Raw genomic sequence first — 72,089 nt, 5'->3', positions numbered from 1 at the left:
CGGCTAGAGAGGGCGGAGGAAGAGCGATCGGGGAGGGTCGCAAAGGTTGAGGGGCGGGGGCCTATATAACCCAAGGCAGGGCGTGTCCAAAAAAGGAGATGCGTTTTTACAGAGGAGAGCACTGAGCAGAAGACAGAAAGGCCTGGAGTTGGACTTTGAGTTGGTCTGAGTTGGTTGGGAGTCGGTCGTCAAGTGCAGAGTGGTGAAGAGTCAGTCAGTAGAGGTGGTGGTCAAGTGGTTGCGTTGGTTGCGGTGAGGAGTCGGTGGTAAAGAGTGAGGGACCAAGAAAGAGAGAGAAAGAGTCCTGAAGCAAGAGAGGAAGTTGTTGGACTGGGTGGGACTAAGGAAGGAGAGAGAACCCGTCACACCAATCCCCCAAGCTCCGCGTTGGCTCCACCAAGCGTTCAGCTCCACCAAGCTCCGCGTTGGCTCCACCAAGCTCCGCGTTGGCTCCACCAAGCGTTCACCTCCAGCCATCCACCTCCTGCAATTCCCCGTGTGAGTCGTCTTTTGTTTGTTCTGTCCTGGGTTAATTAAGTCTGTATAAGCTAGTATTTTCCCTGTGTCACCTGCGTCTTATGTGCTTGTAAATAAACGTGACTGCTTTCTTTTTGCTTGTGTGTAAATAGTCAATAAATTCAGTCGTATTTCCAAACCTTTCTTTGCCTTCGTTTTCCTCTTTGCATTGCGTCGTTTTCGTCTTTTCCCTCATTGAGCAGCTGGGGTGCGATACGGCCAAAGTCTGGGTGAATCGGGTGAGTTTTGTTAGGTCGCGGTTTTAAACCACCGCTCGGTCTATAACATCCTAACCGCGATCTATAACAATTGGTGTCGGGGAGTGAGATCGACCCGGAGCGCGCTTCACGCGCTCAAAATTATAAAATACCGAAATTTGTTTTGTTTTAAAGGAAAAGCCCGAATTTTGAAATCGTGCCATGGCTGTCCAAGGCGACGGGATGCCGGTGGGAGAGATAGAGGGGTTAGAATCGACCCAGGACTTAGGAAAAAAAATGGTGGAGGAGAGTAAAGAAGGTGTGGTTGAGGGTGTATCAGGTGCACAAAATGGCAGCCTCGCGCACGTGGTTGAGGGGGCAGCTGCGGCCGCACCCTTTGTACTACCAACGGTGGTCCAAATGCAAGCCTTCATGGCGCAATTCGCCGAGATGCTGAGAATAGACGGGGAGAAATTGGGAAACCAAATGGAAGCAATAACGAACAAATTGGGAAACCAAATTGAAGCAACAACGAACGGAATGAGGGCCGATAGAGAGGCACGGGAGCAGAGGGACAGAGACCGCAAGTTGGGCGAAAGGGTCCCAGGGGTGCACGAGGAGGTAACGCGAGTCGAAAAGCGCTGGTTGAGCGAAGCGGAGGAAAGCACGGGTACAATGACGGGGGTAGAAATCGCGACCCGGGGCTTGGAAAAGCCGGCGACCGATGAGGTAGAGGGAATTTTATTAAAGCCAACGGTCGTCGAGGTGAGTACAGAAAAAGCGGAAGTGGGCATTGAAATTGAAGAGATGACGGAGGTAGCCCGGGAATTGCAGGGAGAAATGGATAATGTACAAAGTCTTTGTTCAAATCATGATGAGGTGCTCACTAACCAAATAAAAAGTTTGCAGGTGGCAGAGGAGGTGCGACGAGGTACGGAGGTGAGTGGCAATGTACATGATGTGAGGGGAGATTCAGTCGGCTTGGGGATTGGTTTGGATCCGGGTGTTCGTGAAAGGCCGTTGGTGAAGTGTGTGACAGGTCAGGTGTGCGAAAAAAGAGGTGTGCGAGAATGTCCGACCATGGGGTGTGTGAGGAAAAAGTGCACGCCGAGGGGTGAGTGTGCCGTCAGGAGTGAGCCGGTCGGAGCGCGTGTGCGAGGGGGTACATGGAAGCGCGGTGTGGTGAGTGTTACGGAGGAAGTAACGAGAGAGTGTACACCTGTGGTGAGTGTTACAGAGGATGTAACGAGAAAGTGTACGTCTGTGGTGAGTGTTACGGAGGAAGTAACGAGAGAGTGTACACCTGTGGTGAGTGTTACGGAGGAAGTAACGAGAGAGTGTACACCTGTGGTGAGTGTTACGGAGGAAGTAACGAGAGAGTGTACACCTGTGGTGAGTGTTACAGAGGATGTAACGAGAAAGTGTACACCTGTGGTGAGTGTTACAGAGGGTGTAACGGGAGAGTGTGCGCGAGAGGTATGGTGTGTAACGGGGAGAGCGTTGGTGGAATGTACGGACGGCGTTGGAACGACAGGTTTTGTGAGGGTGAAAGGGGTAGCGTATGCTTGTAAGCATGCAAGTGAAGCATCGATGGTAACCGGTTTAGTGGTTAGAGCGACGGATAGCCGATGCGAGCACTCGGTGCGAGGGGTGCTTGGTTGGGTGCGAGGCCCGGCGTCGATCGAAGCTGCGTCGTTTCTCTTCGAAGCGTCGTTGCCGATTCGGGCTTGGCCCCGCCCCGCACGGTCGAGTCCGGGCTTTGTCGGGCGAGGCGACCGGTCCGGTTCGAGGGCGAGTGGGAGGAAGCGGAACGGTGCCCCCTCGTGGGGACGGGGTTCCGACCGGGGGAGATGGAGCCATCGGGCCCGGGACCGCAAGGTGCCGCGCCGAGATGGTGCGTGGAATCTCGGTCCAACCAAACCACCTCCCTTGAACCGAAAGCCGGACGGATTCAACCTGCAGGCAACCAAACCACCCGAATTCATTGCTCGGCTTTACGAAGCCGAGTTTAATGATGTCATGACGCACCGAGGCTAGGATATAGCGGACTGTGATGATGGTGATCGTGATAGTGATAGTGTTTTGGACCCAAAATTAGAGAAAAACAAAATTTGATGATTGGCAAAGGATTGGCAGTAGTGATTGGCAGATGATGGGTAGTGATTGGCAAATTTTTAATTTGCTGAAATTTGATGTGCAAAATTGGTAGTGAGAGACCCCCGGTGGGTAAGGGTGGCATCCCTGCCACCCTTCCCATATGTGGGGCAAATGCGCACTAGATTATGGGGTGTATGGCAGTGAAAACTAGCCCGGGTGGGTTAGGTTATATGGATAGGGCCCTAGAAGATGACATTAGGTAACGTTAAGTTTAGTTAGTGACTGATACCTGTAGTGGGGACGCAGGTAGATTAGTGTGGATGATAATGACGTGGGAGCGCAATAGTTTAAAGGGACGACTGGGAAGCGCAAGTTTTAGAAGGGAGTAGTTAGCTGAGATGATGCCGTGTGTGTGAGAATTGAACAGGTGTGATTGCACAGGTGTGCAACTGGACAGGTGTGTGGAGCAGTGTATGAGGGAGTAGTGGTGATTGTGTGTTGTGTTGACCAACTGGTCCAGGAAGAGGAGGAGGGTGCAGGTGGCACCAGGTAGGATTGCACAGGTGTGCAACGACAGGTGAATGAAAGACAGGTGTATGGAATAAATGGTATGGAGTATTGGAATGGATGGTCGTGGAGTGAGTATGGTGGAAAGTGTGGAGTGGAGTGGATGGTGCGAAGGTGTGAATGGGGGAAGAGTGGACCCCCATCACGGATACCCGGGGCGGGTAGTGCAAGTGTTAGGTAGAGGGTACAGGTAAATTGTGGTTGGATATTGGCATCTGTGGTGCGGGTGACAGAATGGTATTGTGGATGGGTGCATTAGTGTTGTGGAAATGGCTGGGCGTGTAGCCTGTTAGTGTGTGTAGTTGGTTGGGCACTCCACCACTGTGAGGATGTCGGCCAGGTGAGGCCGCAGGTGGGCTCTGGGAGCCGGTAGAGTTGTGGATGGGGCCCGAGGATCCGGAGGACGGACCCGGGTAGCCCAGTGCCAGAGAGGGCACCGAGTGGGGAGAGCGCCAGAGGGCCTTCCCCAGGTAGTTAGGTTAGGGTAAGGAGCAGGTAAGCTCGGAGGCAACTGCAGTGGTGGAGGTGTGCAGGTGGGTAGACCCGCTGGGAGAGGTACACGCCACAGCCCAGAAATTGTGCGAGGGCACCGGGAGATGAATCGGGGGAGTGAGACCCCAAATTGAAAAGCACCACAGTTTGGCCAATGGGAATTGGTTTTTAGAACCCATAGTGTAAGAGGGCCAATGGTTTGGCCAGAGAAAGACCCCGGGTAGTGTAAAGTGTGTTAAAATCATTTAGAGGATAGTTAGGATGAAGGATCTCCTCGCACCATCTGCATCCACTCACCTGAGGTGACAGGTACTCCACACCATGCCATGTTTAATTATTTTTACTGTGCAGATGTTTGGAATGTGAGACGCATCATGACGTGGGTGTGACATTGTGCGTAATTCCATCTCTTCCTCCTTATGAGGATTGATGATGAATTGATGATGGCAAATTTTTGAAGTAGAGGGATTGTGGTGACGAATTTGGTATAGGGGAAATATGGGGAAGACGTGACAGTAGTGACGAATTGGTAATGTGTAGGTTTTGTACATATGGGGTAAGGGCAGGGGTGGGCTAGGTAACAGGGGGGTGACGTACGGTAGGGACGAGCTTTCTCACTTCGCCCTCCGTACGCATTTCGCCTTGCATTGCCTTATTGATGTGTACCCTTGTGACCTTACCCCTCGCTCAATTGTCTTTCCCCTTTTGTCTCCCACATGACCTGTGCGCCGTTGGGCGCCGAGGGGAGCGTGCGTGGGTCGGCCATTGTGCGCCCGAAATTCCCAGAACCAGCTGTCTGCATCGATGCACCACATTATGGACCACATGCCTGTGGCCGAGCACCACTTATGGACCCCATGGGTTGGGGCATGGCCCCTCTGCTGGAACCGGCCATGAGGGCCCGAAATCTTGCTGGCGGACCTTGGCCACAGGGCACCGATGCCCCACAGGTGAACCACACTAGTCGGCCCTGTGGGCCATAAATAAAATCAAATAAAAAAGGGACACATTGGGCACACTTTATTGAAAATAGGCCGCCAGTAAGCAAAGCAAAATGGAAATGACAACAACTGGAAGAAATAATAATAACCAGCAGAGGGAGCCGAAGAGCAAGAGACCACCTGCAGGGTTAGGGGTTGTTGATTTTATTTTTATTGAACATTCATTGAACAATGGTGACTGCACCGATTGGTGCTTGGGTGTGTATTGGTGCGTTTTTGGGTGCGTTCATGGTGCGTCGATGCAGAGCAGACTGTCTCCCCCCCCAGAAAGAACAATTACAGGTCCTGGGTTAGTTTTGTAAATAAAATTAGCGTCAGTGTAAATAATGCTTCCCACCGTCAGTGTATAGTTTGAAGACCATTCCGCAATTCGGTTAACTGTGGGCGTAAGTCTGTTAGGCAGGGTGCAATGGAGCAGCGGGACACATTTATTTATGTTTTAAAACTGTCGCACTCAGGGTCAGGTTAAAAGTAGAGGGAACTACACCTACGTGCCACACTAAGGTAAAAGTAATAGGCCCGGGACGTGCCTAAGGGGAGGAGGGTGCAGTGTTGTGGATATGAGAATGTTTTTTTATTGTGTTGTTGTGGTAAAATGTTGTTGTAAAAGGTTGTAAAATATCACCCCTCCTCCCTCCGTTTGTGGTTGTATAAAGGTCAAAGGGCGTTTCCGTAGTTAGTCCATAAAACATACATGCAGGACACGATATATCCTTTCTTTTGACAGTTATATCCTTATTATGTGTATTAGCGTAAGGCTGTGTCTTCCATTAATTGAAATACTCCATTGCACCAGTGAAAGAGATAGATTCCCTTCCATTCCCCCCTTTCCGTCAATTGCAATTCGAAGTGCCTTCCGCATTTTGGTCGGTTTTTCCCTCCAATAACCGCCATTGACCACGAGGCTCGAGTCGGGGAAGGAAGGCGTCTCCACCTCGTCATAGAGGGGAGGAGTGAGCCCGCCCCACTCGACCAACCATGAGCCAGGGGTTCGGCTAGAGAGGGCGGAGGAAGAGCGATCGGGGAGGGTCGCAAAGGTTGAGGGGCGGGGGCCTATATAACCCAAGGCAGGGCGTGTCCAAAAAAGGAGATGCGTTTTTACAGAGGAGAGCACTGAGCAGAAGACAGAAAGGCCTGGAGTTGGACTTTGAGTTGGTCTGAGTTGGTTGGGAGTCGGTCGTCAAGTGCAGAGTGGTGAAGAGTCAGTCAGTAGAGGTGGTGGTCAAGTGGTTGCGTTGGTTGCGGTGAGGAGTCGGTGGTAAAGAGTGAGGGACCAAGAAAGAGAGAGAAAGAGTCCTGAAGCAAGAGAGGAAGTTGTTGGACTGGGTGGGACTAAGGAAGGAGAGAGAACCCGTCACACCAATCCCCCAAGCTCCGCGTTGGCTCCACCAAGCTCCGCGTTGGCTCCACCAAGCGTTCAGCTCCACCAAGCTCCGCGTTGGCTCCACCAAGCTCCGCGTTGGCTCCACCAAGCGTTCACCTCCAGCCATCCACCTCCTGCAATTCCCCGTGTGAGTCGTCTTTTGTTTGTTCTGTCCTGGGTTAATTAAGTCTGTATAAGCTAGTATTTTCCCTGTGTCACCTGCGTCTTATGTGCTTGTAAATAAACGTGACTGCTTTCTTTTTGCTTGTGTGTAAATAGTCAATAAATTCAGTCGTATTTCCAAACCTTTCTTTGCCTTCGTTTTCCTCTTTGCATTGCGTCGTTTTCGTCTTTTCCCTCATTGAGCAGCTGGGGTGCGATACGGCCAAAGTCTGGGTGAATCGGGTGAGTTTTGTTAGGTCGCGGTTTTAAACCACCGCTCGGTCTATAACATCCTAACCGCGATCTGTAACAATATTATAACAATACAGGTGATGGACATGACACAAAGTCCCGTGTGGAATGCCGAATACAACAAGGTCCAGGTGATGGACATGACACAAAGTCCCGTGTGGAATGCCGAATACAACAAGGTCCAGATGCGAGACGGACTTTGAACCGTTTAATATCCAGATTTAGTGAATTATCTTATGTTTACAAAAAGTATTCACACACTGGAAGACGTGAAGGTTTGAAAAATTCTGGATGCTTCCAACCAGGTGAAGTCCGATTGGGTGGATCAGTGACGTGGCTGATGTTGCTCTGAACAATCTAAATGGCGATCATCACGTGGTACGAGCAAAGGTAGCTCTATAATACATTAATGACACGTGCTCATGTTAGCAGCACAGACAGGCATGACGTCATTATATATGTTAACATAATGGTTACCTGCCCTGCCATCTCCTTCAACACTCCCGGATGTTTATCCGGCCCCAAAGCTTTATCTTCTTTCGTCAACTCCAGGAAACACACCAGGTAATGTGAAAAAACAACGGAATAACTCGTACGGGTCGACAGGATGTCCAGTTTAACGTCCATCCGAGGGGCGGTGCACACACTGATGCATCTCCCTACCTGGGAAATACCTTGATTACAGTCTATAGCTCTGTCGGGATTCTAACCCAGGATTGACAGGTTCGAGGCGCGTGTGCACATCTCCAGGTCATCCTATCAGCCCTTACCTGAGGTACTAAATAAAAAAACTTCTTTATTTAAATATACTAGGGGGCCCGTTGGTCCGTTGTACCAAATTTTCATTGGTCTTTACGGCCTTGTAGCATACCTGCCTTGTAGCATACCTGCGTTCCGAACTCATGAAGCTCTTTTGGGTTTACACCTGTAAGTTTGAATTCGCTTTAATGCCCTTCTGTTTAGTCCCCTTGACCCACTCCTCCCTCTCACAGATGGATGAAAGGACCGATAACATATACTCCTCGTGGCGGTTTTAAACATCCACGTGGTTTTAAACAACATCCATGCGAACATCCACGTGGTTTAATCACCGACCTGTATGCAAATCACAGATGACCGTGGCGACCTATCACTTGACATGCGAACATACAATATGCACCTGACAAGTTAATGCATGTGATGAGGCCTATGTTGACCTTTTGGCCTATGTTGACCTCAAATATACTTGGTGGTTGAATCAGTCACCAGATATGCAAGTCCTCTTCAAATTTCAAGTCAATTGGATGAAAAATGAGGATTTTAGAAATTTGGCCTATGTTGACCTTTTGGCCTATGTTGAGCTTTTGGCCTATGTTAACCAAAAATATAATTTGTGGTTGAATTCAGTGACCAGATATGTAAGTCCTCTTCAAATTTCAAGTCAATTGGATGAAAATTGAGGATTTTAGAAATTTGGCCTATGTTGATCTTTTGGCCAATGTTGACCTCAAAAATACTTGGTGGGTGAATTCAGTGAGCAGATATGCAAATGCTGTTCAATTTTCAAGTCAATCGATGAAAATTGAGGATTTTAGAAATTTGGCCTATGTTGACCTTTTGGCCTATGTGGACCTCAAGAATACTTGGTGGTTGAATTCAGTGACCAGATGTGCAAGTCCTCTCCAAATTTCAAGTCAATTGGATGAAAATTGAGGATTTTAGAAATTTGGCCTATGTTGACCATTTGGCCTATGTTGACTTCAAAAATTCTTGGTGGTTGAATTCAATGACCAGATATGCAAGTGGTCTTCAAATTTCAAGTCAATCGGATGAAAATTGGGGATTTTAGAAATTTAGCAAATTTGGTGACCTTTGGCCTATGTTGACCTTTTGACCTATTGACCCCAAAAACAATAGGCTTCTGGCTTTTGACCAACTCTACCATTTGGGGAAGTTTGGTGAAGATCGGTTGAAAATTGTGACCTGTAGGCCGGTGACAAACAAACAAACAAGCAAACAAACAAGCAAACAAACAAACAGAGTCACAAACACAACCGACTAATATACTTGAAAAATCTTCGATTTTGCAAGTAACAACCAAACAAGAAGACGTCATGCGTAGCACGATACTTGCAAAATCCCCCCCCTCCCCCCCCAAAAAAGTTTTCCATCGATACAGCGAATTTATCTTTGCAATCTTGATCAAAGCTTGGGTCAACAGAATGAAAAGTGACGATTTTTCAGCTGAAAAATGAGGATTTTAGAAATTTGGCCTCTGTTGACCTTTTGGCCTATGTTCACCAAAAATATAATTTGTGGTTGAATTCAGTGACCAGATATGCAAGTCCTCTTCAAATTTCAAGTCAATTGGATAAAAATTGAAGATTTTAGAAATTTGGCCTATGTTGACCTTTTGGCCTATGTTGACCTTTTGGCATATGTTGACCTCAATAATACTTGGTGGTTGAATTCAGTGACCAGATATACAAGTCCTCTTCAAATTTCAAGTCAATTGGCTGAAAATTGAGGATTTTAGAAATTTGGCCTATGTTGACCATTTGGCCGATGTTGACCTCAAGAATACTTGGTGGTTGAATTCAGTGACCAGATATGCAAGTCCTCTTCAAATTTTAAGTCAATTGGATGAAAATTGAGGATTTTAGAAATTTGGCCTATGTTGACCATTTGGCCTATGCTGACCTCAAAAATACTTGGTGGTTGAATTCAATGACCAGATATGCAAGAGGTCTTCAAATTTCAAGTCAATCGGATGAAAATTGAGGATTTTAGAAATTTAGCAAAGTTGGTGACCTTTGGCCTATGTTGACCTTTTGACCTCTTGACCCCCAAAACAATAGGCTTCTGGCTTTTGACCAACTCTACCATTTGGTGAAGTTTCGTGAAGATCGGTTGAAAATTGTGACCTGTAGGCCGGTGACAAACTAACAGAGTCACAAACACAACCGACCAATATACTTGAAAAATCTTCGATTTTGCAAGTAATAAATAAAAGATATCCCTGAACTTTCTGTGTCCCTCCCTGCATATTGTACGTATTTTACATTTAAACAGCGAAGACCTCCATCGCAGTGGTGACGTTGTTGTTGTTAATATCAAAAGCTCCACCCCCCCCCCCCCCCCCCATTGCAAATGTTCTGTGCTGACCCCATCCGAACACCCAGGAATAACTCTGGTTACACTGTCCTCTCAACAACAATGTCATGTTTATCTGCCTGATGTACTATCCAACTAACGATGACTCCATGTGCACTTCTTATTCTGCAACATGGAGCAATAGCCACCCATCCCAACTTTCAATTCCTCAACTGTGCCCATTTCAACCAACACCAGATAACGTCTTCTTTCAATCCAGACAAATCTCACACTCGCACTCTTTCAAACTCTCTCTCTCAAACTCTCACAATCTCTCTCAAACTTTCACATTCTCTCTCAAACTCTCACATTCTCTCTCAAACTCTCACATTCTCTCTCAAACTCTCACATTCTCTCTCAAACTCTCACATTCTCTCTCAAACTTTCACATTCTCTCAAACTCTCACAAACTCTCACATTCTCTCTCAAACTCTCACATTCTCTCTCAAACTCTCACATTCTCTCTCAAACTCTCACATTCTCTCTCAAACTCGCACATTCTCTCTCAAACTCGCACATTCTCTCTCAAACTCTCACATTCTCTCTCAAACTCGCACATTCTCTCTCAAACTCTCACATTCTCTCTCAAACTCTCACATTCTCTCTCAAACTCTCACATTCTCTCAAACTCTCACATTCTCTCAAACTCTCACTCATTCTCTCTCAAACTCTCACATTCTCTCTCAAACTCTCACATTCTCTCTCAAACTCTCACATTCTCTCTCAAACTCTCACTCATTCTCTCTCAAACTCTCATACACTCTCACATTCTCTCTCAAACTCTCACAAACTCTCAAATTCTCTCTCAAACTCTCTCACATTCTCTCTCAAACTCTCACATTCTCTCTCAAACTCTCACATTCTCTCTCAAACTCTCACATTCTCTCTCAAACCCTCACATTCTCTCTCAAACTCTCACATTCTCTCTCAAACTCACATTCTCTCTCAAACTCACATTCTCTCTCAAACTCTCACATTCTCTATCAAACTCTCAAATTCTCTCTCAAACTCTCACATTCTCTCTCAAACTCTCACATTATCTCTCAAACTCTCACATTATCTCTCAAACTCTCACATTCTCTCAAACTCTCACAAACTCTCTCACATTCTCTCTCAAACTCTCACATTCTCTCTCTCACACTCTCTCTCAAACTCTCACATTCTCTCTCAAACTCACTCTCTCTCTCTCAAACTCTCTCACATTCTCAATGAAACTCTCTCTCAAACTCTCACATTCTCTCTCTCTCAAACTCTCACATTGTCTCTCTCACTCTCTCTCTCTCAAACTCTCACATTCTCTCTCTCACACACTCTCTCTCTCAAACTCTCTCTCACACTCTCTCTCTCAAACTCTCACAAACTCTCTCACATTCTCTATCAAACTCACTCTCTCTCTCTCAAACTCTCTCACATTCTCTCTCAAACTCACTCTCTCTCTCTCAAACTCTCTCACATTCTCTCTCAAACTCACTCTCCCTCTCTCAAACTCTCTCACATTCTCTCTCAAACTCACTCTCTCTCTCTCAAACTCTCTCACATTCTCAATGAAACTCTCTCTCAAACTCTCACATTCTCTCTCTCTCAAACTCTCACATTGTCTCTCTCACTCTCTCTCTCTCAAACTCTCACATTCTCTCTCTCACACACTCTCTCTCTCACACTCTCTCTCTCAAACTCTCACAAACTCTCTCACATTCTCTATCAAACTCTCTCTCAAACTCACATTTTCTCTCTCAAACTCTCATATTTTATTCCCCATGGAGAGTTCTTTACAATGATGCGTCTCAATTTATTTTATTCAGAGATTTCGGAGATAGAGGTGCAAAGTGTTTCGGTTTTTCCAAGATGGCGGCCGAAGCATGTGACCTATGACGTCATAATTTTCATTACGAAATTCTACAGGTTGAGTTCCACCAACGGTGAAAGTTTCCTGTCAATCGGAACAACGGTTGCAGAGAAAATCATATTTATTCTGTGTGGACAAACAGACAAACAGACAGACAGCCAGCCAGACAAACGGACTCAAATGCAATAACCTCTCCTCAGGCGAGGGTATTAATGGTGTTCAAATGACTTTGGCGCAGAGTGGTGTCATGAAACATTTAAAAACAACATGGAAAGGAGATGAACTTGCAAGAACATAGTGCTTTCCTTGCTCATGAGCAGCCAGGTTCATGCAAGTGTTCCAACATTAGAGTGTCATTACATGTCTGGCATTAGTATGAGACAACACGTGTGAATGCTCCAGGAGAAACCAGTTAATAGACAGGTCCAGATTTCAATATTTGTGCTTCAAAAAAAGTGTTGTAGGTATTTCGTGTTAAAAGTCGGTAAACAAGTTTTTTAGGGTAACTTGAGGGTGCTGAATTCAAAAAAAGTGTTTGCCAGGCTGAATTTTTGGGTTTTGACCCTCAAATTCCAAAAAAAACAAGCGTTACGCCTAGGTCCCCCGTCGGCGAAGTGATGCGAGTTGACAAAGTGGAAGACGCAAGGCGGCCATCTTGGATTTTGACGTGGCGACCCAATTTTCAATAGATACACCCACACACCAAATTAGAAGTTAGTAGTTCGTTTATTTTTCAAGATATTCCCGCTCACAAGGTTCAGACATACATGGCGGTGGCCATCTTGGATTTTGACGTGGCGACCCAATTTTCAATAGCGTTCTTCCTTATGCCTGGATACACCCACACACCACATTAGAAGTTGGTACTTCGCTTATTTTTCAAGATATTCCGCTCACAAGGTTCAGACATACATGGCGGCGGCCATCTTCGATTTTGACGTGGCGACCCAATTTTCAATAGCGTTCTTCCTTATGCGTAGATACACCCACACACCAGATTAGAAGTTGGTACTTCGCTTATTTTTCAAGATATTCCGCTCACAATGTTCAGACATACATGGTGTCAGACATACATGGTGGTGGCCATCTTGGATTTTGACGTAGGTTGCACCCACACACCAAATTAGAATTCGGTCCTTCGCTTACGCACGCACGCACATATGCACGCACACCCGGACGCACACACGGACGGAGGGGAAAACCATAGTCCCCCTTTTGCTCCGCGCGCGGTGTGACGGGGGACAACAAAATGGCCGCCATTTTTACCATATTTTGCACAATAGCTCAGCTTATATGTATCACAGGAGGTTAAAAATTGTGACAATACCCATGTTTGTGATACTGAGGATTCCAGATATACTGTTACCTAAGTTACGACTAGTTTGGTTTGCGCGCCATCTTGAATTCCAAGATGGCCGCCATAATTTAGCCCAATACAGTAATAAATGAGCCAGACTGGAGGATGAAGCAATAGAGGAAGTTGAAAAGTGCATGGTAATACACGGGTTTGTGATACCAAGGATTCCAATATGTTGCTATCCGAATGCACAGTTCTGGTGGCAATATATGGATATGGTGAGCATCCTCTTGATGTTTATCAGAGCACAGCGTGATGGTATATGGGACCTGCACATGTATGCCTTCCGAAAGATGCTCCCTTTCTTCTTCAGGTATGATCACACTCATTATGCTAGATGGGGAACCGTTTACCTGACAGAAATGAACCGCCTTCCACCAGAAGTCCTTCAGGAATTCCAGAATGGAAACTTTGTAGTGAAGGAATCAGACCGAAAGTTCAACCAGGTGGATCCCGATCACAGTCAAGAATGGCTGTATGGCACCAGGAAGAAGAGTGGAGGCATTGTGAGGATAACCAGAACAATCACAGCATTAAGCAGATGGGCTCTGTCATTTAACTTGAGAAGTTGCATATCAAGTCTAACTCACCGAATGCTGATGATTGAATTGGACAATGACGATGTACACAATGAGCTCACACCATCCAGGAAACACCGTGACAATCTTGATGAAGACAAAGTAGTCTCAGCTCTCTGGCGATTCAATGTATTCAGCAAGGACGTGGCTTGTCCTGAACTGCAGAATATCGCCACCAAGGATCTGGGATCTGAGAGCATCAAGCATTCTTTGCTTAATGCAGAGAAACTTGGACAAAAGCAGCTGGATGAGTTTGTTGAGCAATGTCTCATTGAACCTCCTGATCATGCACAGCACACTGATTTCAATGCTCCATTGCATAGGAACAAGGCAGAGACCTTCTCGTCGCTATATGCTGTCGACTCCAGACAAACCACAGCAAAGCAGACAACCATCAAAGCTGATAGAAACATTCTACAGCGACTTGTGACAGCTTATAAGGCAGGACGCCCCATACACCTAGACCGGATACTACAGCATGAACTAATGCCTGTGCCAATTTCATTTGTTGCAATGAATGGAAGTCTTCACACAGGCAAGGAATCTCTTCTAGCAGATGTGTTGACACAAGATGTCTCAACCCCTGCAAAGGTAACGCTTAGTGGAACTACTTGCTTCGTGATCGATGGCCAAGCACTAGTGATGGCCCTTGGAAAGCCCCGTGGAGTAACTACTTTTGGTGAATATGAGGATGTGTTCGTGAAGTCAGTTTTTGACATGGGTGCAGCGTTTGACAGGATTGATGTAACTTTTGACAGATACCAGCAGGATTCTATCAAGACCGGCACCAGAATGAAACGAACACATGACATTCGGCCTATACGCAGGGTAATAGAAAATGAATCTGTTCCTCTCCTGGACAAATGGTCCAACTTTCTGTCACTTGGAGACAATAAAGCAAATTTGGCAGAGTTTCTTTCTGAGCAGCTCATGGCACATGCTTCTTCTCTTGTATCCAAAACACTTGTAGTGGCTGGAGGATTCAAGGAGATAACAGATTTGAAATCTTCAGATCCAGGGATGGTCATATCGCTCCTACAGGTGACACATGAGGAGGCGGATACACGCCTTATTCTGCACTGCATTCACACCAATGCCGAAACAGTTGTGGTTTCAGCATGTGACACTGATGTGCCTGTCTTGCTAATTGCACATTTTGATAAGATGTAATGCACTCAGCTGTGGATGAAGGCAGGGACTTCTAGGAAGCCTAAATACATTCCCATCCACAATATCCACCAGGGACTACCCTCTCGTCAGGTGGAAATCTTGCTCTCATTTCACGCCATTGCGGGCTGTCACAGCTTGCGGGCCATAGTAAGAAGGCAGCCTGTAAAGTATTCCAGAAAGACAGTCAACTTTTGACAGACCTAGGTACAGGAGATGCCACGGAGGATGTAATCAAAGCTGCGGAGAAGTTTGTATGCCGCTTGTACAAGCTGCCTGATAATGTTGACACCTGTGACAAGGCACGTGTCATGCTTTTCTGCAAGGGTCGTTCGCAGGAAGCACTTCCACCAACATCTGATGCAGTGAAACTACACATTAGACGTGCACATCATCAGGCCTTAATATGGAAGCAAGCAAACATCTCCACACCAGCACTCCCCCAAGTAACTGACACAGGTTGGACACATGCCGATGGACACTTGGTGTCAAAGTTAATGACACTTCCTCCTATTCCTAAGATGTGCCGTGAAATTGTCACATGCAGCTGCACCATAGCCTGTCAAAGCAACAACTACGGCTGTAGGAAAGAGAAGCTACCTTGCACTGGAGGATGCGTATGTGCATATGGACAAGAAGAATGCAGAAACAGAAGAGACTGGGACTTACTCAGAGTAAGAATGAATACCAAAGCAATGAGTGGATGGACAGAAAGGAGGAACAATTAATAATGATTTTGTGTGTTTATTTCAAGAAATAGTAATACAAATCACCCCACCTGTACTACAGAACAAAGAAAGGTGTTGGTTTTCTGGAACAACTGTTTCCAATATTGATCTTTTGTACCTAAAACTTCATGTCGGTAAATGAGGGGTATTGCACAGGTAAAGCACTGCAAAAGTAAATTTCAGCTACTTTGCAGCTCGATCCCGGGTACCGGGTGCAAGATATCATTCTGGTGTAGGTTAAGTATTGATTTGATGGACAATGGGTAGATTTTAATTATCATTGACACATAGCAATCAACCGATGATCTCTCTGAAACATTGCTAAAGTTCAAACCAAATCATACCGCGGTACCCCAAATTTCACCAAATGGACACGTCCAAATTCACCTTCATCTGCCAGGATCGCTGGAATCTACTTCAACAGGCAGCAAGTGCTTCATTAATGTATGTACTTTGAAGAATGATTTCACGTCATACTAATTTATCATAAAACTTTGAATTCAAGATGGCAGGCAAACCAAACTGGTTACAACTTATGTGGAAGCTTTTTTTGGGGGGGGAAACTTTGGTATTACAGACATAGGTATTGTCATCATTTTAAACATATGTTATTTTTGCCTATGGGTTGATTAATGCATTCGGTGAATAATGGCGGCCATCTTGGAATTCAAGATGGCAGATAAGCCAAACTAGATACATCTTTGGTGACAACATATTTGGAATCCTTGGTATCACAAACATCGGTATTGCCACCATTTTAAAACTTCAATAATGCTTAGAAGCCGAGTTATAAGGCAAAAAGACGAAAAATGGCGGCCATTTTTTTTTCAAATTTGAGGGTCAAAATCTCAAAATTCAGCCTGGCGAACAATTTCTTTGAATTCAGCACCCTCAAATTATCCTTAAAAACATGTTTGCCCACTTTTAACATGAAATGCCTACAACATTCAATTTTTCTCAAATCTGGACCTGTCTATAAATGGAAACACAAATAACAAAAGTCCCTTTGTTAGCAAGGAAACCCAGGTCCAACCTCAAGAGCACACAATTAGGCAATCAACCAAAGCATTCCAAAAAAAAACAACAGTCATTGATAGAACTAAGTATCTTTCAAAACTGTGCACAATCGTCCAAAATTTAAAACAAGCAAGGTTTGCCAGGAAACGAGAATTTGACAGCGTCCATAATCGATCTAGAAGCAATATTGATATTACTGGACCAATGAACTGCAAACGTACAACCGTAAACACGCACGGCCGCACAAAAAAAATAAACAAAACAATTTTCGATCCACTCGGTTATCTGTGATGAAGCTTGCAACAAAAATGTGCACAATTGGGACACAAATAGGGAATTATAACCAACGAGCAATGTGACTGTCGCCAATATGCCTCCGCACAGTCCTACAAATAAACAAGTTTGATTTAAATCCTTTCAGCTGTTTTCAAGTATCACATTTTCACCAGCCATGACAGGTTTCACATCGATCGGTGAGGCGGTTTCAGAGAAGGGATTTTTAAAAGTATTGGCTTTCAAGCTAATATGGCTGCCATACCACATGACATATGACCTTAAAAAATGTACACTCTGCATATGTATGGGTAAGGGATCACGTTTGTTTATCGGATACGGAAGTTTTGTGTTGATCGGATAAGGTTTGTTTTTCTATCCAAGATGGCTGCCAAATCACGTGACATACAACATCATAATCTTCAAACTATAAGCAACAGTGGTGTTAGATGATATTTGTAAAATTTCGCATCGATAGGGTAAGCAGTTTCAGATATATAATTACTTAATATTTTCCTCCAATCCATATGGCTGCCACACCATGTGACCAATGATGTTTTCATGATCATCTTTTAATCGCCACGCCTTGCCTAGTCAATGACACACATGAAGTTTTGAGTCAATTGATTTGGTGGTTTGGGAGAAGATGATTTTTTAAGGTTTTAGGTTAAATCCAATATGGTTGCCAAAACATGTGACCTATGATGTCATAAATTTAATATTTAAACACAAATGGGTCATAGATCATGTGCATGCAATTTCAGATTTTTAGGATAAGGAATTCGACAAAAACATTTTTGGCTGGTATACCACTTCACCTATTATGTCATCATTATCATGCTTTTGTTCCCTGTTGGTAGTACTTGACAATGTGCCAAGTTTCAAATTTTTCCATTCAGAGGTTTCCAAGAATTTTTTTTAATTATTTGCGTTTAAAGCAAGATGGCTGCCATACCACGTGACCTATGGCAACACAATGATAAAAACATTCTGCATGGGTGTCACTCCTACCCTGAAAGTTTCATCTCAATCGAACATGCGGTTGCTGAGAAAAACGAGGTTTAGCCCATTCGGATGGATGGACGGACGGACGGACAACGCGAAAACATAATGCCTCCGGCCACCTTCGGGGGCGGAGGCATAACAAAACAGACTTCCACTTTTCATAAAGAAAGCTCAAATGGTCACCCGCGAGTGTGCCGCCCTCCCTCCCGAGTGCTCTCTTCACCATGCACAGTCACAGCCGATCAAGCTACGTCCAAACATGAGGAATACAAAGATTGTTTTCCTTTCTTTCAAGGTTTTGTGATGCGGATGACAATTTCACAGAGAGTTACGTTTTAATGCAAGTTATTAAGACTTGCAATTTAACGACTCACATCCCATCTATATATATATAAAACACAGTTTGTGTGTGTGTGTGTGTGTAATGTTACCGATAGACTCCTAAACAGAGAGGCTCACGTGCTTGATATTTGGCATAAACATGGCCATTGAGCCTGGGAAGAACATGGCCTACCTAAAAAAAAATATTTCATAATATTTTTTTACCATATTTTTACCTCAGCGCAATTCAGCGAGGAATATTATACACGGAATCTGAGCCGGTGGCAGAGCAGCGCGCTGATTCGCTCAGAGCGATGACGTGATGTTCCATCCCCGCCGCCAGACCATCTATCTATATATATAAAACACAGTTTGTGTGTGTGTGTGTGTGTGTGTGTGTGTAATGTTACCGATAGACTCCTAAACGGAGAGGCTCATGTGCTTGATATTTGGCATAGACATGGCCATTGAGCCTGGGAAGAACATGGCCTACCTAAAAAAAATTATTTCATAATATTTTTTTACCATATTTTTACCTCAGCACATTTCAGCGAGGAATATTATACACGGAATCTGAGCCGGTGGCAGAGCAGTGCGCTGATTCGCTCAGAGCGATCACGTGATGTTCCATCCCCGCCGCCAGAGCATTGAACATAAAACACAGTTTGTGTGTGTGTAATGTTACCGATAGACACCTAAACGGAGAGGCTCACGTACTTGATATTTGGCACAGACGTGGCCATTGAGCCTGGGAAGGACATGGCCTACCTAAAAATATTTGACGAGATCCATATTTTTTATTCATATTTACCTCAGCGCATTTCAGCGAGGAACATTACACACGGCATCTCAGCATGTGCCAGAGCAGCTCGCTGATTCGCTCAGAGCGATCACGTGATGTTCCATCCCCGCCGCCAGACCATTGAACGGCAAATATATCGAATCAATGACCATTGCCATTCACACCACATGGGTGGAGATGCAGCTACCGGGCGCCATCTTGGTTGGCACTCGATGCTGGGCGATGGTGATTTCCGTCACACGTTTGCACGTAATTCAGAGCGAAAAGCGATTGCGTTTTTTCACCTTTTGTGTGATCGTGTTTTGTGTCGATTTTGTGCGATATGAATTAACCGTCTTTGAAACAGCTGTGAAACGTCTTTCCACAACCCTTCCGTAACCGATTGGAGCAGTTTATTGCCGCTCAAAATGGCATTTTAACAGTTGTCTGGCTTTTAAAATCTGGGAGACGTTCAAAACAAACGAGATCCGCGAAGCGAGTTGGTCGAGTCGTGCTAACCAAGATGGCGACACGGCGGCTACACTTTTCACGGAGTATGAGCGTTCTATATATTTTCAATTCAGTGCGCCAGACTCGCTCATGTCCTTGATTTGTGGCATAGACATGGCCATTGGGCCTTCACGGTGTAATTTGTGCGAGGCTTTTGTCCGAGTGAGCTTGAGTCGAGAGGGCGAATGTACCGGTTGAGAATGTACGGGTCTCCCTTCCCCCGCCCGGCAACACCGGTACTGGAGGGCGTCACAGGATCGGTGAGTCTCCAAAATCCACTTCGTGCTGTTGTCGCGAAGATGCTGGACGATGTCGCGATTGTTGTGCTGCTCTCCTACCATGAGAACTGCAACGTCATTGTTGACTGGCCCTCCCCTTCCTCTCCCCCTTCCCCCACCTCCCCTCCCCCTCCTCCCCTCTTTCTCCCCTTCCCTCCCCTCCTCTCCCCCTCCCCGTTCCCCTCCCCCCGTTTCCCTCCCCTCCCCCGCCCGGCAATGCCGGGTACTTCTGCTAGTCACCTATATTTGCAAGTATGTCAAATTTCAACATTTGAACTGCTTGAGGTGCATTGGGAGAACGAGTCAACTGAACCGAGATGATGGAGGATAATCTAATCTACAGAGTGACTGTTTGGTCAAGTGGTTAAGACTCATCTTTCTTCACCTACTGGTTCAATTCTCACACTTGCCAACCCGCACTTAGCAACCATGCCAAAAAAAAAAAAAAAGCTTCGTCCTGCAGTGGACCAAAATCGACTGGTTTGATATTTTTAGTTTTCAACACATCTTCAAAGCGAGAGACCGCACAAATTATTCCTCTGATAGCAGCAAAACTATTAACATATTTGACATATACTGTACACATCCGTAACAAATAAATAAAGGGCCGCAGACACAAGCATAGCATCTTCAACGCCCAAATCACAGAGCAAAATCAAAACCACATCACCCTTGCCAATCAAATCAAACCACATCATTAAAGAAAAATCAAACTGCCTCATACGAGGGCCAATCTTACCACGTATTTATGCGAGGATTGTTTCTTGCACTGGGATCTATCATGCTGGAAGCGTCTGGCAGTGCTCATTGCCCTTATTGTCCGCCTCGTGTCGGTTTCTTCTGCTGCCAATGTTCCTGAGCTCAGGAATTCCAGCCATTTCTACTGCATTTTTGCTGCTGCTTTGGACATTATTTCCTCCCTTGATTCCCCTTATACAATTATATACTCTATTTTGATCCTTGATTTGCCTTCTTGCAATCTCATCTTGGCGGCAGTACAGAAAGCCATTTTGTGATGCCCAATCCTGATTAACGGCAATAGTCTACTTGCTTGTACATTATTTTTACTTTCTTTATTTTTGATGCATGCAAGGTCGCCCGAGAGCCTAATCTTTTGAAACAAAGGTAGTCAGATGAGTCCAAAGCCAACAGCGATCTTGCAATCAGTGGGACATCATGCAAAACTCAGAAAAAAGCAAAACGGTGATGAGGCACATTGAAGGTGACAAAATTATAGTCACCTTCAATGATGGAAATATTAAAATTAATGCAGTCCAAATATCAGTTGCAGACAGAACAGTGTTTGGGGCCCAGAAGCAGCAGGCAGGGCTAGATGTCAGCCTTGCCGGCCATCGCATTTGTTGAGTCGCTGGTTTCACGCGGCTTCGTCGTCTCCTCATTATTCCAACCCTCACAACACACCTCACCCTTACTTTCTAAGCCTTCGTGCCCAGCTTCGGAGAACGATGTCGATTTGCAAACAACTGGGGACGGCAGTGGAACTCCGGATTTTTGCAGGTGGTGCGCCGTGTCTCGCTGGCATGCCGCGTAACGGACGACACCTTGCAAGATCTCCTTCTCAGCCTTGCGCAGTCGTACTGCCATCTTTGTACGATACGAAGTCTGTGGATCCGCAATTAAGTTCTCATCCTCCTGCAGAAAACAAAAACAAGACTGAACAAAAAAAAAAACAATCAGTATTAACTGTCATCTATATATATAAAAGAAAGTTTTTGTTTGTTTGTTTGTTTGTCTGCGCAAGCTAATCTCCTGAATGGTGAAAGATAGGAGGAAACCTCTAATACAAAAAATGTCGGGACGGGCCCCGGGAAGGTTTTAGGCTAGGTGGCGAGGCCGGTTGAGGCCGCCTCGGCCGGGCTGGGCCCATTTCGCAATTAAAAGCTGAGCTGAATTATAGTAGTAAATTAATTCAAAAAGAACTCAAAATGTCGGGACGGGCCCCGGGAAGGTTATAGGCTAGGTGGCGAGACCGGTCGACGCCGCTTCGGCTGGGCTGGGCCCATTTCGCAATTAAAAGTTGAGCTGAATTATAGTAGTCAATCTTCTACGGCCGCGAGTAAAAGCTGCATTATAGTAGTAAATTCATTCAAAAATAACCAAAAATGTCGGGACGGGCCCCGGGAAGGTTATAGGCTAGGTGGCGAGGCCGGTCGAGGCCGCTTCGGCCGGGCTGGGCCCATTTCGCAATTAAAAGCTGAGCTGAATTATAGTAGTCAATCTTCTACGGCCGCGAGTAAAAGCTGAATTATAGAAGTAAATTCATTCAAAAAGAACCCGGGCAACGCCGGGTGCTTTCGGCTTGTATAGTTATCTATATATATAAAAGAAAGTTTTTGTTTGTTTGTTTGTCTGCACGCACTAATCTCCTGAACAGCGAAAGATAGGAGGAAACCTCTGAAACAAAAAATGTTGGGACGGGCCCCGGGAAGGTTATAGGCTAGGTGGCGAGGCCGGTCGAGGCTGCCTCGGCCGGGCTGGGCCCATTTCGCAATTAAAAGCTGAGCTGAATTATAGTAGTCAATCTTCTACGGCCGTGGGTAAAAGCTGAATTATAGTAGTAAATTCATTCAAAAAGAACTAAAAATGTCGGGACGGGCCCCGGGAAGGTTATAGGCTAGGTGGCGAGGCCGGTCGAGGCCGCCTCGGCCAGGTTGGGCCCATTTCGCAATTAAAAGCTGAGCTGAATTATAGTAGTCAATCTTCTCCGGCCACGAGTAAAAGCTGAATTATAGTAGTAAATGAACGAAATGCGGCCGCGGCCAGATAGTCAAACTCCGCTGCTTCGCAAGGCCGCGTTTTATTCCTTTTTTTAGTACAGAAGATTAAATTCATTCAAAAAGAACCCGGGCAAAGCCGAGCCGGGTACATTCAGCCAGTATTATATAAATGAAAGTATCTCCCATGCAACTATTTTGGAAATGAGAGGGGCAATAGTTGTGTTGACAAAGTAAATATGCAACTTCATGTACCGAATGAGTCTTGATAAAGCATAACTCAGCAAAATACATCAACAATTGTGCCCCCCTCGCACACCTCCCAAAATGAATGAACAAATGCATCGATGGAATTTTTTTTTGCTTTTGACGAAGCAGAGATGAAATTTTTAGTTTTTCAGAAAATTAAGTGGTAGCCTTCTCTATGAAGCATATGCACTAATGAGTAAACATGCATGATGGGGTACATGCAAGTGAGGAACAAACTGGACTTAACGTAATACAAACACATTTACGAAGAAGGAAGCAGTTCCCAAAACACAAACAATTAACCGATCAGAATTAAATGTTATTGGTTGTTATCTCCATATGAGGGTTTCATAAGGAGGAATGAAGCCCTCCTGGGTTTTGAAGTATCCAATCCGTTCTGCTAAGGGATCACGATTCATGGACCAAGCTGTGAAGTTTTCTTGTTCGCAAAGTTTTGTGCCGAAGGCACTTTTCAGGATTGTTGCCGAGCCGTGGACAGCTTCCACCTGTAGTTGAGTGTATGTGTATGTACAAGAAAACAAACACGACAAAATAACAAAAACACCGAAGCTTTTCATGCTGTACTCCTCAAGGCGATTCACAGCAAAAGTCCAGAAGAGGTGAGAGCTAGTGCATTTATAGAACTCTAAGTAACCGTGACAACGATTGGTTCATCAGTCATGACGTCATTGGTATTCTGAATGCCCATTGGTTGACTCAGTCACCACTATCCCTGGCTCCAATTGGTGGGAGCGGTGTTGTTAGCGATGACTCACCATTTGCATTATTACCTTAGACTCTTCGAGTGAGGAGAGATGGGGTTCCCCCAAAGCCGGGACTCACCATTTTCAGACATACCATGGACAGCAGTCAGGGAAACACCTTTAATCTTTCCATGTCGAAAGAGAATAAGAGAATGTACAAATTCCTTTTGACGACACAATATAGGGTCCGTGGAATGGATGAAGGTTACTTCTAACATACGTAGATGTAAAGTACTCTGATCTCGGCTCAATATCTTAAACATATCTGCATTTTAATGGTCTGCACAACCGGGGTTGGCAGCCAAGTGCCGTGCAATGGCAGACGAACAAGAAATGGCTGACGATCCTTGAACGTGCTTACATGCTCAACCGGTACGAGCGTTGTAATGGGTGTTCATACGAGCCATGCTCATGACACATGCGCGCACGACACTCGCACGACACAGACACAGACACACACACACACACACACACACACACACACACACACACACACACACACACACACACACACACACACACACACACACACACACACACACAATCAAGTTCGCAATTAGACTTCAGTAAACCATTAAGAAGATTGATGTTTAAAGCTAAAGCAAAAATTAACCAAAGAGTGTACCATGGCAATGATGGGCCAAATGGCATAATTTCCTTGTTTGAAGTGAGTTTCTTGATTTTTCACACATACAAACATGCGCATACAGAGAATTGCCTTTCGGGAGGTGGGGGTTTGAAGTCATGACCTGACCCTGGGTAGTCCCAGCACATGCAAAAATTGGGGTAGGGAGGTGGGAGCCCGGAAACGCACGAATACTAAAGTCAATGGGTTGATAATTAGGAATGGGTATACATTTAACAATTTGCGAATAATTGGAACTTGTGAATACAGAGGGTTTACTGTACAGGATTAAGATATTACAAGGCATTATTGTACCTATACCCAAACCACAGGACCTCAGAAGACAATGGACAAATACATGCTATATAAGATTTCAACCTGGGTTTAAAGTTCAGGTTTAAAGTTTAAAGTTCAGGTTTAAAGTTCACTAACAGGTCAACAGACTTCCAATTCTAACCAGACTTCAGGCTAACCAGTCTAAATCAAACAGACTTTGGGCTAACCCCCGCTCTAGCAGAGAAAATGGCCTTAAAATGCCTGTTGTTGTGTGTTGTCGACTTCCAATTCTGATACAGTACCGCTATAATATCCGACAGATTGATGCATTGATGACCATCTTTTCAATTTGGGTAATGTTTATGAGCAGCACGATAATTGGCAGCAGGACAGCATGCTCATCATATATTGCTCATTGATTCTTATTTTCAAACCTTTAGTGTAGGGCAGAGATTTTGTTTTTGGATACAAAGTCAAGCCTCGTGGAAGAGCTGGAGCAATGAGCATACCAGGACGCGACATAACAAAAGGAACAGTAGAAAGAATGGGGAAACACCAACAGCAGAGTTGAAGGACAAAATAGAGGGAGGCTTGGACAAACAATGGGTGTGGGGTGGAATGAGAGGTTGTGGAAGGAAGCATTGGGTGGAAAAGATGGATACAGTCGGTAAATTTATGGTAGAGGTGGGCAATGGTTTAACGGGTGGAAAATATTGTTATGTTTATGGGGGGTAGATAAAAGAATACCATAGAAGAGGTATAACTGTATAGGAAGTAGCATGGACCGTGTGATATGTAGGAGCATTTTGATGTAATAAGTAGGGAGAATGCAGCTTAAGGTTGTTTAATTGTGCATCATGTGAGGGGTGATGCTGTGCTAATTCGTTATAGGGTTAGTTTTCCCCTGTGCGTCAAACCCTCTGTAATTTTCCCCTTACGTTTTTGTTGACAATCCTTTAAATTACAATTACAACTGACAAAAGCCAAGAACGAGCCAGTCAGACTAAGCCGCGCCCCATGGACCTAATAAGGAAAAGGCTCCACCCACGAGAGGCGGAGAATCAGGGGTGGAGAGAAAGGCCAGCAGGCCACGCCCCGAGGGACGCAATTGGCTTTTGAGGTGTGAGGAAGAAGAGAGCGCTTGGTGTGTGGGATGAGCAAGAAGCTGGCCATTTTTGTGCGCTTGTGAGGGGAACGTTTTGTGCAGCATTTTGAGGGAAGTTTTGGCTGTGGTGCTCTTCAAAGGCGGAGGAGGCCGCGAGCGACGCAAAGGAGGCCGTCTTCACCACTTGTCTTCAATGCCCGGGCTTTTCGTCGGCCGTCGCCATCTTGTGCGCTCCGGCCTGGGAAGTATTGGACTCGACCATCACCACCTCTCAATATAAAAATGACCCATTTTGGGCAGAGCTAAGTGCCAGCAAAAGGGGAGATTTTCTTTTTATTTGCCTTACCCTGCGTGTGTGTTTGTAACTGCATGGAGGCACCTCATAGTAGGATATAGAATTAGTTTTTACGTCAACATTTCATTTCACCCTGTGCTTTATTTTTATTAAATTATTATCGTGCATTTCCTTTATTTGTCGCGTTTGCATGGTGTTGGTTTCGGAATAAACCCATGTGTTCCGTTTAAACACATCGCATCCCTTCATTCCCACGTGCACCAAAAATAACCGTCATCATCGGGAGGTCGCCTCAAAGTTAAAGCTGGTTTGGCTATCTGTCCCCGTGTGATCTTAATCGCCGGACGACGCGACAATATCATGGTTTTGGATGGGGGCTGATCTTAGATGTGGTGAACAGCTGTTTTGATATCACCAAACACATACAGCTAACCAAGAACAAAACTTGCAGGTTAACCTTGAATGGCCCCATAATTGTACAGACCACAACAGATGGAAGTCCATGCATTACAAGATGCAAATAGCCCTGCTTTGGAGACAGAATTTAATCAACCATTCCAAATTGTCCTGCAATGCAACCGCAGTGTGGACTGTCACCACCTTTAGGGCAGGAATATTATCTCCTTCTCGGAAGGTCATTCCCGAGTCACCTGGATTTTGACTTCAATGTGATAATGACATGACAATGCGCTTGGGACAAGCTTGGTTTCTAGATGTTAAGAATCCCTTCAAACTGCTGAATTGACTCATGATGTCACTGAAGTGTCCTCACCACTATATTGTATCACAATATTTTAATAGCCTACAGAAAGGAGAACAGTCACAACTTCTCTTAAGCCAAGCAGCGGGGCAAATGAAGAAGATAATATGAAAAGTGTAACGATAGATAACAAAACAACAAAAAAATTATACTGACAGCAAGTTGCATTACAAATACAGGCAAACATGATCCTTGATCAGAAGAGGAGACAATGTCAAGCTCAACCCATACCTGAAGGCTGGTCTTGTAGGTTTTCAGCAAAAGAGAGACACGGGTTTCCAAGAAGGTCCATAGCTTCACCTCGTTGTCCCAGCTCACAGGGAAATCAGGGTCACCCAGGCGGAATATTTTTTCCATAACATTCTCTCCAACGAGACACTCCTTTAGCTCACCTAGGAGGGAAAAAACAAAAATCCAGCTATTAAAATAAAAAAAACAACAAAGATTGTAAAATGAGTGAAAATCACAGGAGCATGACCAACTTGATTGAATCGAATCGGCTTAATCTTGTCTACCCAACTCATCCCACCTAGTTTTGTCATAATCCATCCACAACATTTTGAAATATCATGCTAAATATCCTTTTTGGCCCCATAGCTCAATGGTGAAGAATAACTTATAATATTAAAAAATTCTCGTATCCAGATCCGTATTCGGATCTTCATCAAAATGGAATAAATTCGTCCTCGTCACACACCCAACATGTCCACCAAGTTTTGGCATAATCTATCCATAAACTTTTTTGGAATATAATGCCTCCTGTGGCTTTGTCGACAAAGCAAACCAAAAAGGTAAAAAGTTGAGTTTCCATGCAAGCAGTTTCTATATCTCACCCTCAGTCATGCAGAAAATTCGCAAAAAGGCCAGCAACTGTGCAGGTACAGGCATCTCCCCACAATGCAGAGAAAACATTGTTGAGCTGGAGAGAAATATAAATGGGAGAAAGAACGTTTAAATGCAAGAATGTTACAAGGAACAAGGCTATATGTGCTTATCCACACCTTATAAACTTAATCCACCAGTTTTGCTTGTCTTCTATGTACCAATTGCATTCCTACCAGGAACTGAATCTAACTTAAGGTCAAAATAGAAAAAAGTGACTCTTTTGGAATCTTGGCCGACCCATGAACATGACCACTCCAAAGTGGACGGGTCTAAAATTGCTGTTGAAACAGTGAGCACCTAAGACGTTGTGCACACACACACACAACAACATGCATTTTAAGGCCATTTTCCCTGCAAGAGCGGGGGCTAGCCTAGCGGTTAGCGGGGGGGGGGGGGGGGGGGGGGGGGGCGGGCACAACATGGTTGTGCACACCATGTTCATAAATATTTCTGAAGACACAAAATAGTTTAACTCTATTGTATGGAAAGTGGAAACGATGCTCAAAACTTGGCGAATTGACCAAGAAGGGAAGGAAGTATGCCTTAGGCCTCCATCTTGGCTATGTCCCACAAACATGTAATATGCATTGCTATCTTCCACAAGAGCTTGCTCTCAATCTCCACCAAATCCATTGGCATATATCTAACAGATTACACGTGCATCTCCCATTACAATAACTAGTAGCGAGCAAAGCTGGTATCAGGTAGGTTTAATGTGTGGATGGTTTACATATTATTGCCTAAATTATACAAATTAGAGTGGCAATGCCATAGGAACACATGTGCATAAGACAGATACATTGGAAAGGAAACACAAAAGGCAGATCTTTGTTTAATAACGGCAAGATATTTTGGAAGCATTTTGGATGGGACAGATAGACATGTGGCAAATAGTGTTTTGCTTTTGGATTCCAAAAAAAAACTTGAGTGAAGTTAATGGTGTGTCATCACAAATCCCCCTGCTCCACACCTAAAGCAAACTTGAAAGATGGCAAAACGTTTCAAGGAATGACCCAATGTCAAATTCAGAGTATATCAAAAAAAATCTTCTGTTTTGACCCATGTGACCCTAAATGCCCACAACCTTGGGCATGGACCGGGGATAAAATCCCCAAAAAATCATTACATATTTCATGCGTCTTCCAATGTTGATTTAATATTCAAAGTTTCATTTTAAAATGTTCAAAAATGTGCCTGTAATTGCTTTTTTTGGTATTCGACCTTTTGACCCCACCCCAGGAGGCAGGGCCAAAATGATACTGATCTTGCACCTTCTTGCCATGTGGTGATCAGAACTACCAAGTATGGTGAATTTCTGCACCTGTGATAATTTCTGCACCTGTGATAATTTCTGCACCTGAAAAATCCACAGAAGTAGGAGAGATTGCATGATGGGGAGACAGACGGAGCATACTACAATATCCCTCCATTGTTTTATATTTTCAAAAAGTGTGTGGATACAAAGGATCCTGCTCTTTCAAGAGCCATTTTCAAACCACATATTACACATAAACTAGGCAAGAAAGAAAGACATGTAGAAAACTAGAACGACACTCAGTAGAGCGCATACCTTCGCCAGGATGAACAGTTTACGGCTTGTATCCCACTGATAGGCTTACGGCCTAGGATTGTATCCCAATTACCTGAACCAAAATCGAATTTGGCTTCTTCTTGTCGCCTACTCATCCACCTACATTCATCATAAATCATCCACAACATTTTGAAATATCGTCCTGTATATCGTTTTTTGGCCGATCTCTCAATGGTGAAGTCTCCTGGACTCTTGTGTCCTTCTCTCCTGACAAGGTGGAGAAGTTTCTGTCAAACCTCGACTCTGATTTTGCAAATGGACCAGATGGCATCAGCCCACGGGTCCTAAAATACTGCTCTGCCACTCTTTCACACCCTCTCTTTTGCTCAAGGTCATCTGCCATCTGCTTGGAAATCAGCCAACATTACCGCTTTACACAAGAAGGTGCAAAAACAGATCCTTGCAACTACAGACCAATCAGCCTGCTCCCAATAATCAGCAAGGTCATGGAATCGATCATCGCTTCTGACATCAAATCTTTCCTCTTCTCCAATGGCTTGATCTCGGATCATCAATTTGGATTCAGACCAGGTCATTCTACTCTGGACATGCTGCCTCTGCTGTCTCAACAATGGATGGAGGTCCTCAATGCCAAACAGGAAATCAGAGCTGTTTCCCTTGACATATCACGTGCCTTCGATACGGTCTGGCACCCCGTTCTGCTCACCAAACTCTCCTTGTATGGTATCCATGGAAACCTCCACGCATGGCTTGCGGACTTCCTCTCTGGTCGTAGTCAACGTGTGGCCCTGAATGGAATTCTCTCTTCTCCCCTTCCTGTTCAGGCTGGAGTTCCTCAAGGCAGTGTTCTGGGCCCTGTACTTTTTCTGGTCTTCATTAATGATCTCTCCGACTCTCTGGAAAACCTCTCTATCTCTTTGCTGATTACTCCACCCTCTGCCGTTCCATATCCCAACCCTCAGATCGGCAGGCAGCAGCCTCATCACTCTCTGCAGACCTGGACAAAATCACAGACTGGTCAAAGTGGAACATGTCTTTCAATCCTGACAAATGTCACACTCTCACTTTGTCTCTCCGAAAAAACAGTCTGGACAACCCTCCCATCTACTTTCTGAACAATCCTCTTGAAGACGATCTGTCACTCAAGCTTTTGGGTCTCACTATCTGCCATGATCTTTCCTGGGACAACCACATTTCCGAGCTGGCCTCCAAAGCCAGTCGTCGATTGGGCATCCTCCGTCGTGTGAAGTCCTTTCTGGGCACTTCTGAGCTCCTCACCACATACAAAGCTTTCATCCGCAGCTCAATGGAATACTGCTCTCCCCTCTGGGCTGGTACTCCTGCCTCACGCGGTTGAAACCAAAGCATTCAGAATCATTGGAATCTCCTGCAATAAAGCTGATTCTGAGGGCCTTTCTCTCTCTCACCGCATGCAGGTAGGTAGTCTTTCTGTCTTCTACCGACTCCTCTCCAGCCTTGCTCACCCAGCTCTGTCTGTGCTCTGTCCCCCAAATATTCCTGCAGGTCGCACAAGATCTGCCAGCAACCCTCTTCTGGTGAAACTGCTAAAATCAAGACTCTCTGCTCACATTCACTCTTTCATTCCTCTTTTCTCCCGCCTCTGGAACAAACTCCCACACTCTCTTCAATCCCTTTCCTCCCTCCGGGTCTTTAAAACAGCTGTTCATCACCATCTCTTATCTTCCCCCATCCAAAACCGGAACAATCTCCCACACTCTCTTCAATCCCACTCCTCCCTCCAGGTCTTTAAAACAGCTGTTCACCACAATCCCTTATCTTCACAAATCCCAAACCTTGATCTTTTCTACCCCCGTTAAAACACCCCAAATCTGCCTCTTTAAATCCACAACTTCTTTCCTGAAATTCCTAGAAGTGTTCATTTGCTTTATACCATGTACCCCTCACTCCTCCCCCAGCCCTCCCCCTTCCATAGATCTGCCGACGTCCCTGTTCTCTTCTGTTGTTGTGCTTGTGTGCTTCCCTCTCTCCCCCTCTTGTCTCCCGCTCCCTTCATTGCATGTTTTATGTATCTGTGCATGTTTTCATGTTCAATGCATTGGCTCTTACACGAGCCTCAATTCTGGAAAAAAAAATCACTTAAAAATTCTCAGATCGAGACCTGGATCCGTATCTTCACCAAAATCTCATCATTTTGTCCTTATCACATACCCAACCTCTCCACCAAATTTTGCCCGAATCCATCCACAACTTTTTGAGATAACCTCGCCACAAACAGACAGACAGGGGTAAAACATAACCTCCATCCCACCTTCGGTGGAGGAGGTAATAGGTGTGCCAATATCTTACGCAGGAATGCCTCCCCGCGCGAGAATCTCCGACTTCATCGCAAACAGGCGGTCACTCTTGCTCACTCCCAGCTTGATCTTGACTCGGTCATTGACATTCCCTTTGTAGAAAAAGCCATTGTGGATAACAAAATCACTATTGGAACGGTTCCCATAAAAAATGTAGATCTTGGGGAAGTAATGGGATGGAGAAAAAAAATAAAAATAAAACTTTGTCAGCACAAGTTTCATTAGAATCAAATATCATGCCGAGTGCGAGTGTCCTTATGTTCCTCAAATGATCATAATTGTGTTATCAAATAATCCCAAATAAAATATACGGGTTTCTTGAGAAAAAAACATTCCAAGTCATAACATTTGTCAAATCAAAAAAGCAAATCGAATGGAATAAATTATGGTTGAATCAAATATTAGTAAACTCGCAGACATACTCATCAAGTATAGGTGGATAGTAGGGAATGGCATTTGATAAAATGGGACAGCCATATAATAAACTAAAATAGAGACTTCATAGAACACCTTAACCCACGCAGTCGTGAACAAAAAACAAGACATGGGAAGCGTCTTTTAAAATCGTGATTTACGTTTCTGAGCACAATCTATGTTTCCAATGAGCCGTGATTTTGTTTAGATCTCGATATTCTCCAATGCAGAAAGCGCGAATGGCAAATTTGATTGGCCGAGATGGCATAAAATGTGTATCTGTGTGTGTGTGTGTGGACAAGAGTCAAATGTACGACTGGGTGGAATGGAATAAATGGAGGAAACGGATTTAAATTTTGATGTGAAAAATTGTAAGACGTTATTTATGTCTAAGGAGGTTGGTGACAAAGTGCAAAGTGGTGAGAAAGGAGATGGGGAACCAGACAGACACTACGGTATCATTAAAAAAAAAATAGATTGCCTGTTTAATTTGTCTATTGATGATGGCACGTATCAATCCAAGTCAAATTGTTCTCCATTCGTTGAATAGATGTGAGATCACACAAAATACTCCCTCCTTCTTTTCCTGGCATTAAACTTGTGCATGAGTGTCAGCCAATCACAACAATCAGTTTAGAAAAACCATGACCATGTCTCTGATTGATCAGATATTTCTGTCACCATCATTTCTTCAGTCCCCAATTGTTCTGTAATTTATTACATGGAACTTACTGTGTGTGTGTGTGTGTGTGTGTGTGTGTGTGTGTGTGTGTGTGTGTGTTGTTGTTGTTGTTGGTTGATATCCCCAAATGCGGGTTTCAGAAGGTGGAAGGGAGCCCTCCCAAGTCTTAATGTATCCACCTTCGTGTGTGAGTGTGTAAGTATATGTGTGTATGTGTGTGTGTGTGTGTGTGTGTGTGTGTGTGTGTGTGTGTGTGTGTGTGTGTGTGTGTGTTTCCAGGCCACAACTCTTTTTACCATTTCAGCTTCTGTCATCAAATTTTCAAAAGCCTTTTTTTAAATTTTCAAAATTTTATGATGAGAATATGGAACACACTGACTAATACATGTTACATACATTTAGCTGTCATTTTTGTGAAGTTTACTTTTAGTACAAAGCGGATTCTGAAGACCTTGCATTTTGGGATGCTTTTTAGTTAACCTTTGTTTCACCATCCAAAATTGGTCAGTGGTTATCTATATATAATGGAGCAAATGTATGTATGTATGTATGTATGTATGCATATACTGTATGTCTGCTCTCTACCCATTGGCTGGACAGCTGGCTTGACGCCACACACATTCGTAACCTGAAAAAACATCATACGTCCGCTATTTTGGAAGCTTACACCTCAGATCATACATAAGCCTGAGACATCTTCATAAGTTTCATATTCACAATCGACATACCCTCCTTATAAGTTTTCCGTTCAGTGTTAAACAACCTGAGTGACTGTTGAAAGGATCATCGAATATCGAAAGGTTGGAGCCGATCAGCATCATGGGCATTAAGGCAACAGTACATATAGGCCTCAGGATTCAGGCCTCTGGTGTCAGCCTATGGCCCAGTGCAATTGAAATTATCTGAGCGAGCCAACTACGCTGTATTATATACAGTCCGGGCCAAAAATATTGGCACCCTTGCACTTTTTTCAAATAATGCACCATTTCTTCCAGAAAATTGTTGAAATAAAAAATATCTTGGTATCCACATATGTGTTTCTTTGGCTTGCAGTGGAACAAAACAAACAAAGCTGAAAAAATTACTAAATCTTACTGAGCTTATTTCACACAGAAATCCAAAAATTATGATTTTCAAAATTAAAACTTTTTCTTACTCTGTCTCTCCGAAAAGACTGACTGGACAACCCTTCCATATACTTTCTGAACAATCCTCTCCAAGACGTTCTGTCACTCAAGCTTTTGGGTCTCACTATCTGCCATGATCTTTCCTGGGAAAACCACATTTCAAATCTGGCCTCCAAAGCCAGTCGCCGACTGGGCATCCTCCGTCGTGCGAAGTCCTTCCTTGGCACACCTGAGCTCCTCCCAACATACAAGGCTTTCATCCGCAGCTCAATGGAATACTGCTCTCCCCTCTGGGCTGGTGCTCCTGCCTCACACCCAGCTCGGCTTCACGTTGTTGAAACCAAAGCTTTCAGAATCATTGAAATCTCCCGCGATGAAGCTAACTCAAAGGGCCTTTCACTCACTCACCGCAGGCAGGTTGGTGAAATTTCTGTCTTCTAACAACTCCTCTCCGGCCTAGCTCTCCCAGCTCTGTCTGTGCTCTGTCCCCCAAATATTCCTACAGGTCGCACAACATCTGCCAGCAACCCTCTTCTGGTGAAACTGCCAAAATCAATACTCTCTGCCCACCTTCACTCCTTCATTCCTCTTTTCTCCCACCTCAGGAAAAAACTCCCTCACTCTCTTGAATCCCACTCCTCTCTCCAGGTCTTCAAAACAGCTGTTCACCTCCATCTCTTATCTTCCCCCATCCAAAACCTTGATCTTTTCTACCCCCGTTAATTCACCCCAGATCCACTTTTTTGAAATACCAACTTCTTTCCTTGAAGTACTAGCAATGTCCATATGTTTTTTTTACCTCTCTCACCCCTCCCCCCCTCCCATGCCTCCTCCGCCAAGCCCTCTCCCACCCACAGATCTCCTGATGTCCCTGTTCTCTGCTGTTGTACTTGTGTGCTTCCCTCTCTCTCCCCATCTTGTCTCCCACTCCCTTTATTATATGTCTTTTATATGCCTGTTCTTTTTTGTGATTAATGTTAGCTCTTACACGAGCCTTGATATTGTAAACAAACAAAAAAAAGACCCGGACAATATTATTGGTACCTTCAAGAAGTTGTTAGAAATATATAGATTTCAAGCAGGTGATTATCCTTTACTTTGGAATTGAACTCACATGTGGTGAGATGCAGCTGCCTGCAAAATAAAAATCACTCATTCAACTAGTTGGAATAGAGAAAAGGAGTCATTCTGCTGTTTTGTGTCACTGTGTGTACCGCGATGAGCATGGAGAAAAGAAAGAAAACCAGAGAATTGTCTGAGGAGGTCAGACACAAGATTGTAGCCAAGCATGGACAATCTCATGGCAACAAACGCCACCATCTGTATAAAACCCACGGGTGAGGGCGGGCACGGGGTCACCGTGCAGGGGTTGCATTGAGATCGGTTATGGTTGTGCCTCGTGCGGCATGGTTGCTGTTGGTGAATAAAACCTGATTTATCACCTCAACAAGACTGGTGTTTGATCGCGGTGTCGAAGTTGGAGATTCCCGGTAACCAAAGAGGCGAAGTCCATCTCCAGAGACCATGACGTTCCTGTGTCCACCGTATGCAATGTTATCAGGTTTAAGGCCCATGGCACTGCAGCCAACCTCCCTGGGCGTGGCCACAAGAGAAGACTTGATCGAAGATTGCAGCAAAGGATTGTTTGAATGGTGGAGAAAGCACCTCAATCTTTGATTAATATTCAAGCTGACCTTCAGACACAAGTTTCAGACAGTTTCAACTCGCAACATCCGTCGCCAACTCAATGAAAGGGGGTTCTATGGTAGTAAACCCAGGAGGGCCCCACTGCTGAGAGAGAGAGAGATAAGAAAGCCCGACTGGAGTTAGCCAAAACACACCTGAACAAGCCAAAATCCTTCTGGAAGAATGTCCTGTGGACAGATGAGACCAAATTAGAGCCGTTTGGTTAAGCACATCATCTCTATGTTTGCAGAAAAAAAATGAAGCCTTCAAAGAAAAGAACACCTTCTCTACAGTCAAACATGAGGAGGTTCAGTGATGTTTTGGGGTTGCTGTGCTGCCTCGGGCAATGGGTGCCTTGAATGTGCACATGGCATCATGAAATCAGGAGATTACCAAGGCATTTTGGAGTGCAATATTCAACCCAGTGTTAGAAAGCTGGGTCTCCATCAAAGGTCATGGGTCTTGCAGCAGGATAATGACCCCAAACACACTTCAAAAAGCACCCAGGAATGGTTCAAGACAAAACGCTGGACTGTTCTGAAGGGGCCAGCAATGAGTCCAGATCTAAATCCCATTAAACACCTGTGAGAAGATCTGAAAACAGCAGTTGGGAGAAGGCACCCTTCAAATCTGGGAGAAGTGGAGCAGTTTGCACAAGAAGAGTGGGCCAAAGTGCCAGTAGAGAGGTGGAGGAAGCTCATTCACGGCTATAGGAAGCGCTTGACCGCAGTTATTTTGTCCAAAATATGTGCTACCAAATGTTAAGTCTGGGGTGTCAATAATTTTGTCAATGCCATTTCTCTTTATTTTCTGATTTAAAAGGATGGATATATTAAGTTCTGAATCAAAAACAAAGATTCTGTAATATTAACAGTACAATTAAGAATTGTGGAGACCAAATAATTGTCAATTTCATCTTATTTTTGGAGAAAATTGTGAGTTATTTGAAAAATGTGCAAGGGTGCCAATATTTTTATTTTTAGCCATGACTGTATGCAAATACACAGTAGGTGCATGTTTTTGGTTCATGTAAGTAACTCGGATTATTTTTATTTTGGGGAGTGATCGAAGTGGCAGTCTGTTGTATAAACGCTGCCCAAATAAAGGGATGTCTCAGAAAAACGTGTTGCACAGCTTGAACAAGATCGCCTGTAGGACGGGTACTCTGCTGATGTAATATATGGTATCAGTTATGAATACAAATTGGATTGACATGCATTTCACTTGATCACCACAGGACACATCACATTAAAAAGTGAATCCGATAGGAAGCTAGATGGTATGGTCTGCATTTTGTGGAGAGAAACTAAAATTCAACAAGAATGCCTCCACCTGCATTAGATGTCAATAGTAGAACAAAATGTCAGAATTGAAAGACATTACAAATAAATATAACCGTAAAAGTTTGAACAAAACCACAAAACACCAAAACTAAAATAGGAAACATCATGGCAATACCTCTGTACACTCAGCTGGAAGAATAAAGCAGTATACTACACTGACTAAAGGTATGGTAAACCGTATCATGGTATTTTAAACCAATTTCAATGGTCGCTAGAAGACAGGGCAGCATGTACAATCACACTAACATAATCATAAGACTTTAAACAAACAAAAACAAACAAAAAAACCCCCTATTTTGGGGGGCAACCCCCCTCCCTCTGCCCCCAACCCCGTATACCTCCTCAGACCCCAATTTTTCTATTGACTTGAACAAACTTTGGTACATCACAGGTAATGAAGGTTGTGTTCAAGTTTCATCAGAATTGCATGTGTAGTTTCTTTCACTTCCATTTCCGGTCCCTCGAGCAAGGAAGCGACTTCGACCTCTGCATGGCAGCAAAGTTAAAGTATTTTTTTCATTCGTGTCTTCGTCAAATTTATACTCGTTATTTTATTGTGCATGTGTTGCAGTGTGTTTTCTAGTTGGTGTTGATTTGCAATTCATGCAAACTTTTGTATAATTAATCGTTTTCTGTTCCCACCGCGTGCGCGGCCTGGTTTCTCTCGGCTTCCCTCCCCCCATCGGTGTTTTGTGAATTTAAGTTCTTTCCTTCGCTGTATTGCATATTTCTTAGATTTCCTCTTCTCTCCCTAACTTCCCCGAACATCGACCACTTGTCTAACGTTTTAAATACCGTCTGGCAAATACCGTAATTAATCGTGTTCTGCTCCTCGTGTGCGGCCTTGTACCCCCGTCGGTTTGTTAACTTCAGTTCCCTACTTCGTGTTTTGTTTGGCTCTTAGATTTTTCCCTTCAACCCCGAACATAATACTCTTTGTCTAACGTTTTAAATCCCACCACCCCCACCCCCAAAACAAAACAAAAAAAACAAACATTTATTTTCCTTTCTCCACGTGTGCTGTTGTCTCATCCTGTACTTCTGTCCAGGTGTGCCCTTCGCCCCGCCCCCATTATCTCCTTGCCATCCACCTTTTGCCCTGTTCACGTGACTCGTGGTTGTCCCTCTCGGCCCTCCCCCCAATGGTATTTTGTGCATATAAGATTGTTCACGGTTCTGTTTAAATATTATTTAAATATGTTTAAACTTTCCCCTTCAGTGTTTTATTCAGTGGTATATTACAACATGCTGTTTTTCTTCTTATTTAAAAGGCTTTTTTCAATTTCCTCTCCAACTCATTCCACTTCATAAAAAATAAATTCAATCTCTTATACGTCTCCCTCACTACATGTTCGAAATTCACATTCATTCCATCCCTCCTCCATCGTTCTCAATCGGATTGCTAACTTGAAAATCACAATAAACCCAATTTGTTATCAATGTTCATCTTTCATCAATCATCCACTTTCTAAACTCCCCCCTTGCCCCTCCCCTCCAAATCCCCCCCCCTTGCCCCTACACTCCTAAACTCCCCCCTTGCCCCTCCACTCCTAAACTCCCCCTCACTCCTCCCCTTCAAAACTCCCCCCCAACCCCTCCCATTCAAATCTCCCCCCAGACCATTCCTCTCCAATTCTCCCTCCTCCTGAAAGCTGCCTCCTCCCCACTTCGTCTCCCTTCTATCTCATACCTCCACCTCCCCCAACCTTCTACTTTCCTCTGCCCCCCCTCAAACAACCCTTCACTGTGCCTCATCCCGTCACCATCAAACCTTTCGTTCTCCTCATCCTTCCCTTTCTTGTAACTCTTCTGTAATCTCTGACACACGATCAACTGCTCTCCCTACCTCCCCCTCTCATCCTTCATCTTACCCTACACCCCTCCCCTGTCCTGCACCCGATGCTCCCCCTCTCTCTTCATTTACGGTATGGAACTCAAACATCCGGGGCCTTCGCTCAAACCTGATTGATCTCTCCATTCAGGTTGCTTCTGACAATCCAGACTTGATCTGCTTAACAGAAACTTTCCTCCTTCAAGATGTCTCTGATTCCTTAATATCTCTTCCTGGTTACTCCGTCCTCCGGTAAGATATACCTGAGCCTCGTCCTAGTGGTGGGGTAGCTATCTTTATCAAAAACTCTCTTCCTCACTCTCCTTGCACTGCCCTCTCTCCACCTCACCCCCAGGAGTACCTCTGGCTACGGCGTCCTCTCCGCTCCCACCTTTTGTTCATATGTGTTCTGTACCGTCCTCCAAACAGTGATGACTCCATTTACATTTCACTGTCTGACAACATGGACCAACTTCTATCCACTCATCCCAACTCTCTCTTCCTCATATGTGGCGACTTCAACTGTCATCATGCCAGCTGGCTGGGTGTGGGTTCATCTCTCACCAGCCATGGCACCTCAGCAAAGGACTTCTGCGACTCACTGGGATTGACACAATCTGTCAATTTCCCGACCCGGATCTCAGCCAATGGTGTATCTTCTCTTCTAGACTTGGTTATGACAAACTTCCCTGCTAATGCCTGCTGCTCTTCTTCTACTCCAATCGGTTCTTCTGATCATGTGCTTGTTAAAGTGGACATCTCTCTGGCCATTCTCAGAGAGCCTCCTCAGCGTCGACGAGTCTGGCATTTCACTCAGGCCGACTGGCACGGTCTTCAAGCAGCCATCAATCATCTTGACTGGTCTCCCATCTCCACTACTTCTGACATCAATTATTCCTGGGAATTCTTCCAAAGCAAACTGCTCTCTCTCATGCACAGATTTATCCCATCTCGTCTTCAGTTGTCTAACACTTCCTCCCGTCCATGGTACACTGAATCTTGTGGTGAGGCAGTTGCCCTGAAACAATTTGCCTTTGCCTCTTGGAAGGCTAATCCAACTGAAGGCAATCTCAGTTCCTTCCACCAAGCTCGGAACAAATGTGTGTCTACCCTCAGGAGTGCCAGGAAGCACTATCTCTCCACACTCAAGCATGAACTCTCAAACCTGTCTCCTTCCTCCAAATCCTGGTGGCGTCTGGTCAAATCCGTTTCTGGTGTTTGTTCCCCCTCCATCCCCTCCCTTACCTCAAATGGCTACGCAGTCGACACCGCACGTGACAAAGGTGAATGCCTCAACTCTGTGTTTGCCTCAAAATCTTGTGTCCCAAACCCATCTCTCTCTGTTCCCACCTTACCCAGTCGAACCCAACTGCACCTGGACTCTGTGTCCTTCTCTCCTGACAAGGTGGAGTTTTTGTCAAACCTCGACTCTGATTCTGCAACTGGACCAGACGGCATCAGCCCACGGGTCCTAAAATCCTGCTCTGCCGCTCTATCTCACCCTCTCTGTTCTTTTCACCCTCTCTTTTGCTCAAGGTCATCTGCCAGCATCCTGGAAATCAGCAAACATTACCGCTTTACACAAAAAAGGTGCAAAAACAGATCCTTGCAACTACAGACCAATCAGCCTGCTCCCAATTATCAGCAAAGTCATGGAATCCATCATTGCTTCGGATATCAAATCCTTCCTCTTCTCCAATGGCTTGATCTCCGATCATCAATTTGGATTCAGACCAGGTCATTCTACTTTGGACATGCTGCTTCTGCTGTCTCAACAATGGATGGAGGTCCTCAATGCCAAACAGGAAATCAGAGCTGTCTCCCTTGACATATCACGTGCCTTCGATACGGTCTGGCACCCAGCTATGCTCACCAAACTCTCCTCCTATGGTATCCATGGAAATCTCCATGCATGGCTTGCAGACTTCCTCTCTGGTCGTAGTCAATGTGTGGCCCTGAATGGATTTCTCTCATCTCCCCTTCCTGTTCAGGTTGGAGTTCCCCAAGGCAGTGTTCTGGGCCCTGTGCTTTTTCTGGTCTTTATCAATGATCTCTCCGACTCTCTGGAAAATCCTCTCTATCTCTTTGCTGATGACTCCACTCTCTGTCGCTCCATTCCTATTCCCTCAGATTGGCAGTCTGCAGCCTCCTCACTCTCTGAAGACCTGGACAAAATCACAGACTGGTCAAACAAGTGGAACATGTCTTTCAATCCTGACAAATCTCACACTCTTACTACGTCTCTCCGAAAAGATCGACTGGACAACCCTCCCATCTACTTTCTCAACAATCCTCTCCAAGAAGTTCTGTCGGTCAAGCTTTTGGGTCTCACTATCTGCCATGATCTTTCTTGGGAAAACCACATTTCCAAGCAGGCCTCCAAAGCCGGTCGCCGACTGGGCATCCTCCGTCGCGCGAAGTCCTTCCTAGGCACACCTGAGCTCCTCACCACATACAAGGCTTTCATCCGCAGCTCAATGGAATACTGTTCTCCCCTATGGGCCGGTGCTCCTGCCTCACACCTAGCTCGGCTTCACGCTGTTGAAACCAAAGCTTTCAGAATCATTGGAATCTCCCGTGATGAAGCTATCTCCGAGGGCCTTTCACTCACTCACCGCAGGCAGGTAGGTGGTCTTTCTGTCTTCTACTGACTCCTCTCCGGCCTTGCTCCCCCAGCTCTGTGCTTCGTCCCCCAAATATTCCTACAGGTCGCACAAGATCTGCCAGCAACCCTCTGATGGTTGAACTGCCGAAATCTCGGCTCTCTGCTCACCTTCATTCTTTCGTTCCTCTTTTCTCCCGCCTCTGGAACAAACTCCCACACTCCCTTCAATCCCACTCCTCCCTCCAGGTCTTTAAAACAGCTGTTCACCACCATCTCTTATCTTCCCCTATCCAAAACCTTGATCTTTTCTACCCCCGCTAATTCACCCCAGATCCACCTTGTTTGAAATTCCAACTTCTTTCCTGGAAGTCCTGGCAGTGTCCATATGTTTTATACCTCTCCCACCCCCCCTTCCCATGCCTCCCTCCCCCCAAAGCCCTCTCCCTCCCACAGATCTCTCGATGTCTCTGCTCTCAAATGTTGTGTTTGTGTCCTTCCCCCTCTCTCCCCATCTTGTCTACCGCTCCCCATGTTATATGTTTTATGTGTTGGTGTCGGGTTGTCTTTCTGTGTGATTAATGTTAGCTCTTTCACGAGCCTCGATCTTTAAAAAAAAAAGAAAAAAAAAGAAAAGAAAGCAAATACCTATTTTGGGGACAATGCCCCCCCACCCCCCGTAGACCCCCAAAGGGGCAGATTTTTTAAAATGCCGTGAACAAACTTTGGTACAGCACAGGTGGTGAAGGTTGTGGTCAAGTTTCATCGAAATAGTTTGTGTAGTTTCAGAGGAAAAAGCAAATTCCTATTTTGGGGGGTCAAACATGGATCCACTTTGATCCCCTGTAGATCCCCTAGACTCAGATCTTTTTAATGCCATGAACAAACTTTAGTCACAACATAACAAATATAATTTATGCCAGGTTTGGTCAAAATCCCATCAGCGGTTTCGGAGAAGAAGTCGCTGCAAGTGTTTATGGACTGACGGACTCACGGACGGACAATGCACCATCGCATAAGCTCCCCGGAACTTCGTTCCAGGTGAGCTAAAAATTGTTTCTTTGCTGGTATTTCCCCTCATTGCGCGAGATTCACAACCTTAGGCAAATTCAAAATTTGACGCCAGGTCTGCCCAGCCAGTTCGTGAAAGACTTGGGCCAAACTTCTCCCATGGCAGGTGCAACAAGGTGGGATGAATGGCAGCCATTAAAGTATGAGGAATTAGTGTCACAAACTTATCAGGTTGGCATGCTGGCTTAACTCAACCATATCGGGACATATACATTCAAGTGCTTTACGGTAAACCAAAAAATATCATTAGATAAAATAGGGAGTGGACTTTAAAATCTCAAATGCTAATATTAGAAGTTTCAATGAAAGATCACCATGGTAATCCTAATAAAGATGTTCAATGGAGATCATTCGATCTCACCGAGCTGTTTACAGAGATGCCCAAGTTTGGGCATTCGCTTTCAGGCAAGTCAACTGATTGAGTGAACCCTCAGATTGCTCTACAAGACCTGCATGTTCAGGTGGGCAAGAGTACAGCACCCATAAGAAAATGTTAACTGTGGCATTTGCAATTTCATTTCCACCTTGCTCTCTGATCAAACTTGTGAATAAAAAGGCAAACGGGGATTTGAAAATTCACCTGAGACTGCTGTATAATTAACTAAAAGCCGACGATGAACAAAATTTGCCATCTTTTATTATGCTCATCCTAGTTGGCATTGGTCACGTTTCACGTGAAGGTTATCGGTTGCATTAGCATAACAGACTTGTGCTAGTCTGCCTGGCTTCAAAGAAAAGGAAAAGACAATTCCTGCTAAGAATGATCGACTAATGTTTGCAATGGCAGCAGAACTTCAGAACCCTGGAAAAAAAAAAATCATAATCCAATATCAAGAGATGATGCAATCCCAAGTCTACCTGCTCCGCAGGATGAAAGTCCCGCAGGGCTACACATTCACACCGGTCATCTTCCATGTTGTAGCCAGTTGTTATCTGTAAAGTACCATAATGTAGAATGTTAAAAAATAGGGGCAATACGCCTGGTGCTCCCTGGTAGAATAAACAGTATACTGCACTGACTGAAGGTATTTTAAGCCAATTTTAATGGTCGCTACAAGACAGGGCAGCATGTAGAATCATACTAACATACTCATTAGACTTTAAACAAACAATAAAAAAAAATACCTATTTTGGGAGGCAACCCCCTCCCCCACCACCCCACACCGTATACCTCATCAGACCCAATTTGTCTAATGCATTGAACAAACATTGGTACATCACAGGTGAAGAAGGTTGTGGTCAAGTTTCATTGAAATCATGAGTGTAGTTTCAGAGAAGAGCAAATACCTACTTTGGGGAGCAACCCGCTCCACGCCGATTTTTTTTAATGCCATGAACAAACTTCGGTACTTCATGGATGATGAAAGTTGTGGTGAAGTTTCATCGAAATTGTGTGTGTAGTTTCAAAGAAGAAAGCAAATATCTATTTTGGGGGGTCAAACCTGGATCCACTTTGACCGACCCCCGGTAGACCCCCTTAGACCCCGAGTTTTTTAAATGTCGTGAACAAACTTTCGTCTCAACATAACAAATATAATTTGTGCCAAGTTTGGTCACAATCCCTTCAGCAGTTTCGGAGAAGAAGTTGCAAGTGTTTACGGACTGACTGACGGACTGACTGACGACGGGCCATCGCATAAGCTCCCCGGAACTTAGTTCCAGGTGAGATAAAAAAAAAACAATGATCAAGAGCACACACGCATGCACACTCCAGATTTTGATAGCCTACTTAGCACTTCTAGATTTATGGCATTTTCAGAAACATCAAACACAATATTAAGAGTTAAAATACAGCTTCCAGCTGCATTGCAGTCTGTGAAAAACAAATAATTAATTACCTGTGGCTAAACGTTTCACAAACTGTAACTTAGTCGGAAGTTTCATTTTGTCTTCATTATCTTTTCCAGCTACAAATATAAAACCTCGTTGGCTGTGTAAGGCACTCCAAAATATGGTGAATGCATGACAGGCACCCGTCGGTCAAGACCTTGCAGCAAGTGCTGGTGTGCCAGGAGTTCTGGTCTCCATCACAGTTAACGGGTGGTATTTGCATCCCAACTTTAGGGGGGGCCATACTGACCTCTGCAGGACTATGCTCGTTACTACATCGCATCCAAGTTGCACTACCGGTCTCCATTTCATGATGACATTGCAAATTCCCCTTTTTGGATATGAAATTAAGGCTCGTGGAAGAGTTAGTACAGAGAACAGACCAGGATGTAACTGAACAAAAGGAACAGTAGAAAGATAGGAGGAGGGGGAAACACACCATCAGCATGGCCGAGGGAAAAACTAGAGGGAGAAGAATGAGGAGGTAAGGGAGGACACATGTGGCGGACAAGATGGATACATGAACTATCAGGAAGGAAAAACTGCGAATTTAGAAAGAGTTGGGCTTGGGTAAGGGAGAGTTAACAGGGGTTCCTCTACAACACAGTGACGCTTCCAAGAGGGTTTGCTGGCACCGTGTCCCACAAGGTTATGCATAACAGGCTGATAACATTTGCTGTGACACATTACCAATGTCTGAGAAGTTACATGATGTTGAGCGAAGCCTGGCAAATCATTAGCATACACAGTTACGAAGCAAGGCTTTTCTGTTGTTGCAAGTGTTCTTTTAATAATGTGCTCGCTACTGGCCCTACCAGACCGTTGGTATGATTGCACATGTCCCAAACAGGAATAAGCGCGAGTGTAACGTGGGATGCATCCTCCAGAGGAACCTGGTTCTGTCGGGTCATTACTGTGGACACAGCCCACCTACAAAGCAGGAAAAGCTACACTGTTGTATGCACAATCAATATAAAACATCACCAAAAAAGGAGCTTCTCATCACAACGGACAAATGAGAAACAAAATCGGTGTGAAAACTTTCTCACCTGTAATCTTCAAACGTGAAGGAATCACGAAGTGGAAGCTTGCTGGCTGCTGGATTTACCTGAACACAACAAGCAACCCCTTGGAATCCGGTGCATGCACCTTCTATCAGTGCAGGCATCCTAGGCCAAAACCAAAAAACATGTCCTGTTTCCAATTTACCACAATTTGGTGCAACCAGAATTGTTGAGATGCATGCGGAAATATAAATTAAAATAAGCTAGAAAATATAATTCAACATGATTGTGTCAATGAACCTGCCTCAGTCTACATAAGATGTCAACCCACTGTTAAGTTTGATCTCAATTAAGGGTCAGTTGAGAGAGAAAACAAGAGAGAACAGAGAGACAAGTAGAAGAAAGAGACCAGCAGATGCTTTTAACTCGAATTATGATCTGCAAAATTGGCCAACCCCTGCTTTGCGGGGAAAAATGGCCTCTAAAGGTTGTTTTGTTTTTTAATGATCTGCAAAATGATTTTTAAAAGGCACATGACCTTTGACCTGTTTTGTTTTTTTACCAGGATGGAGAGCAACAGGAACAGGATTAAGCGCTTGAGAGTAAATAAGAGTGCAGTTCAGACAGTGCCATCTCACATAAAGAGTTATTAAAGCAGGGAATGGGATTCCTGGAAAGATAGTAGCATAAGGGGCAGGAGATTGTTTTACAATGGAATTGGATAGAGAGCAAGCAGGAATTTGGAGAGCTGGGTACAGGGACATAGGCTAAAATGGAAGGTAAACCGGAAATTAATTTGGTGATCTGTGGGCGTTGTACCTGTTGTGCTGCGTCTCGAGATAGATCCTCCAAGTTAGTTGTGGAACAACATACCATATTGTATGAAAAACTGGTCTTGCATGCAGACCTCAGTGAATGAATGAATGAATGATCGTTTTAAGGCCATTTTCCCCGCTAAGGCGGGGGTTAGCCTTGCGGGCCCCATGACAATCATGGTTCCCTGTTTGAGGCAATGTTTTTATGGCCGGATGCCCTTCCTGACGCCAACCCTTGGTCACGCTCTTACGATGCGCAGGGATACGGTGTACCTATTCTAAATCGGGGTACACACCGTGATCAGTCATCCCAGCAAGCTGGTACTCAATTTGCCGACCTCGGAAGGATGACAGGCTGAGTCAACCGCCCTGGCGTTAATTTAGCGATCGACCGGGATTCAAACCCAGGATCCTAGGATCCCAAGCCGGCACCCTAACCGCTAAGCCAACACCAGGCTATGCAGACCTCAGTGGTTGATATAATATACCAAATCTAAATAATGAGCACATTGCTACATACATAAAAAATATTGTTTTCAGCATAATGGTCCATTGTGGTGATTGTGCATGTTTGCCGGCATACAGACCTGTGCGAGGCGGTAAAAGTATGCATACTGGCGCGCGATGTTCTTGTACTGTGCAAGCACATCGTGCATGGCTTGCGTGCCCAGGAAATGGTGCAATTCGGACATGCTGAAGTAAAGAGGCGTGTCATAGCGGGAAGGGAGGCTGCAAAGGTAAGGACGCCAAAAGGATGCTGGGTTTGCTCGCTCGCAGAGCAGTAGTAAGGCCAGCGCCACGTTTCCCATGGCCTGCAGCATACGATCCTCTGCCACTAGAGGCCCTGCACGCATGCTCGCCATTACTTAAAGAACAGCCTATCATGTCACGCAGAGCACCTTTCCTTGCTACTAGCCATATGTATACATGCTTTGCACACCTCTGATACCCCCCATGCCAGCCCACCCAATATTGAAGTCTTGGCCGATTCCACAGTCATCATCATCCTCCGAGGAATCCACAGGAAAAGTTCTTCTGCCTGGAGGGATACATCCCAGTGCATGATTGGAGGTGATTATAAACAAACAATCTCAGGTCAATTCGAAGCATCATCAACATCACACATTTTGTTACCTTGAGCTCTTGCGTGGTCTTTAGTCCGTAACCCTCATCAGGGAAGAGGCAGATTTCCAGGCCTTCAGTCAAAATTCCATTCTCAGATGCCCAGGTCATAAATTTACCGAAGTAATCCTCACGGGATTCAGGGAAAACCACCGAAAGACCTGCAGTGCAGAGGCCAATCCAATTCCTCGTCTAATGCACGTACGAGTCATGGTGAATAAACGGACCCTTTCATCACTTTAAAGTCCTCTGAATCAGTTGTGCTATGTGATCGACTGACCTTTCTGCTTCTTGCAGATTTTTTCCACTTGTGCCCTGATTTGTAAATGTTCTTCCCATTCCTTGCTGGGTGAAACCTGTGATACACTGCATACTGCCACACATAAACAAAGCTCAAAAGGGATCAAATAACTCTACACAAGTCACACATTATGTTGGACTTTACTTTCCCTTTTCCGTGGTGACTTGTGTCCCATGGAATAGCTTGCACAGCATGAGCATTCCATGTAAGATGACATCAGAAGAGATTAACACAATAACACAGCTTCATGTGAATTACAATGTGATGAGGAAAAAACAGATAAGTCAGTGCAGTATATGAGATCTCAGCATTTCTAAGCTTTATGCAAATTTGCACAGAAGAAAGATCACATGCCAGCAGGGATAAATAAATAAGTTCAAAAGTTATTATGACTACTGATATGTGTGAGCCAACCACAATAACTACTAACATTTATTTGACAGCCCCAATTCTCTCTTCTTGTGGGGTCAGGTGAGAGGGAGCTTTTGGCCAGGCCTAAAGCTCAAATGGAGGTGCTTTGGGAAGGAATTCGGAATTTGTTCATGGTGCCAGAGACAACTCACCTAATCTTCATTGAAGACTCCGTGGAATCTTTAACATCCACCAACGAATGCCCCCCAGGACACACCGGGTGACAATTTAAAGCTGCGTCAGGATTCAAACCCAGGTTAGACAGCTCAGAGGCGAGTGTGTGTACCTCCAAGCTATCTTGCCAGCCCCTTTATATTGTTACGGATCTGGTCTAGGGAGTAAAATAAGAGATAGACTTGAGTAAGTATTTCATAGTACATGTTAGAGTGTGTGTGATGTCATTCCTGGAAATAAAAAATGTGAAAGTGGCTGGGGAAATGGGATTTAATGCACCAGGAGCAGTGAGGACCACTCCTGCACCTGTCAATGCACACCTGAATGAGGACCCTACACCAAGTGCACAAGCATTGTGGCCGGAGCATGTTTCTTCTCCACCTGTCTTGACCACTTCTTTCTCCATCCCGTGTTCCTCGAGTGAATGGATAGAGTTATATGTTAAGCTGTCATGGTTACGGAGGCACGTTGGATTATTTATTACTCATTTGTTACTGACTGTGGTCCCCGCTGTCCGGGCATGTTCTTTTTCCTCCCCCTTTTCTCCCTGTAAATAAATATTCCCATTTGGATAAAACCTTGGTCGGTCATTGGGAGCAGGCTTAAATTTTCATTTGGGAGCAGGAGCAGAATTGGCCTATCAACCTGTTGGACGGGCCGATCCAACTCGCGTTCAAGCATTTAAAAAGGGGATCGCTCGGCCAATCTGGTTGGCAGATTCACCACGGTCGCATGACCGTCACTAAAGATGTGCGACTGTTACAATACAAATATCGAAAAAAAATTGTGGAATATCACAAATGTGACAACATACAGGGCAAGCTTGCCAGTTTAAATGAAAGCCAACCTTTATATTCTGACCATAGAGTGGGCGTTTGTAATATTAACGTTTACAAATCACTCTTCAAATAGTAAATTAATACAATTTTTGAGCCAACAAAAACCTACTTTGTATCAAATATATTTTAATACATAATGTCAAATCTATTTATAAAGCCTGTTGTATGCGTTTATATATATCCCAGTGTGTACCCTGGATTTAGAATAGGTACACCGTATCCCTGCGTGTCATAAGAGACGACTAAGAGGGTTGGCGTCAGGAAGGGCATCCGGCCATAAAAAAAAAACATTGCCTCAAAAGGAGAACCATGACAATTACAACTACAGACTTGGCATTTAATATGGAATATTTTTTTTTTCTTGACTTGGGTTTACTTTCTTAACTCAGTATATCAATCTGGTGAGTTTCTTTTACACTTTGGTGATTTATTTGTTAAAAGAACCATGTCACTGATTGTCTGTCGCAGCAAGAAGTCAACAACAGGATCATATCACAGGTGGCGTGGCAAAATGTACGGACAGGTGCATTTGACGATTGGCTTCACAGTCGGGTATATAAGGGTTGTTGCGTTCTGTATTAGTGGAAAACAACTGCTGCACATCTCCAAAAGTTATTGCCGCTTCCTCTGGAGATGGTCCGTCAACTCGACAATGCTGTTTGTCATGGAGTGGTGGCTTTACGAAATTACGGCATGAAACAGCGTGCTATTGCTCGGCAGTATGGCATCACTCAAGGTCAGGTGTCAAAGATCCTGAAACGAAATGCTCAGAGGGGTGTACCTACTCCAATACCGAGGCCAGGACGTCCCCGCAGAACCACAAGGAGGGATGATCGCCACCTGCACCGGTTAGTCCGCAATGGCCATACCAAGTCAGCTAATCGGCTTAGGGCTGAGTGGCAGCAACTGACAAATGTGCCTGTATCCAGAAGGCTAGTCAACCAACGACTGGTTCAAGGAGGCTATCGTGCCAGGCATCCCATGAGAAAGCCACGCCTGACCAGACAATACCGCCAGCGTCGATTGCAGTGGGCCAGAGAGCACCGTCAATGGCAGCCAGGACACTGGAATCACGTGATCTTCGGTGACGAGTCTAGATTTCTGGTCTATCGTCAAGATGGCCGCGTCCGAGTGTGCAGACAAGTGCATGAAGCCTACAGCGAAGATTGTATAGTGCCAAGAGTCCAAGCTGGAGATGGTGGGGTGACCGTTTGGGCTGCTTTTCATGCAGGGGGCAAAACTGACCTGGTTGTTCTGAATGGAAACCTGAACCAGTTCAAGCACAGGGCCATTCTGGAAGAAACATTGCTTCCATTTATTCGTGCAGCCTTTCGAGGAAACTTTGTCTTTCAAGATGACAATGCACGGCCTCATCGTGCTCGCATGATCCAACACTTTCTTGCTGACCGTGGTGTAGAGCATATGGAGTGGCCTGCCATGTCCCCGGATATGAATCCGATAGAGAACTTGTTTGCAGAATTAACGCGTCAAATCGACAACTTGGACTAGCAGCCGACCTCTGTGCGTGAATTGCAGCAGGCTGTTGTCACTGCATGGCAAGCGATTCCTGTCCAAACCTTGGCAAATCTCGTGAACAGCATGCCTCAACGTGTACGTGCTCTCCTGAATGCTCGTGGGGGTTACACGAAGCACTGAACTGTAATTTTACAGTCCGTAATCCCAGTCGTAATTTAACTTTTGTTTTAGTTTAAAAAAATTTTTGGCTAATGTGCAAAATAAAGAGATACTTCTGGAAAACGTACAGAAGTTTAACATAGTACTGTACATGAATTGAGTTCGATATCAGTTTTCATCACTTTCAAGGATCAATTTATTTGTTTCGAAATATCAAATGTGGTTTTTGTTTCTTGTAAAGGTCACATTAACAAAATCTAGAATAATTTCAACATAATTCCAATGAACTTTTGGTTCTAAGACATCTTGAAAAGTAAGTTCACCCCCACAAAAAAAATATTCCATATTAAATGCCAAGTTTGTACATATGGGCAGGGTACAGCCCGAAGTGGAGATCGGTTTCTGAGGTTTGGGACATGGAATGTAGGGACAATGACAGGGACATCAGGAGAAGTGGTGGAAGTATTGGTCAGAAGAAGAGTGGACATATGTTGTGTGCAAGAGACGAGATGGAAGGGAAGTGGTGTGAGAATGGTGAAGGGTAGGCAGGGGCAGAAATACAAGTTTGTGTGGCAAGGGTGCCTGGAGGGCGTGAATGGTGTTGGTGTCCTGTTTTCTGAAGAGTTTGTAGACAGTGTAGTGAGTGTGACTAGAGTGAGTGATAGGTTGATGATGGTGAAAATGATGATTGGAAAGCTCTTGGTGAAAGTCATCTCGGGATATGCTCCGCAGGTTGGTCGGAGCGATGAAGAGAAGGACACGTTCTGGTGTGCGATAGAGAAGCTGATGGAAAACGTGAAAGATGAGGAAGTTGTTGTGGTAGGAGGAGACCTAAATGGACATGTGGGAAGGAGTATGGATGGTTTTGAGGGAGTTCATGGGGGTTACGGATATGATGTGAGAAATGGAGAAGGTGAAAGGATTTTGGAGTTTGCTGATGGAGCTGATTTGTTGATTTGTAATACTCAGTTCCAGAAAGAGGATAATAAGATTGTTACATACACGTCAGGTGGGTCGACGACAACCGTTGACTACCTGATGGTGCGTAGGCGAGATAGGGGGCACCTCCGGGACACAAAGGTGATCCCGGGGGAGGAGGCTGTTTCACAGCACCACTTGGTTGTCTGCGACATAAGGGTGAAAGGTGCGAGGAGAGCTCGGCGGGTGAAGTACCAACTGAGAATGAAGGTGTGGAGGTTGAAAGAGGTGACAGTAAGGGAGGCATTAAAAGAGAGGCTGAGTAGGGTAGAGGATGATGTGGTTGAGCTTGAAAGTGGTTGGATGTCAATGAAAGCTAGTCTGTTGGGAGCCGTTGGTGAGGTATGTGGATGGACAAAAGGACCACCGAGGCACTCGGAAACATGGTGGTGGGATGATGAAGTTGGAAAGAGGATTGACGAGAAGAGGAAGAAGTTCAAGGAGTGGCAGAAGGCGAAGGGTACGGGAGCAGAAACAGCAGAGCATGAAAGTTATAAGGCAGCCAAGAAGGCTGCAAAGAAAGAGGTAGCAAAGGCGCAGGAGGCATGTAGGAAAATGTTCGGAGAACGCTTGGATTCGGAAGAGGGTCAGAGAGCAGTATTCAGGATTGCAAAGCAGATAGCGAAAGAGAGGTGTGATGTGATGGGGGTGAGTTGCTTGAAGGATGAAGTGGGACAAATCGTTGTGGACCCAGATGGAATTAAAGGAAGATGGAAAAGATATATGGAAATGCTGTTGAATACAGAGAATGAATGGGATGGCAACATAGAGAGTAACCCAGTTTTAGGACCGGCAGAGAAGATAACTGAGAAGGAAGTTGAGGAAGCCATAAAAGCAATGAAGAGTAGAAAAGCGGGAGGGCCGACGGGAGTTGTGGGAGATATGTTGAAGGCAGCAGGAAGTTGGGGTGTGAAGAGAATGACAGAGATCTGTACTCTGGCGGTGAAAGAAGGCCGCATTCCAGTGGATTGGGAACTGAGTACCCTCGTCCCTCTATACAAGGGGAAAGGTGACCCTCTAGAGTCTAGAGCAGGGGTCGGCAACCTTAGGCACGCGTGCCACCATTGGCATGCGGCAGCGTAATCATTGGCACACTGGTGAAAGCAGTGCCCTCTCAGCTGCATGCCAAATCACCTCTTGAACAGCCATTGGCTGTTACGCGGCCTGTCTTATTAGACCCCTACCGGTTTTCAGCACCGCTTGAAAATGTTGTTTGTCGAACGTGGAGTGTTAAGTGCCATTTTGAGACAAAGCACGAGAAAATTTTCAAAGATCAGGCAGAAAAGGCAGAATCCATCAAACGTGCCGTGTCCAGGTATGGGAAGCAAGCCAACACCCTCAAAATCTTTGCCACTGCTAAAAACCATGCGACTGAAGCAAGCTATCGCATTGCTCATTGCATTGCGAAATGCGGAAAGCCATTCACTGATGGCGAATATATTAAGGAGGCTTTTCTCTGTCGCTCAGAGGTTCGGTTTGAAGCCTTACCAAACAAAGAGACAATCAAATCAAGAATAAAAGATATTCCCATGTCAGCTAGAAGTGTTTAGCGACGCATCGAAGAAATGGCAGAAAATGTGAGCATGCAGCAAATAGCTGGGTTAAAAGATTCTGTGGTATTTAGCATTGCACTTGACGAGAGCGTGGACGTGAATGACATACCACGTTTGGCAGTCATGGCAGGATCCTGTGATTCGACTGTAAGAGAGGAACTCTGCTGCTTAAAGCCAATGTTTGACACAGCAAAATGTGAGGACACAGCCAAGGTGTTTATCGAACATTTTGAGGAGCGAGGGATTGACTCTACCCAGAACTCGAGGACGAGGAGTGGGTTGTGAAACTTATGTTTCTCACGGATACTACGGGACACCTCAACGAACCCAATCTCTGACTGCAAGGTGCAGGGCAAACTGTTTTGGACATCTTCGACACATGGACGGCTTTTGTCGGCAAGTGAGCAATCTTTTCAAGCGATGTTGCTACCTCCACTTTCCGCTACTTCAGACACATAAGGGAGCTGTCCTCGCAGCACAGCATCAGCACCGCTGAAATATGCAAATACATGAGCGAGCTTGAGTCGAAGTTCACAACACGATTTGGGGACTTTCATAAGTATGGACCCATGTTCTCTTTCTTGATCAAGCCAGACAGCTTTGATGGACACGAATTGGATTTATCTCTGATAGACTGGTTGGATACACAGGACATGGAAATGCAGCTGATTGAGCTGAAGAGTTCAACACTGTGGGTGACTAAGTTTGCAGAGCTACGGAAACAACTAGAAACCACGGCAGTGCAAGATTACGGAACCTGCATCTTCACCTGCTGGACATCCGTGCCGAAGAAGTTCAGCTGTCTCCGGAACGTTGCACTGGCTTTGCTGTCAGTCTTCGGGTCAACGTACCTCTGTGAGCAGATATTCTCACACATGAAGAACGTGCTCAGCCCCTCCCTCAGTCGTTTGACAACCGACCACTCCGAAGCATGTGTGCAACTTAAAGTGACTAACTACAACCCCCAGATAATGGAGCTCAGCAAAGGAAAGCAGGGCCAGGGATCACACTAACTGGTAGGCATCTGTTTATTTGTAGTACACATGGGTTTGCATATGCAGCTGTCTGTCCATCTCTTTTTTTCCAACTCAGATGTGGATGTTTTCAGGAGGATGGCAGCATTCTTGTATAGTACTGGTATTTCTGTTTGATACACTTTATTCTCCCTTTTTGAAATTTGTTCCCAATGCAATGCTTTGTAAATGAGTTACTGAAAGCAGTGTTTTGAAATGGGGTCAGTGCATATAATTTGTAACCTCATGGGGGACAAATTTTACAATGATAAAATGACGATTACAATGTTCTGATTATGAGATAAATGTTTCTTTCATATGTTGTTGCTATGCATGTAGCCTGTATGGATGTTGTTGCTATGCATGTAGCATGTATGGATGGAATTAAATTCCATGTCTGTTGGAAATATTTTTTTGATGTGGTGTCATAATTAAACTTAATGTTAAACTTAATGTTGATATGACACACTAATTAACAATAACATTTCAAACTGGCACTTCATGTCAAAAAGGTTGCCGACCCCTGGTCTAGAGTGTGGCTCGTACCGAGCGATAAAGTTATTGGAGCATGGAATGAAGGTATTGGAAAGGGTGTTGGAGAGGAGGATAAGGAAGAAAGTGAAGATCGACGAAATACAGTTTGGATTTATGCCAGGAAGAGGAACGACAGACGCGCTTTTTATTGTGAGGCAGTTGCAGGAGAAGCACATGGAGAAGAGGAAGAAGTTGTTTCTTGGGTTTGTTGATCTGGAGAAAGCATTCGATAGGGTTCCACGCAAAGTATTGACATGGGCAATGAGGAAGTTAGGAGTGGAGGAATGGTTGATCAGAGTCGTGATGGCAATGTACAAAAGAGCGTGCACAGCTGTAAGGACGAAGGACGGGAACAGTGGTGAGTTTGAGGTGAAGGTGGGAGTGCATCAGGGGTCGGTACTAAGTCCACTACTATTTGTAGCTGTGATGGAGGTGCTGGCTCAGAACGTAAAGGAGGGTTTACCATGGGAGTTGTTGTATGCAGATGATCTGGTGTTGATTGCGGAAAGTATGGATGGACTGAAGGAAAAGATGAACAAGTGGAAGGAATGTATGGAGACAATAGGTCTGAAGGTGAATATCGGAAAGACGAAGGTGATGGCAAGTGGTAAAGCATGTGGTGAGGTGGAGAGAACTGGGAAGTGGCCCTGTGCTGTGTGCAGGAAGGGTGTCGGAGTGAACTCCATTCAATGTACAATGTGCGCTGAGTGGGTTCATCAAAAATGTAGTGGTCTGAGAGGGTCATTAACCAGTGTGGCAGCTACATTCAAATGTAAGGTGTGCACAGAGGGAGCTGCACATGGAGGAAATGTTGAGTTGGATCTTGGAGATGGTGTGAAGCTGGAAGGTGTGAAAACATTTTGCTACCTCGGAGACATGATGAATGGAGAAGGTGGATCAGACTCGGCAACAGTTGCTGGAGTGAGATGTGCATGGAAGAAGTTTCGGGAACTGAGTGGCGTGCTGATGAGGAGGGGAGTGTCGGTGAAGCTGAAGGGAAAGGTGTATGCTGCATGTGTGAGAAGTGTTATGATTTATGGAAGCGAGACATGGGTAATGAACGTAGAGCAGCAATGAAGGTTGGAAAGGGTGGAAATGTGAATGGTTCGATGGATGTGCGGAGTATCGTTGAGAGAGAGGAAGACAAATGATGAATTGCGAAAAATGATGGGAATAGAGCCTGTGATTGATGCTGTGAAGAGGAACAGGTTGAGATGGTTTGGTCATGTGTTGAGGAAGGATGGAAATGAATGTAGAAGGAAGTAGAGGACGGGGAAGACCGAGAAAGACTTGGCTAAAGATGGTGGAAGAAGAAATGCGGGCAAGGGGGTTAACAAGGGGAGATGCAGAAAATAGGGCAAGATGGAGAAGATTGTCATGGGGACCGCAAGGCGAACCCCCGCTCTAGCAGGGAAAATGGCCTTAAAATGCATGTTGTTGTTGTTGTATTTAACGTACGAGTGTATGTTGTCTTGTGCCCCCCCCTCCCCCCCTTCAAGAATGCTGCCCATCGTCACCTAATGCCACACCCACATGCCCCCACTAAACCTCACCTCCCCCACCTCTCATTAATGTGTCATGTCCTCATCTCCCTGATCCTCTGGAATCCTCTACCAGTCCATGTAATAATGAATCTGCTCCCCTCTGTCAATTAGCTCCTTCATGAGCGAAAGTGATTGCAATTTGTTGCTTACCTTGATCTTCAGTTTTGGATACTAATGACATCATTACTTTCAAGTGCAATTTGTAATAATGCTACCAATCAAAAGGGGGGCAAGGACATTCTAATAATCTCTTAAACAATAATTTAAATAAATCAAGCAAGTAGAAGAAAAATAAAATAATTGTTTTTTTAATCAAAACACATAATTGTGATGTGGAAACAGCGGCATCATAGAGCCAACCTCAGCCAACCTCAGCCAACTCTCTCCAAGCACCTCCACCTTACTGATATCGCTCCTCACACAATCCTCCCACCTCAACCACAGTCAACCTCTTTTCCTCCTGCCTTGCTCCTTCAACCAATCCACTCTCTTTGCCATTCTCTCTTCGTCCATCTGTACCAAGTGTCGAGCCCATCTCAGCCCGCATTTCACCAATCTCCCCGTCCAGCTCATCTACACACCAATCCCCTCCCTCAGTTCATCCATTCTACTTCTATCCATCCTCTTCACTCCTGTAATCCTCCTGACACAGTTGTTCTCAGAAACCTGAAACCTCTTGTTGTCTCTCCATCAGTGCCACCGTCTCCAGACCGTTAAGGTAGGCCGGTGTTACACAAGACATCAGATTATTCTGTTTCAATCTCCTTGATATCTTTCTGTCTGCTATTACTCCCTCCATCCTACTCCATGCATTCACACCCACCTGAATCCTCCTCCGCACCTCCGCTTCCGACTTACCATCCCCGGATACTGTTCCCCCCAAATACTCAAACCTATTTCCCTGTCTCATCTTCTTCCCCTCTAACCTGATATTAATTTATTTTCTCTGCTGCCTGACCAACATCACCTCACTCTTCTCCATACTCATCTTTAGTCCATACTTCCCAAATGCCTCCTTCCACTCCCCCAGTACTTCCTGCATCTACCGCCTACTCTCCATCACAACAGCCAGATTGGCCACATACAACATCTTCCCGAAACTACCCCTCATGTTCACCTTCCTGCTTACCAGCTCCATCACCATGATAAACATGAGTAGACTAACAGAGCTTCCCTGCCTCAACTCGATGTTCACACTGAACTCCTGCAACTTCCTAAGACTAACCAAAACTCTTCCCTTCGTTCCCTTGTACATCCTTCCACCAACCTAGCTTCTGCTTCTGGCACTCCCATCCATTACAGTATGACCATCACCAACTCACCATCAAAATCAATATACAGTGCTTTCAGAAAGTATTCACACCCCTTGACTTTTTCACATTTCGTTGTGTTACAGCCTGAATTTAAAATGGATTAAATCGAGATTTTTTTTGTCACTCATCTACACAAAGTTCCACATTAATGTCAAAGTGGCAATTTTAAAAAGATATTTTTTACAAAATAATTAAAAATGAAAAGCTGAAATGTGTTGAGTGAGTAAGTACTCAACCTCTTCGCTAGGACACTCCAAATTAAGCTCAGGTGCATCCATTTTCCTTTGATCATCCTTGTGATGTCTCTACAACTTGATTTGAGTCCACCTGTGGCCAATTCAATTGATTGGACATGATTCAGAAAGAAACACACCTTTCCACATAAGGTCCCACAGTTGACAGTGCATGTCAGAGCAGAAACTCTACCATGAAGTCCAAGGAACTGTCCGTAGAACTCCGAGATAGAAGTGCGAGGAGGCATAGATCTGGGGAAGGGTATAAAACAATTTTGAGTGTGTTGAAAGTTCCCAAGAGCATTATGAAATGGAAAGGAAACGAAACTACCCAGACTCTTCGTAGAGCTAGCCATCTGACTCAACTGAGTAACTGGGCAAGAAGGACCTTGGTCTTAGGACCAAGAACACAATGACCACTCTGATAGAACTGTACATGGTTCCTTGGCTGAGATGGGAGAACCTGCCAGAAGGGCAACACTGTCTTGACAAATCTAGGCTTCATGGGAGAGTGGCCAGACAGAAGCCACTCGTGAGAAAAAGGCACATGACAGCACGCCTGGAGTTTGCAAAAAGGCGCGTGAAAGACTCAGAGCATGAGGCAAAAGATTCTGTGGTCTAATGAGACAAATATTGAACTCTTTGGCCTGAATGAAAAGCCCTACGTCTTGCAGAAATCGAGCACAGCTCATCATCATCCCTAACGTGAAGCATGGTGGTGGCAGCATCATGCTATGGGGATGCTTTGCAGTGGTAGGGACTGGGAGACTCGTAAGAATAGAAGGAACGGATGGAGCCAAATACAGGCAAATACTTGAGGAGAACCTGCTTCAGAGTGCAAAAGACCTTGGACTGCGGTGAAGATTTATGTTCCAACAGGACAATGACCCCAAGCATACAGCCAAAACAACACTGGAATGGCTTTAGAACAAGAACATGAAAGTCATTGAGTAGCCCAGTCAAAGTACAGACTTGAATCCCATTGAGAATCTGTGGAAAGACTTGAAGATTGCTGTTCACGGATGCTCCCCATCCAACTTGACAGAGCTCGAGCAAATCTGCAAGGAAGAATGGGAGAAAAAACCCAAATCCAGATGTGCAAAGCTGATACAGACATACCCAAGAAGGCTCGAAGCTGTAATCGCTGCCAAGGCATTTCTACAAAGCATTTACTCAGGGGGTTGAATACTTATGTAAATTAGATATTTCTGTACTTCATTTTCAATAAATTTGTAAATATTTCTAAAAACACGTTTTCACTTTGGCATTATGGGGTATTATGTGTAGATTCAGGCTGTAACACAACAAAATGTGAAAAAGTCAAGGGGTGTGAATACTTTCTGAAGGTACTGTAGATGAGAAAAAAAATCTTGAGAAATGATATTTCTTCTCGATTAACTCTGAGGTGTTTCATTTCCAACTATATTGCAAATGTAAGTCATGGTGCGTGTACACACTCGTACAGCCAACGTACTTTCAAGCAAATCTCCAATGAGCAGGAGCATTTCCTTGGAGCTCGGTGCTGGAGTCATTCCAGCAGCTGCTGTGATCTTCTGTGTTTTCACTCTGCTCTTTTTACCCATTCTACGGGAGGGTAAATGGGTGCAAGTTTTAATGTGATGGGCAATTTCCATTCAATGCAATAGCTGTTGCTTTCATCAATTTTAGTTTGAGTACAAAGCGGACACGGAGGGGCTTCGCATTCTGGGACGCTTTCTACTTAGGCCCTACCTCCGTCACAGAAGGTGGAGGAAGGTTATGTTTTAACCCTTGTTTGTTTGTGAGCAGAATATCAATTCAATTGTACACCTCTCCCAAGCAAGCAATTGTACAAGCAACTAATCAATCAATTATTGTGCACCTCTCCCTCCAAATAGTCTCTATGAGCTGCACGGCGGTATCGCCGGGCACCAAAGGCGCCCCGGCAATGTCGCGCTGGAGGATATTTATTAATTTGGTGTGGGGGCGGTGTACTTTGAATGTATCTGTACTTGTTTGGCAAAAACGGTATTTTTGTTTTTGGATGAATCAATTAATTGATTAATTACTTAATTATTATCGATTAATTAAGTACTTATTTATTTATTTTCTCATCTGGGCATTTCTCATCTTTCTCATCTTTGGCAAGGGGACGGTGTACTTTGAATGTATCTGTACTTGTTTGGTTCTTTTGTTAGTACTTAATTTGCTATTTTTCACTATTCTGAGATCACCTGTGATAATGTGTTTATGTTGTGGATCTTTAAATACAAAATGTTCACAATTACAACGATGTGTGTTGCTTCACCATTCACTACATCTATAGATTGTACTGTTTCCTTATAGTTGAAGACCATTCTCCTAATTGCATTTCCGAAAGTGTACACAACCATTGGTACCAACTCTGTTGTATTGTTTCTGCAAGTTTACTCCAAAGTTCTCTCCGATGTTGCATTTTCTCTATATTGATCATTTCCACCCTTTTGTTATTAAAAAAAAAACGATTTGATTACGTCATTGGACTTCATGCATTTAGGTTTCTCTTCAATTGTACATCACACACACACACAGAGACACGCACACGCAATCACACACACGCAGTCTCGTGTCTCCCACAAACACAGTCACACACACGCGCAGTCACACACAAACACACAATACCCATACACAGGCACACACAGACACACAATACCCATACAGTCACACACACACAATACCCATACAGTCACACACACAATACCCATACAGTCACACACACAATACCCATACAGTCACACACACAATACCCATACAGTCACACACACAATACCCATACAGTCACACACACAATACCCATACAGTCACACACACAATACCCATAGTCACACACACAATACCCATAGTCACACACACACACACAATACCCATACACACACACACACACACACACAATACCCATACACACACACACACACACACAATACCCATACACACACACACACAATACCCATACACACACACACACACAATACCCATACATACACACACACACACACACACACACACACACACACACACACACACACACACACACAATACCCATACACACACACACAATACCCATACACACACACACAATCACACACACACACACTGACACACACTAACCTGAAGTACCGACTAATCAGTAATCAATCGACAGCGGCACCGCGCGCCTCCACCACCAGCACACCACTGCACACGTTGCAGTTGCACCTTGCTACCTCGCACCTCTCCCGCTCCCACCCTTTAAAGAGCTATCTATAAAGCAAAATGTTAGATGGATGAGAAGTCAGAAGGAAGATCAAGAAACGATTCACTGATGGACAGAGAAATGAGTCGAATACAGATCACGAGAATTACAGAAAGGAAAAGACAGTGGCTTGCAAGTTGCATGGGCCGGAGAGGAGGAGAGAGCGAGGAGGAGAAAGGAGGAGACAGGAGGAGACAGGAGGAGAAAGGAGGAGAAAGGAGGAGAAAGGAGGAGAAAGGAGGAGAAAGGAGGTAGAAAGGAGAGCGGGAGGAGGAGAGAGAAGGCCCGGCGGAGTTATTTTCCTGTTCGGGTTGATAGGCCGAACCCCAGTGCGCATGCGCAAATCAAACCGTCCGCAGGAAATAAAAAGGTTCAATAATGGATTTAATATGTAATTCGGAAAGGAAAGCAATCTGAAAAAAAGAAAATTCAAAGCCCATCCGCAACCGTTTGTATTAGACGTCTTCTTCTTCTTTTATTTTTCTTCTTCTTCTTCCTCTTCCGTATGCTCAAATAACAATAGTTAAGAAAAAATACAAAATGAAAATTTATGATTTTATGCAGCCTTGACCTTTGACCTTTTGATCTAAAACATGATCAGCTTCTAGCTTTTGATTGGTGAACCAATTATTTGACCCAATATGCAAATTCTTTAAATTTCAGGTCAATTGGACGAAAATTGACGATTTTATGCAACGTTGGCCTTTTGACCAAATTATTAATTTACCTTAGGGATGTTGTCCATGGATTTCGCCTCGTAAAGTCATCAAATCATGCCAATCATATCTAAGTCTACACCATAGTGAATGTGCGTTGGTATCAGCCTATGCATCCGATCTTCACGCATTGTTGTCCGCATGTGGAGTCTCACACCAGATGTGGAGTCAGTCTCACACCAGATGTGGAGTCAGTCTCACACCAGATGTGGAGTCAGTCTCACACCAGATGTGGTCAGTCACACCAGATGTGGAGTCTCACACCAGATGTGGAGTTTCACACCAGATGTGGAGTTTCACACCAGATGTGGAGTTTCACACCAGATGTGGAGTTTCACACCAGATGAGGAGTCTCACGCCAGATGAGGAATCTCACACCAGATGTGGGTTCACACCAGATGAGGAGTCTCACACCAGATGTGGAGTTTCACACCAGATGTGGAGTTTCACACCAGATGTGGAGTTTCACACCAGATGTGGAGTTTCACACCAGATGTGGAGTCTCACACCAGATGTGGAGTCTCACACCAGATGTGGTTTCACACCAGATGAGGAGTCTCATACCAGATGTGGAGTCTCACACCAGATGTGGAGTCTCAGACCAGATGTGGAGTTTCACACCAGATGTGGAGTCTCACACCAGATGTGGAGTCTCACACCAGATGTGGAGTCTCACACCAGATGTGGAGTCTCACACCAGATGTGGAGTCTCACACCAGATGTGGAGTCTCACAATGGTACTGGGGGCGATTCAGTTTCCAGGGCTGGAAAAGATGGTAGCTGGGACTCTGAAGGTTGCGTACAACTTGAAACTGCAGCATCACGCTTACTTTGAGGAAACAACTTTTGTTTGTAGTTAAACTATTCAACACACCAAGTGGAAACTCTGCTTTTGTTTGTGAAAGACGATTTGTAAATGATAGATCCATGGATGTTGTGATTACTTAAAGTTGTTAACAAAGAAAATGTCTGCAACAGGGTCACACCTGAGTGCACAAAACAATAGGAATTGCAAATTAGTCGAGGAAGAACAGGTTAATTTATCTAGAGCTATGGTAGTGTCCTACAATAAACTTACTTTCCCCACAGGAAAATCAGGATACTCAACGAAAATTAGAGTGCATACCTTCACCAGGTGAGCAGTTTACGTTTTCTATCTCACTGATAGGGCGGATCTGGATTCGGACATGAACGAAAATCGAATCGGCTTATTCTTGTCACCTAACCAACTTATCCACCAAGTTTTGTCATAAGCCATTCACAAGTTTTTGAAATATCGTGCTATATATCATTTTTGGCCCTATTTCTCAATGCTGAAGCCCAACCAATGTGATATTTTCGAAGTCCAAAAAGGGCATAAATCTGTGAAGAATTGATGAAACGACCTGAAACTCAAACTTTTTCTGAAATTTATCATAAGAAAGCCATGTACCAAGTTTCAGTTAAATATGTTAAAGGGTATGGGAAAAGGACGGACGGACAGACAAAGAGCAAACCGATCATCCCCGCTGGTGAAACCGGTAGGGCGACTAATAAATGAACAGGGGAGGAAAGAAAACAAGAAGAGCTAAGGAAAATAAATAAGGAGGAATTGAGATGAGCAAATCAGGAAGAGTATTTTCAGGAAGAATTCCAAGTGTGGATCTGGGGGGAAAAAAAAACATTGTAAGCGAAGAACACGTTTTAGAAAGAAGACAGTTCGACGTTGAAAAACTGAAAGCAATCTGTGCAACAGTTTTTTTTTTTTTGTTTTTTTTTTGTATACTGAATCGAGGCTCGTGAAAGAGCTAGCATTTATTTCACAAACAAATCAACCAGACAAACAAAATATATAAAAAGAGGGAGCGGAAGACAAGATGGGGAGAGAAGGGGAAGCGCACAACCACAACATTTGAGAGCAGGGATAAGTGTGGGAGGGAGAGGGCTTGGGGGCAGGAGGCGTGGGAAGGGGGGGGGGGGGGAGGAGTATAAAACACAAGGGGACCGAAATTAGCGGGGGTAGAAAAGATCAAGGTTTTGGATGGGGGAGGATAAGAGATGGTGGTGAACAGCTGTTTTAAAGACCTGGAGGGTGGAGTGGGATTGAAGAGAGTGAGGGAGTTTGTTCCAGAGGCGGGAGAAAAGAGGAATGAAGGAGTGAAGGTGAGCAGAGCAGAAGTTGGAGCAAGACATGCAGATTGGTGAGGAACAGGAGCTGGAGCGACAGGAGAAATTTGAAGCATTGATGATGAAAAGGAAAGAGGAACAGATAAAGCAAAGACATCTGTATATCCACCAAAAAGAGGTAAAACAGAGAGCTCAATACGCAGAAATTAGAGGAAGAGACTTGCCTAAGAGAGGTAACGCAATGGGAACAAGAAGAGCAATGTGAAGTGTTGTGGAAAGGACGAGTTAATTGTATCGGAAAGAGAACAAGAGATGATAGAGGGAGCAGGAGGTGTTGGAAAGAGAGACGAAAGTGAAAAAAAAAAACAAGAAATCTTGCTAAGGGAAGAAATCCTTCAAAAAGCACTTGTGCAGATAGAAATAAAAGGAGAGTGAAGGGAAAAGGATATGCAAAGAGTGGGGCAAAAGCAGAGCGAGGGAGATGAAAAGGAAGATGAGCAGAGGAAAAGTGAGAAGGTTGAGACGAGTCAAAGAAACCGAGAACAGATGGTGATTCATCAGGGACTCACAAAACTGAGGAATTGGATGAAACCAAATAGGAGAACCCAGTGGCGCATCCAGACCTTGGCATCGAGGGGGGGCAAACTCCTGCCAAATTACAAATGTCAGCAGGAAAGCATACGTCACATGCTCATTTGGCCAGATGTTACCCTTATTTGTTCTCAACCATGAACCACTGAGGCTGGGGCAAAATAGAACAGGTATGGAATGAGTACATGAATCTTGCTGTCTCATCTAAACTCTCTACATCTGAACAATCTAAAGATGTATTATATGGCTTTATTACTTCCACCACCAAAGGTGGATGGAGGTTATGCTTTCACCCCTGCCTGCCTGTCCCTTTGTTACTTGCGAAAATCGAGGATTTTTCAAGTACATTGTGGTTGGTCTTGTGCGTTATTAGTATGTTGCTCACTCCGGTTTGTGTGTTTGTGTGTGTTTGTTTGTCTGTGCACTCACTTATACTTGCCTGCAGGTCACAATTTTAAACCGATCTTCACAAAACTTCACCAAATGTTGGACTTCGTGGTCCGAAAAAATCCTACATATATATTTAAGGTCAAAAGATCAACATAGGCCAAAGGTCAACGACTTTTTTTCAAATTTTTTTAATCCTCAATTTTTATATGATTGACTTGAAATTTGAATAGGATTTACATATCAGCTAACTGAATTGAACCACCAACTATTTTGGAGATCAACATAGGCCAAAAGGTCAACATAGGCCAAAAAGTCAACAAAGGCCAAAAGGTCAACAACCTTTTCAAATTCCTAAAATACTCAATTTTCATCCGATTGACTTGACATTTGAAGAGGATTTGCATATCTGGGCACCGAATTCAACCACCAAGTATTTTTGAGGTTAACATAGGCCAAAAGGTCAACATAGGCCAAAATGTCAACATCGGCCAGATTTCAAAAATCCTCAATTTTTATCCGATTAACTTGAAATTTGAAGAGGACTTGCATATCTGGTCACTGAATTCAACCACTAAGTATTGCTGAGGTGAACATAAGGCCAAAAGGTCAACATAGGCCAAGTTTCTGAAATCCTCAATTTTCATCCAATTAACTTGAAATTTAAAGAGGATTTGCATATCTGGTTACTGAATTCAACCCCCCAACTATTTTTGAGGTCAACATAGACCAAAAGGTCATTGGCCAAATTTCTAAAATCCTCAATTTTCATCCGATTGACTTGCAATTTGAAGAGGAATTGCATATCTGGTCACAGAATTCAACCCCCAACTTTTTTTGAGGTCAACATAGGCCAAAAGGTCAACATAGGCCAAAAGGTCAACATAAGCCAGATTTCTAAAATCCTCAATTTTCATCTGATTGACTTGCAATTTTAAGAGAATTTGCATATCTGGACACTAAATTCAACCAACAACTTATTTTAGGAATTTTGCAAGTATCGTGCTATGCACGACATATTTCTTGTTTGCTTGTTTGTCCGTTTGTGAACAAGATATCTCAAACAGTTGTGGACGGATTCGGACAAAATTTCGCAGAGATGTAGCGTATGTGACAAAGACAAAATGATTAGTTTTTGGTGAAGATCCGGATTTGGATCCGGCTACTAGAATTTTTAAAGTGATTCTTCACCTTTGGGAGATTGGGCCAAAAACGATACATAGCAGGATATCTCAAAAAGTTGTGGACGGATTTGGACGAAACTTGGTGGACAGGTTGTTTGTGTGACAAGGAAGAATTGATTCAATTTTGGTGCAGATCCGGATCCGGTTAGTATAATTTTTAAAGTGATTCTTCACCATTGGGAGATAGGGCCAAAAACGATATAAAGCAGGATATCTCAAAAAGTTGTGGACGAATGATTTTGATTAAATGCGATTCTGTATTGTGATTTTCTGGTCTACTCTGGGATACAAAACGTAAACTGTTCACCTGGCAGAGTTATGCTCTCTACTGAGTGATGTTCTAGTTTATACTGAAAATACAAATTACATTTTGAACTGATTTTGACATGAAACCTTTTGCGTATTCTGGCAAAACTGTCAATCACCCACGAGTAATCTACTCTTGATGCAAGATCCATTTTATACTGAGAAATGGCAGCCCAGAAACCTCTCCAGACTCCAGCCATTGTGGAGCAGTGTTTGTTTACCCGGCCTCCATGACCGTTGTTGCGCGCACGTAGTCCGTCCCCACATTGTGCTGCAAGCTTTATTTTCTGCTTGGCATGTCACATCATAAAAATAGAGACGTGTGTGTGTGTTTTGTTGAATGTTTTATGTTGACCAAATACCAAAACATTCTTAGTTTTAGATGACAAGACTGAGGAATTTTAAAAAACCATTAACTAGTGATTGCAGTCACAAAATTATATGTTTATTGAAACTTCAACGTTTATGAACATTTCCTTATTCAGAATGCCACAATTTCTTCCTTATCCACTTGGAATATGTCTTTCAATCCTGACAAATCTCACACTCTCACCGAAAGGATCGTCCGGCAACTCTCGCCCCTCTCATCTACATTCTTAACAATCCTCTTGAGAAGGTTCAGTCAATCAAACTTTTGGGTCTCACGATCAGCCATGATCTTTCTTGGGCAAACCACATTTCAAAGTTTGCCTCCAAAGTCAGCTGCCAACTGGGCATCCTCCGTCATACAATGTCCTTCCATGGCACACCTGAACTCCTATTGACATACAAGGCCTTCACCCGCAGCTTGATGGAGTACTGTTCTGCCGTATGGGATGGTTCCCCTGCCTCACACCTTGCTCAAATTCATGCCATGGAAGCCAAGGCCTTCAATATTATTGGAATCTCCTGCGATGAAGCTGAGTCTAAGGGGCTATCACTTCGCCATCGCAGACAGCTCTCTATCTTCTACTGCTTCCTAGGTTTCTGCAGAGCACACATGGTCTACCATCAAACCCGTCTTGGTGAAATCCAGAATCACTGCTCACCTTCACACATTTATTACTCTTTTTGTTCCCCCACCTAGAGAACTAACTTTCATATTCTCTTAAATCTCCTTCTTCTCTCCAGGTCTTCAAGACCACTGTTCACCATCATCTCAGATCGTCCCCAATTCAAAACCATGACCTAGATCATCCCCAATTCAAAACCATGATCTTTTCTACCCATTTTTCTACCCTTTTCTAGTCTGCCTCCAGCTTGGCCTTCAACTCTGCTGTTGGTCTTTCCCCCCTCCCTCTTGTCCTGTTGTGTCTTGATCCGTTAAGTGTACTGTTACAGGCTCCGACGGTCCGGGTCGCGATGGGGGCTTCTCGGACCCGCCTACTGACCTATGACCCTGAAGCCGACGAGCTGCAGATAACTCTGCGGTACAACAGGTTGCATAGCAACCACAGATGCACAACAACAACAACAACAACAACAACTGAGAATAGAATGAAGCAGAGGTAGAAGTAAAGGTGGAAATAGAGAGAAGTTCAAAAAAGATAAAAGAAGAATACACAGATGTTCTGTGTACAACCACAGATGTACATCTAACAAAAATAATTTAGGTAGGGTCCTTACGTCCAAATCCTGCGTTACCTTCCCCACAAATTAATCCCCCCAGATAAGCACTGTGCTCTCAACACCCCACTCCTGTCAATCAGAACGGCCGAGCGATACCGTAAGTGGGACGGTGGCTAATACAAAACATAACAAAACTGTGGGGCAGAAGTCACATCCACTATTTACACACACTGTCTAACGCTCTAACCAATGGAGGAAAAGACAATCAGGCAGGTTGGAGACAGTTCATAAAATATTTGGCAAAAGCAGGTATTTACAAAGAAAAACAGTGTCACAAAGAAAGATCTTACCCCTAACACAGAAGCCCCTTCGTCAGTCATCATAATCACAAATCTACACACACAGGCCAAGCACATCAAGCATTCCGGGAGAAGGAGAGTATAAAGGTTGATAGACAGAGAAGCGAATCACGTGGGTTATGGTGTCGACGCCAGTCGCACCCATACATGAGCTGGACTGCTCACGTGGTAATGAACAGGGTTTGTGGTGCGGGAGAGTGAGAAGTGCAGGTGCGAGGTGCGGTGTATGCAAATGCATGTAATGGGAGTTCTGAAAAGAACCGTTTGTGGACACTCTGAAAACCCAGGTTGAGTCAATGTGGTGTTTGCGCAGGAGGTTACAAGGGTGTAGGATGTGTATGTAAGAAGTGCAGGGAGAGAAGTCAGTACTGTGGAGAATCATAGTTGACCCTTTTTATGCTCGAGAGTTTGTGGTTGGTTCTATAAGGTGCATACTGTACATAGGGAGGTGGTGACCATGCCTGTGAGCCCACATCTGCGCACTCCGTTTGCCTGCAGCCCTGCACCAGTGAGGCTGTGTCCACAGCACTCATCCCATTGCATTCCCCAGGCACGGTGCTTGGTGTGGTTTACTTCGAATCTGCTCTCGAACCAACTATACTCAAGCTTTTCTATCCCCTGCTCAGCGCTAGACACAACTCTGCTCTGAACTGCTCTGCCAGGGATCTTATCACCCTCACTTCCGCCGCCTCGCACACCCACTTTCCGTGATCGAACCACGCTGATTGGCTGGTGCTCTGCGATCTAGTCATCGTGAATGGTTCCAGGGATGCAATTGGCGGGCTGCTGGTACAACCCTGGCAATGCTAGTGGCACGGCGACAACAATGCTGGCAGCTTGGCGGTGCGGCGATAATAATGCTGGTAGCGCTGGTGGCTTGGTTCTGCTGTGCTAAACGTGTTTCATGTATGCTATTGACGTGTTGCTGAATGGATTTCTGTGGTTTGTGACGTGGTTTCTGGAATGAATACGGTACATGGTTCAAATCTGTAAAGAGTTGAGAAGTTTTTGAGAATGGAGTTGCAGAATGAGGAAGGAAGAGAACAAAAGGGATAGTTCTAACTCCATTCACCATGCATCTTTCCCTTCCACCAATACAAGGGGAAGGAGTAATTTAGCTAAATAAAATTGCTGCAGATATAACTATACCAGGAAACCCTTACGTGTTGGATGTGTCTAATTGGGGTATTCCAAAACCGCAACAGTACTAATACCAGCTCTTCCACGAGCCTCGACTATGGATACAAAAAAAGGCTGGGCTCATGGTGCTGAGATCCATCTCGATGCAGGGGCTCATGGTGCTGAGATCCATCTCGATGCAGGGGCTCATGGTGCTGAGATCCATCTCGATGCAGGGGCTCATTTTGCTGAGATCCATCTCGATGCAGGGGCTCATGGTGCTGAGATCCATCTCGATGCAGGGGCCCATGGTGCTGAGATCCACCTCAATGTAAGATTATTGGTGCTGAGATCCATCTCATTGCAGGGCTCTTGGTGCTGAGATCCATCTCATTGCAGGGCTCTTGGTGCTGAGATCATCCCGAGCACCTCCATAAGGCTTCATTTATATATTTTTCCTTTGAATTCACGGTGTGTACCCCGATTTAGAATAGGTACACCGTATCCCTGCGCATCGTAAGAGGCGACCAAGGGTTGACGTCAGGAAGGGCATCCGGCCAGAAAAACATTGCCTCAAACAGGGAACCATGATTGTCATGGGGCCCGCAAGGCTAACCCCCGCTCTAGCGGGGAAAATGGCCTTAAAACGATCATTCATTCATTCATTCTTTGAATTAATGGGAGTAAGGCCATGGGAAGGATAAAAGATAAAATAATTATATAACTCCACAAGGCTCTTAAGGAACCTGGGAGGGAGCATACCATTGCTGAGCCTACATGGAGAAATAGGGGAAAAGATTCAATCACAGAAGGCTGGAAGCGTTTTAACAGCTGTGACGTAAGGTCGACACTGTTCGCGACTCGGTTCCGTCACTCAACTGCATGCTTTATATTTCATAAAGGTGGACATCGTGGAGGCCAATCCCTTCAGATCCCAAAGTTTGTGCTTTTTTTTTCTTTCTCTCTTTTTCTCTTTTTTTCCCCTCTCTCTCCTCCTCTCCTCTCCTTTTGAGTACCAGTTCACTGGTAATTCCCTGTTTGTCGTTGGAGGCGGCAAAAAGGGTTGGCGTCAGGAAGGGCATCCGGCCGTAAAACATTGCTTCAAAAAGGGGACCAAAAAACAACAACTACCACGGTCCCCGAAAAGGCCAACCCCCGCTTTGCGGGGAAAAAATGGCCTCTAAACGGTGGTTTTTCTCTCCTCTCCTCTCCTCTCTCTCTCTCTCTCTCTCTCTCTCTCTCTCTCTCTCTCTCTCTCTCTCTCTTTCCTTGGTTCAGCACCCCGCTGAGCACACGGGAGTTTCCTTCATTGCGGACTTCCTTCAGAAAATTCCTTATTTACTCATGAGGATTTTAAAGGATACTTTGATCACTTTTTCATAATATACCAAGAGGCAATGATCGAATTGACATTGAACAAGTTTTATTTTATTCAAAAATCTTAAATCTATTCTTAATACAATATATAATATAATATTCACTGCAAAAACACAGCTCATATTGCCCATTTTAAAAATGACTACAATTATTGAAATTGAAATGGTGTTTTGCATCGATAGAGAAAGAATAATATTGAATCAAATAATATGAGCAGGTGTGGATAGGTGTTATGATATACTGATGAAGAAGAGTTGCTGACAATGGCTCAACAACATAGCGATAAAGCAATTTGGCCAGCAGTTTGGCACTGCCATGCCAGCTTTTAGTGGGATAGCAACAGACTGAGAAAAACACATGAGATGAGACAATAGAAACAAAGAAAGGAAGGAAGGAAGAAAAATGGATTTTCTTTACAAGCTTGGAAGGCTCAGAATGGCATTTGTAATACAAAGACAAACAAACGAAGCAATACGGAAGCCCTCGCTGAGCGGCGGGGATGCCACGTTTCCAATTCCAGTTCCATCTGCATGTCCTGTGCAGTGGAAATAGGCTGCACCAGCCGCAGCACAGCACTGTACGCCCCAGTCCTCTGTTGGACAGCAAAGCACAAAATTACACTTCATAATCTACATATTAAAGTAGTGGCAGCTTTACGTCTGTCCGTCCCGTCCGTCCGTCACGCGACGTCATTACGTCTATGATGTCATTACACGTACGATGGCTGACTCCACCGACCGCCATTTTTATTTTTATGCCGTTCAGGCCGAACACGTCGTCTAAGCGGTCGAACCTGTCATATATCACAATCGCCATGCTCTACCTTTACCTTTTACCCTCAGTGTGAAACACAAACAAACCAATTGTTAAAATCATATCGAAAGCATACGCGTCATGGGTCTTCCAATGACACAGTACGTACGACACAGTACGTAAAGGCCAATAATACTGTACTAACGTTCGTTCGTTATTAAAGCGGTGTATTATTTCAGAGCCCACGACGTTATCTCCAATGGCCAAGAAGGACTTTTATCGTTGAAGATAATAAATCGTACCGCAATGACGTATTAATACTGTCACGTGACTGCTCTCAGTTAATACCGGGAGTGAACCACGGATGGAAACGAGCGTTAATGGAGGCGTTCAACTCAAATTGATGGCGGATGATACGCGATGAGGAAGAAGAGTACCGACTTACCTGGACGACCTCGCTGATGTCTTCAACCTGCAAAAAGTAACTCAAACGAAAACCCGGGTTTAAAATGTACAGTGAAAATAATACAAGGCTTTATTGCCACGGATGCCGGAAATACAAAATAAAACGCGCGATAATAAATAATGTCCTAAATTGGGACGTCCCCACAACAGACTTGAAACACGGACACAGGAAAGATAAATAAAAATAACCGTGTGTGTGTGTGTGTGTGTGTGTGTGTGTGCTTAGCCAATTGGCGCCTTGGCAGCGATCGTCCAGCCCCGAGCGCGCAGTCTTGATGCGGCTCCCGTCTTGGCAGGAACCGCCCAGTCGTTGGCGCGAACCTCTCACTCCGCGCTGCCTGGCCAGCGTACACTGCAGCGGAAAGCCTCGCGAGGTCCCTTACTTGAACGCAGGGGAGGAGAATCGTCAGTGTTCCACTGTCTCTCCGCCATCCGTCATCGTCCAACAAGCACGAGTCCAAGGTCAATGAGCAAGGGCCACGTCCAGCACAAGGAGAAGGTCCAGAACAAGAGAGCAGAGAGAGAGGGGAGAGAAAAATGTCGGATTCTCTTCACCTTTTATCAAACCCCTCGTCACGTCATCTGTCTCTCTCTGCCAATGCCCGCAGGCCACAACTGCTGTCTTCGCTCTCCACCTATCACACACAGTTC

General features: G+C 44.6%; 2 protein-coding genes across 6 annotated transcripts in view; both read right to left on the bottom strand.

Annotated features, from left to right (window-relative positions):
* Nucleotides 1-20,113: 20,113 nt before the first annotated feature.
* Nucleotides 20,114-61,020, bottom strand: SETD3 (SET domain containing 3, actin N3(tau)-histidine methyltransferase). Its single transcript, XM_068131364.2, has 13 exons — nt 60,404-61,020; nt 58,752-58,861; nt 47,030-47,122; nt 46,762-46,910; nt 46,594-46,666; nt 46,215-46,471; nt 44,858-44,916; nt 44,624-44,738; nt 42,837-42,911; nt 31,215-31,381; nt 27,283-27,368; nt 26,681-26,841; nt 20,114-21,293 (listed from the first exon to the last, which is right to left on the bottom strand). The coding sequence occupies exons 2-13, from the start codon at nt 58,858-58,860 to the stop codon at nt 20,970-20,972; spliced, it is 1,668 nt and encodes a 555-aa protein (XP_067987465.1). The 5' UTR covers nt 58,861; nt 60,404-61,020; the 3' UTR covers nt 20,114-20,969.
* Nucleotides 61,021-70,249: 9,229 nt separating this feature from the next.
* The window catches only part of LOC137437044 (uncharacterized), a 59,351-nt gene continuing 57,511 nt past the window's right edge, over nt 70,250-72,089 (bottom strand). For all 5 annotated transcript variants that reach the window (XM_078786952.1, XM_068131365.2, XM_068131366.2 and 2 more), the window contains one exon: nt 70,250-70,812. In XM_078786952.1, coding sequence (XP_078643078.1) covers nt 70,651-70,812 — 162 coding nt within the window. In that variant the 3' untranslated portion in view covers nt 70,250-70,650. The remainder of the gene's footprint in view (nt 70,813-72,089) is intronic.

Source organism: Myxine glutinosa, chromosome 11 (assembly GCF_964187855.1).
Source record: "Myxine glutinosa chromosome 11, kmMyxGlut1.1, whole genome shotgun sequence".
In the NCBI taxonomy this organism is placed as follows: Eukaryota; Metazoa; Chordata; class Myxini; order Myxiniformes; family Myxinidae; genus Myxine; species Myxine glutinosa.
Note: the sequence above shows the minus strand (reverse complement) of the source record. Positions and strands in the feature narration are given on the sequence as shown.

Coding starts and splice junctions, on each gene's coding strand:
- SETD3 (XM_068131364.2), bottom strand. CDS start 58,860: ATGGGTAAAAAGAGCAGAGTGAAAACACAGAAGATCACAGCAGCTGCT. Junction 44,917..46,214: donor ACTTTTACCGCCTCGCACAG/GTCTGTATGCCG, acceptor TGTTGTGTTCAG/GTAAATCCAGCAGCCAGCAA. Junction 31,382..42,836: donor ACTTTCATCCTGCGGAGCAG/GTAGACTTGGGA, acceptor TACTTCCCCAAG/ATCTACATTTTTTATGGGAA.